General features: G+C 44.6%; 3 long non-coding RNA genes and 1 pseudogene across 5 annotated transcripts in view; 1 reads left to right on the plus strand and 3 right to left on the minus strand.

The window, feature by feature from the left end:
- Positions 1-8,661: 8,661 nt before the first annotated feature.
- On the minus strand, positions 8,662-15,696 carry LOC102725051 (uncharacterized). 2 transcript variants are annotated; one of them, XR_001756160.2, is made up of 4 exons: positions 15,126-15,696; positions 14,265-14,359; positions 12,469-12,641; positions 8,662-12,315 (listed from the first exon to the last, which is right to left on the minus strand). It is a non-coding gene; the product is annotated as an uncharacterized LOC102725051 (long non-coding RNA). The 2 variants fall into 2 exon arrangements; XR_001756158.3 differs by lacking the exon at positions 15,126-15,696 and having other exon boundaries at positions 14,265-14,462.
- Positions 15,697-21,375: 5,679 nt separating this feature from the next.
- LOC107984150 (uncharacterized) lies at positions 21,376-22,650 on the minus strand. The gene is made up of 2 exons (XR_001756161.2): positions 22,149-22,650; positions 21,376-21,573 (listed from the first exon to the last, which is right to left on the minus strand). It is a non-coding gene; the product is annotated as an uncharacterized LOC107984150 (long non-coding RNA).
- A 13,897-nt stretch (positions 22,651-36,547) lies between these two features.
- Positions 36,548-45,292, plus strand: LOC107987396 (uncharacterized; annotated as a pseudogene).
- A 14,902-nt stretch (positions 45,293-60,194) lies between these two features.
- The window catches only part of LOC102723347 (uncharacterized), a 20,855-nt gene continuing 8,960 nt past the window's right edge, over positions 60,195-72,089 (minus strand). Inside the window, exon 3 of one of the 2 annotated variants that reach the window (XR_001756162.3) lies at positions 60,195-61,205. This is a non-coding gene — a long non-coding RNA (uncharacterized LOC102723347). Of the gene's footprint in view, positions 61,206-63,034; positions 63,290-72,089 lie in introns of those variants that run through there. The other variant, XR_001756164.2, reaches the window with a different exon arrangement.

A 72,089-nucleotide genomic window follows, 5' to 3' on the forward strand; every position in this document is an offset into this window, starting at 1 on the left:
CCCTGCAAGTCAAAAACCCAGCAGGCCAGGCATTCCATCATACAGCTCCAAATCATCTTTTTGGAATCTATGTCCACATCCAGAGCACAGGGTATTGTGATGGCTGGGATCCCAAGGCCTTGGGCAGCTCTGCACATGTGGCATTGCAGAATCTTCCCCCTACAGCTGCCCTCATTGGCTAGGCTGGTGTTGAGTGCCTGTAGCTTTTCAACACTAAGGGTGCAAGCAGCTGGTGGGTCTATGATACTGGGGTCTGGAAAATGGTGCCTCCCTGTATGGGGACTCCAACCCTATACTTTCCTTTTGTACTGCCCGAGTAGAGGTTTACCATGAGGCTCTGCCTCTTGGAAAAGCTTCTGGTTAGACACTCAGGATTTCTGATATATCCTCTGGAGTCCAGACCAAGGCTCTGAAGCTTCTAGTCCTGTGCTTTATGCACCTGCTGGCTTAACACTATGTGGAAGCCACCAAGGCTTGGAGCTTGCATCCTCTGAAGCAGTGACGCAAGCTGTACCTGTGCATCTTTCATCCATGGCTGGAGCTGGAAAAGGAGCTGCAGGGATGCAGGCAGCAGTGTCCTGAGGCTGCACACAGCAGTGGAGCCATGGGGCTGGGCCAGGAAACTATTCTTTTCTCCTAAACCCCAGGGCCAGTGACAGCAAGGGCTGCTACAAAGGTCTCTGAAACGCCTTCAAGGCCTTTTTCCCATTGTCTTGAATTATTAGCACGGGGCTCCTTTTTATGCAAATATCCGAAGGCTTCTTGATTTTCCCCCTGAAAATCAGCTTTTCTTTTTGACCATTTGTCCAGATTACAAATTTTCCAAATGTTGAAGCTCTGCTTCTCATTTAAATATAAGTTCCAACTTATGGTAATTTCTTTCATCACACATAGGAGCACAGGCTGTTCGACGTAGGCCGGACAACTCTTCAGCTTTGCTGCTTAGAAGTTCATTCCACCAGATACACCCTAAATCATCACCCTAAAGTTCAGTTTCACAGATCTCCAGGGAATGGTCACTGTGTAGCCAATTACTTTGCTAAGGCAAAAGAAAAAACCCTTGGCTCCTTTTCCCAGTAAGTTTCTCATTTTCATCTGAGACCTTACAAGCCTGGCCTTCAGTGTCCATCCTTCTGTCAGCCTTTTAATCATAACTATTTAACAAGTCTCTGCAATGGTCCAAACTTTCCCTCATCTTGTTATCTTCTTCCAAGCTCTCCAAACTCTCTAACCTCTGGCCATTACCCAATTTGGAACCTGCTTCTACACTGTCATCTATCTTTGTTGCAGCCTGGCGATATGGTAAAAGAAGAAAAGTCTATTATCAGGGGAAACATCAAGATGGCTTCCAATATTTGCATTGAAAAAAGCTCAGCGCTAATAGCCAAGAGAATGGGGGAAACGCCTAGAAGTCATTTCATAACTTCACTTCACAGCATTAATTTTCTGTATCTACATAAGGAAAAGAGGTCTAATTGACTCACAGTTCTTCAGGCTGTAAAGAAAGCATAGTGGTTTCTGCTTGTAGGAGGACTCAGAAAGCCTCCCAATTATACCAGAAGGCCAAGCGGCAATGAAATATTTCATATGGCAGGAGTAGAAGCAAGACAGAGAGAGGAAAGAGGTGAGACATCCTGTTATACAACTATATCTCATGAGAGCTCACTATCAGGAGATCAGCATCAAGAAGATTGTGCTTAACTGTTGGTGAAGGATCCGCCCACCTCCCCATATCCACCACCCACTGATTCCAAGCAGAAGCCTGAGGCAGAGACAGATCCCCTTGAAAAACCTCTACTAGGGCAGTACAGAAGGAAAATATGGGCTTGGAGCCCCCACGCCACCATCCTCCAGACCCAAGAGTCATGGACCCACCAACAGCTCACACCCCCAGTATGGAAAAGCTTCAGGTACTCAACACCAGCCCAGCCCATGAGAGCAGCAGCAGGTGCTAAACCCTGCAAAGCCACAGGTGCAAAACCACAGGTGCACTGCCTTAGTAGAGGTTTTCCATGAGCCTCTGCCTCTGTGGCAGGCTACTCCCTTCCTGCTACACACCACCCTACAGCCAGCCTACTCCTCCCCACCTTACCCACCTGTTTTTACTTCCAACCCCACCCCTCTCCCATCCATGAATAAATCACCTCTCACCAGTCCCCACCTGCAACATTCTGGATTACAATTACATGTGAGTTTAGGTAGGGACACACAGCTAAACCATATTATTTTGACCCTGATCCCCCAAATATCATATCCTTCTCACAGAGTAAAATACAATCATGCCTTTTCAAAAGTTGCCAAAAGTCTTAAGTCATTTCAGCATTAACTCGAATGTAAAAAGTTCCACGTCTCACCTGAGAAAAGGCTACAGTCCCTTTTGCATACAAGTCCCTGAATTTAAAAGGGAGTTCTTTTCTTTCAAGGTACAATGATGGTACAGGCATTGGGTAAGTTTTCTCAATCCAAAGGGTAAAGGTTTGCCAGGAAAATAACACAAATGGGATCACAGGGCCAATGCAAGTCCAAAACCCAGGAGGTCAGTATCCATTCAATCTCACAGCTCCAAAACCATCACGAGAACTCACCATCATGAGGAAAGGATTAAGGAGATGGTGTTTAACTATTTCTGAGAGATCATCCCCCCACCCCCACTTTTCACCCCTCACCCCCAGCATAATCCACCCATCCTCCCCAATCTCCACCTTCCAACACCCAGTGCCCTCCATGATTAAATCACCTTCCACCTGGCCCCAATTTTAACACTTCTCATTACAATTCCACATGAGTTTCCATAGCGACACACAGCCGAATCTTATTATTCTGTCCCTGCCTCCCCAAATCTCATGTCCTTCTCATTTTGCAAAATACAGTGATGCCTTACTTACAATTCCCCAAGCCACTATGCTTTTTTTTTTACAGCCTGCAGAACCATCAGCCGATTAAACCCCTTTTTGTTACGATCATACAGAAAATTAGTACTGTGAAGTGAAGCTATGAAATGCCTTCAATGACTTTTCCCCATCATCTTGGCTAAGACCTCCAAGGTCTTAACTCATTCCAGCATTTACTTCAATGTCTGAAGCCCAAAGTCTCATCTGAGACAAAGATGCAGTCCCTTCTGTTCCTGAGCCTCTGAAATACAAAGCAAGTTAACTATTTCCAAGGTATGATTGTCCAGGCATTGAGTAAGAATTCCCACCCTAAAGGAAGATTTTTGCCAGAGAGAACAACGAAACACAAACGGGACTTACAGGTCCCAGGAAAATCCAAAACCCAGCAGGCCAGTTACTCAAACTTACAGCTCCAAAGTCATCCTTTTTTAATCCTTGTCCCACATCCAGGGCACAAGGGCATGAGGGCTGGACTCCCAAGGCCTGGGGCTGGTCTGCACCTGTGGCTTTGCAGTTTTCAGTCCCCACAGCTGCCCTCATGGGCTGTGCTGGTGTTGAGTGCCTGTAGTTTTTACCCACAGAGTGTACAAAGCTCTTGGTGGGTCTATGAATCTGGGGTCTGCATATGGTGGCCTCCAGTGTGGGGGTTCCAACCCCCTATTTTCCTTCTGCACTGCCCTAGTAGAGGTTTCCCAGGAGGCTCTGCTTTTTTGGCAGCCTTCTGTCTGGACACCCAGGCATTTTCATACATCTTCCAAAATCTATATGAAGGCTCTGAAGCCTCTGGGCTAGTGCTCTATGGACTCGATGGCTTAAGACTATGTGGAAGCCGTGAAGCCTTATAGCTTGTACCCTCTGAAGCAGTGATGCAATCTGTACCTGTGCATCTTTCAGCCAAGGTCGGAGCAGGAGCTGCGGCTGCTGGGATGCAGACAGCAGTGTCCTGAGGCTGCACACAGCAGCAGGGCCATGGGGCTGGCCCCAGAAACCATTCTTCTCTCCTAGGCCCCAGGGTCTGTGACACCAAGGGCTGCTGCAACTATCTCTGAAATGCCTCCAAGGCTTTTTCCCCCCATTGTCTTGGCTATTAGCACTGGCCTCCATTTTATGCAAATTTCTGGAGCCTTCATGAATTTTCCCCCTGAAAATCAGCTTTTCTTTTTGACCACTTGGCCAGGCTGCAAATGGTTCTAAACTTTTGAGCTCTGCTTGTCATTTAAATATAAGTTCCAACTTGAGGTCATTTCCTCAGTCACACATAACCTCGGTCACACAAGAACATGGGCTGTTTGATGCAGACAGGATCCCCCTTGTGCTATGCTGCCTAGAAGTTCATTCCACCAGATATGCACTAAATCATCACCCTCAAGTTCAAAGTTTCACATATCTCGAGGGCAAGGTCGCCCTGCAGCCATGTTCTTTGCTACAGCAAAACAAAAGTAACCTTGGCTCCTGTTCCCAGTAATTTCCTCATTTTCATCTGAGACCTTGTAAGCCTGGCCTTCACTGTCCATCCTTCTGCCAGCCTTTTAATCACAACTATTCAACAAGTGCCTACTATGGTCCAAAATTTCTTTCATCTTCCTGTCTTCTTTCAAGCTCTCCAAACTCTCCAACCTCTGGCTGTTACCCACTTCTGAACCTGCTTTACATTTTCAGCTATCTTTGTTGCAGCCTGACAATGTAGAAGAAAAAGAAGTCCATTTTCAGGGGGAAACTTCAAGAAGGCTTCAGATATTTGCATTAAAAAGAAGTCCAGTGCTAATAGCCAAGACGATGGGGAAATGTCATTGAATATATTTCATAGCTCCACTTCGCAGTACTTTATTTTCTGTATGATCATAATGAAAAGGGGTTTAATTGGCTCATGGTTCTGCAGGCTGTAAAGAAAGCATAGTGGCTTCTGCTTCTGGGAGGACTCAGGAAGACTCCCAATCATACCAACAGGAAAACAGCAATGAAATATTTCATACGGCAGGAGTAGGAGCAAGGCTGAGAGAGGAAAGAGGTGCCACACGGTTATATAACCAGATCTCATGAGAACTCACTATCACTAGGTCAGCATCAAGAAGATGGTGCTTAACCATTGGTGAAGGATCCGCCCCCCAACACAGCTCCACCTCCTAGTGTTCCAGACAGAAGCCTGCTGCAGAGGCAGAGGCTCTTGGGAATCCTGTACTATGGCAGTGCAGAAGGAAAATAAGGGCTTTGACTGACTATGCAGGAGGCCACCATCCTCGAGACCCCAGATTCATAGACCTACCAACAGTTCACACCCTCAGTATGGAAAAGTGATAGGCTCTCAACACCAGCCCAGCCCATGAGAGCAGCCATGGGGGCTAAAGCCTGCAAAGCCACAGGTGCACTGCCCTGGTAGAAGTTTTCCATGAGCCTCGGCCTCGGCAGCAGGCTACTCCCCCTTCCTACTATCCATCACCCTCCCATGGCCCTACAGCCAGCCTATTCTTCCCCACCCTACCCACCCCTTTTTTCTTCCACCCCTACCCCTCCCATCCATGATTAAATAATCTCCCACCAGGCCCCATCTCCAAAATTTGGGATTACAATTCCACATGAGTTTTTCCAGGGGCACACAGCCAAATCATATTATGCTGACCTTGACCCCCCAAATATCATATCCTTTTCACAGAATAAAATACAATCATGCCTTTTCAAAGGTTTCCAAAAGGCTTAACTCCTTCCTGCATTAACTCAAATGTAAAAAGTTTTAAGTCTCATCTGAGACAAGGCTGCAGTCTCTTCTGCCTATGAGTCCCTGAAGTTAAAAGGGTGTTTGTTTCTTTCAAGGTACAATGATGGTACAGGTACTGGGTAAACTTTCTCAATCCAAAGGGAAGAAATTTCCAAGAAAAATAACACAAATGGGACCACAGGCCCAATGGACATCCAAAATCCAGTACGTCAGTGTTCATTCAATCTCACAACTCCAAAATCATGAAGATAACTCACTATCAGAAGGACAGCATTAAGGAGATGGTGTTTAACCATTTGTGAAGGATCCACCCCCACCCCTGCCTTTCACCCCCAACCCCACCACAATCCCCTCCAACCCTCCCCACCCCCGATTCCCTCCAACCCTCTCCACCCCAGAATCCCCCCCACCCTCCCGGTGCCCCCAACCATCCAACCTCCACTCTCCACCATGATTAAATCACCTTCCATCGGCCCCCACCTTTAACATTTTGCATTAACATTCCACATGAGCTTTGGTAGAGACAGAGAGCCAAAACCTATTATTCTGTCTCTGGTCTCCCAAAGTTCATGTCTTTCTCACATTGCAAAATGTAATGATGCCTTCCCTAGAGTCTCTCAAATCTTAACTCATTCCAGCATTTACTCAAATGCACAAAGCCCAGAGTCTTATCTGAGACAAGTCTACAGTCCCTCCTGCCCATGAGCCAGTGAATTGTAAAGCAAGTTTACTACTTCCAAGGTACAATGATTGTACAGGCAGTGGGTGACTCATAGGATACATAAGTGTCCAAAACCCAGCAGGCCAGTTACTTAATGCTACAGCTCCAAAATCACCATTTTTGAATCCTTGTCCCATATCCATGGCACAGGGCTGTGAGGGCTGAGCTCCCAAGGCCTTGGGCAGATCTTCATCTGTGGCTTTGCAGCGTTCAGCCTCCGCAGCTGTCTCTCATGGACAGGGCTGTTGTTGAGTGCCCATAGCTTTTCCACGCTGAGGGTGCAAGCTGTTTATGGGTCTATGAATCTGGGGTTTAGAGAATGATGCTTCCCTGTGTGGGGGCTTCAACCCTATAGGTCCCTTCTTTGCTCCTCTAGTAGAGGTTCCCCATGAAGCTCTGCCTCTTGGAAAAGCTTCTTCCTGAACATCCAGGATTTTCTGTACATCTTGTAGAGTCTAGACGGGAGTTCCCAAGCCTCTAATCTCTTTCTCTGTGCACCTACTGGCTTAACACTATATGGAAACCATCAAGACTTTGAGGCACCTCTGAAGCAATGACCCAAGCTGTACCTGTGCATCTTTCAGCCATGGCTGGTGCTGGAGCTGCACGGATGCCGGCAGCAGTGTCCTGCGGTTGAGCACAGCAGCAGAGCCATGGGACTGGCGTAGGAAACCATTCTTTTCTCCTAGGCCCCAGGGCCTGTGACAGCAAGGGCTGCTGCAGACATCTCTAAAATGCTTTCAAGGCCAGTTTCCCACTGTCTTGGCGTTTTGCACTGGGTTCCTTTTTATACAAATACCCTAAGCCTTCTTGAATTTTCCCCCTCAAAATCAGCTTTTCTTTTTGACCACTTAGCCAGGCTCCACATTTTCCAAACTTTAGATCTCCACTTGAAGTTCCAACTTGAAGTCACTTCTTAGGTCACCCATAAGAACACAAGCTGTTCAATGTAGGCAGGACACCTCTTGTGCTATGCTGCCTAGATGTTCATTTCACCAGATACATCCTAAATCATCACCCCCAAGTTCATAGTTTCACAGATCTCCAGGGCAGGGTCCCCATGCAGCCAGCTTCTTTGCTAAGGCCAATCAAATGTAATCTTGTCTCTTGTTCATAGGAAATTCCTCATTTTCATCTGAGAACTTTTAGGTCTGGACTTCAGTGTTTACACTTTTGTCAGCCTTCCTATCACAAGTATTTAACAATTCTCTATAGTGGTCCAATATTTTCCTCATCTTGCTGTCTTCTAAGCTTTCCCAACTCTTCTGACCTCTGTCTTTTACCCACTTCTGAACCTGGTTCTACATTGTCAGCTATCTTTATCACAGCCTGGTAATGTGGTAAAACAGAAAAGTCCATTTTCAGGGGGAAAGTTCATGAAGGATTCAGATATTTGCATGAAAAGAAACTGAGTGCCGGTTGCCAAGACAAAGGGGAAAGGGCCTTGAAGGCATTTCATGGCTCCACTTCATAGTACTAATTTTCTGCATGATCATAAAGAAAAGAGGTTTAATTGGCTCACGGTCCAGCAGGCTGTAAAGGAAGCACAGTGGCTTCTGCTTCTGGGAGGATCAGATCAGGAAGCCTTCCAATCATACCAGAAGGCCAAGGGGCAATGAGATGTTTCAAATGGCAGGGGTAGAAGAAAGACTGAGAGAGGAAAGAGGTGCCACCCCCTGTTATATAACCAGATCTCATGAGAACACACTATCATGAAGACAGTATCAAGAAGATGTTGCCTAACCATTGGTGAAGGATCTGCCTCCCACCCCCACCTCCCACTGTTTCCAGGCAGAAGCCTGCTGCAGATGAAGCATTCTTGGGAAACCTCTACTAGGGCAGTGCCGAAGGAAAATATGGACTTGGAGCCCCCATGCAGGGGGCCACCACCCTCCAGACCCCAGATACATAGACCCACCAACAGCTTGCACCCTCCGTGTGGAAAAGCTACAGGCACTCAACACTAGTCCAGTCCATGAGAGCAGCCATTGGGGCTCAAACCTGCAAAGCCACAGGTGCGCTTCCCTAGTAGGGATTTTCCATGAGACTCTGCCTCTGCAGCAGGCTACTACCCCTTCCTACTACCCACCACCCTCCCACCACCGTACAGCCAGTCTACTCCCTCCCACCCTACCCACCCCTTTTTCCCTTCCACATCCACCCACACCCATCCATGATTAAATCACTCCCTCCCACTCCCTGTCATAATCTAATCCCCCCAAACCCTTCCAATCTTTGTTTGCTACCCACTACTGAGCCTGCTTCTACTTTTTCAGAAACCTGTATAGCAGGTTGGCTATGTAGCAAGAACAAAAATCCCATTTAAGGGGAAACATTCAAGAAGATTTCAGAAATTTGCATATAAAGAAGCCCTGTGCTAATAGCCCAAACAAAGGGAAAAAGGCCTTGAAGGCATTTCACAGCTCCTCTCTGCAGTTCTACTTTTCTGTATTATTGTAAATAAAAGAGGTGTAATTGACTCATGGTTCTGCAAGCTGTGAAGGAAGTATAGTGTCTTCTGTTTCTGGGAGGAATCAGGAAGCCTCCTCATTATATCAGAAAGCCAAGGGACAATGAGATGTCTCCTAAAGCAGGAGCAGGAGGATGAGATCTGTTAAACAACAAGATCTCATGGGAACTCACTCATTATCAGGAGGATAGCATCAAGGTGATGGTTCTTTATCATTCGTGAAGTGTCTACCTGCACCATTTTATGACTAAATCTTTTTCCACCTAGACCTTGCCTGTAACATTACAAAATGTAATTCCACATGAGTTTTGGTAGGGACATAGACAAAAACCGTATTATTCTGTCCTTGACCCAATGAATCTCATGTCCTTCTCACATTGCAAAATACAAACATGCCTTGCCAGCAGTCTCCCAAAGTCTTAACTCATTTCAGGATTAACTCAAAGTTACAAAGTCCAAAGTCTCATCTGGGTCAAGGCTACAGTCTCTTTTGCCTATGAGTCTCTGAAATAAAAAGCAGGCATTGTGTAAGCTTTCCATTTCCAAAAGGAAGACATTTTCCAGAAAGCTTCTTATTTCTCTCTGAGACCTCCTCAGCCTGGCCTTCACTGTCCATGTTTCTGTCAGGATTTTTGTCACAACCATTGAACCAGACTCTAAGATGGTCCAAAAGTTTTCTCATCTGTCTTCTTTTGAGCCCTCCAAACTCTTCCAACCTCCGTCCATTACCTGGTTCCAAAGCTGCTTCAACATTTCCAGGTATCTTTATAGCAACGCTCCAGTCCTCATTTGCCATTTCCTGTATGATTTATTTTGAAAAAGAGGTTTAATTGGCTCATGGTTCTAAGCACAGTGCTTCTGCTTCTAGGCCTCAGAAATCTTTCAATAATCATGGAAGGCAAAGAAAGAATCAATTGTCTCACATGGCAAGGGGAAAACACGGAGAGTGGGGAGGTGATATAGAGATTTCAGTGACTACATCTCATGAGAAGTCACTCATTATTGTGAGGATGGTACAAGGGGATGGTGCTGAACCATTCATGAGAAATTTGCCTTCATAATTCAATCACCTTATACCAGGATCCACCTTCCACATTAGGAAATATAATTCAACATGAGATTCGGTGGGGACATATATTCAAATTGCATCATCAATCTTTGAATATAAAGACATCCACAGCAGGCTTTATCCAGCCAACTTCTTTGAGACTCTTTATAGAGTTTGAAGTCTAGAGCATATACACTAAAATATTCATACTTCAAAAAGCAATAAAGTGGTATTATCATTTTTCCAAAAGTTACAGCAGTAGTTTAGGCATTCATAGTATGATTTAGTTCATGATTGCTACTGTTTCTATTCTATCACCATATTAACTGTTTCCTATACAATTCTGTATTCAGCTGGATTTCAGTTGAGCACAAAACCATCCTTGTACTAGCTCTTTGCTAGTGTTATTATTCTGCTGTAGAAAGTATCCTTGAACTGGAAACCGTCCACGATCGAGTATCGAGTCATTCAACACTATCAATTCCTGGGTGACTTTTTGAAAAAGTAGTATATCTTGTTGCAAGAAATGCTGCATCTGTGAGTCCATGTCTCTCACTGGAATTGGATGGAAGTGGTGAATTTCAGCCAAAGTGGCCAAAGAAATCCTGTTCCTGTGATTCTGACGTCATCAGCCTCTGCACCTCTGTCTTCCCTTCTGCCACATGTTGCCTGCTCTCCATGACTTTGGTAAGAGCTTCCTTGTGTATGTGGATGATGTCCAGGATGTTGGTGTGGTGTCCCTGAGACAGCACTAACAGGTCCATGGCTGGGTCCAGGTCCTTCCTGGGCTGACTGGCAAAGAGCTCACTGACAGAGTGGAAGGCATCTATACTGAAGTGGATGGCCTGGTCCAGCTCCAAGGCCTGGCTGAGGCTGAAGAAGAACTGTCAGGCTTCTGATGCTCTTTCTCAAAGCCTGCCACCACTCATTGGCTGTGAAGTTGAGCTGAGTGCCCTGTTGTCCATCTTCTTGGTGAAGCACTTGAAGCTGTCAATCTTGCTCTCCCACTCCTAAAAGTTCAGTGTCACACTGGGGGTGGGCTCAGGGCCAGGAAGAATCTGGCACTCACCATCTCATCCTTCTCAGCCTTCCTCTTGCCCTGTCTCCAGGCTATCTCTTCAGTGCTGGTGGGGCACATCAGGAAGTGACAAAAAATGTGGCACTGCACCTGCATCCAGAAGCTGGCTGTGTGGTTCATCTACAAGACTGGGCCCTTTCTGCACTTGAACATAGATCCACTTCACCATAGATGCCTTCCACACTGTCAGTGAGCTCTTTGCCCATCAGCCCAGGCAGGATCTGGACCCAGTCATGGACCTGTTAGTGCTGTCTCAGGGACACCAGACCAACATTCTGGACATCATCCACATACACAAGGAAGCTCTTACCAGAGTCCTCCTCAAGATGGCTTGTGGTCTGCCTCTTGGCACCCGAGAAGCCCACAGTGCTGTAGAAGCCCCGATGCTTGGACTGGAGCCCCAGAGGCAGCACACACCCCAGTTCTGAGCCTGCTGCTCATTTCCTCTATGTGGCTCCATTTGCAGCACATTTGTTGCACTGAGGCCTGTGCATGCCAGGCAAAGCCAAGCTGGCTCAAAGAACAACCACCCACCTCTGCAAGGGTGTGCCAGGAGCCAGTGGACCAGCCACCAGCGTCACTCCCTGCCAGTCAGGGTAAATCAGTTATTCTGCCCTGGAGGTGGAGCCCCAGTGCCATCTGCTTTTCCTCAGGCCTCCACTCCATCAGCTGTCAGGTGGTGGTCACTCAGACTGTGGGAAACTGGCCATCCCTGTTTCCTTGAGTGGGTGAGGTTGGTGACTGCTCCACCTGCTCCTGGCACACCATTGCAGAGGTGGCTGGTTGCTCTTTGAGCCAGCTTGGCCTTGCCTGGCATACACAGGCCCCAGGTACTGAGAAGCTGCTCCGAGTAAGTTTGTCTTGGGCCAAATTCTAAGTCTGGCCAGGGCCACAGAAGGCCGAGTCCCCTGGGTGGTAATCCTGGCTGCTGCAGGGGGGCCCATGGTTCCCCTCCCCTCCCAGGGCTCAGGATGAGGTCCAACTGGGACAGGATGCTTTAGGTATGGGACTTGTGCCCCAGGAGGGGACCTCTGTCACACACGTTGGGTAAGAATATGTATGGCATGCTGCTGGCTGCCAGGGCTGTTGGGATGCACGTTCACCCTTCCCTTCAGGGACCTCAAAGTGACCAGCTTCCCCTTTATGAATGACTTCCCAAGGCCCAGGAGCCATTTGGGGCTGCAGAGCAGCTGGCTGCATGCTGCCCTGGCTTCTTCCATGTTGTGCTGGTCACTACCTACCAAGGGGGGTCAGATGCAGGCACAATGTAGGACGATTGTCTCTGGACCTGTGTCTTGGTTATCATGGAGCTAGACTGGGCCTGGTGACAGGGCCCTGATGGGGTTGTCCTGTGTGGTCACGGAGGTGATCAGAAAAGATGCAGAATGGAATTGCTGCGAGGATGAATGAGATGACTGTCAGCACATAACAGGCAGCTGGTGAGTGTTCAGGGATTACCCTCAGTAGCTGCCCAGAGACCGAAACCATCCACCTGATAGTGACTTTTCCCAAGCCAGGAGGAAGAGAAAAGAGCAGATCCCACTCACCTGAATCTGATCAGTGAGCTGTGTTGAGATGTGCCTCTCATCTAGAAAATGGTCCTTCACGCAGAGCTACTCACAGACACTGCTGTGTGTCTCTAACTGCTCCACAACACAGAGGCGATGGGGACTCAGCAACAGTGACATTGTGGGGTGACACAACCCACCACCATGGGAGTCTGCTTGGGTCAACAGTGCCCAGAGTCAGTGTCCTCTATCCCCTGAACTGACATGTGTGTATGCAGTGTATTTGTGTATGCATGTGTGCCTGTGTGTGTGTGTATGTGTGTGTTTGTCTTGCTTCTCTGGACAGGCCTAGCTTCTCCACTCATGGGTGCATCCAGGTCCTCATCACTGTCACCTTAGAGCATTAGAGCCTCTATAGGTGCTCCCCAATCTCTGCCCTCCCCACCCATGGTGGTCCTGGGGATGCAGACAGAAAAGGGGCACTGCATAATGCTGAGAGGGCTGGCACCCTCTCTAGGTGGAACACAGGTCATTTGTAAAGTTGTAGGTCTGCCAAGCAGTATTGGATTCAACACATCTTCTCACCTTCTCTTTCCAGCCACCCTCCAGGGTGCCCCGACTCACTTTCCCTGCAGATGGAGGCAAGGAGGCTCCACAGACAACCCCCCTGCCTGAGGTCACATAGTGGCCAGCAGGCCAGGTACTGACCAACTGCCCCTGACCAGGTTCCCAGTGATGAGTGATGAGGCCCCTAATGACCACTCCTCCATTGACCAGGTCCCACTGATCAAGTCCCCACTGACCATGTCTTCCTAACCAGGCCCACACTTAATAGGATTCATGGGCCAGACCCCACTGACCAATTTTCCACTGACCTGGTCCCCATTGACAAGACCGGGTTCCCACTGACAAGACCACAATTTACCAGGTTGCTGCTCACCCGACCCCCCACTGAACAATTCTCCATGAACGAGTACCCAGCTGACCGAGCCCCCTCTGACCAGGCCTTCACTGACCAGGCTCCAAGCCACTAAGGCCCCACACTGACCAGGCCGGTGATATATTGTGTATGCCCCACCAACCAGTTTTTCATTGTTTATGTTCCAACTGATCAGGCCCCACTAATAAAGCCACCACTGACTAGGTCCCCCCACTGACCAGGCTTCCAATGACTAGGTCACCAGGTCCCCACTGATGAGGCCTTTACTGAGGAGGCTGCCACTAACCAGGCCCCTGCTGATCAGGTCCCACATGACTAGGTCCTGATGACCAGGTCATCTCTGACCATGGTCCACTGACCAGGCCCCGGAGCAACGGGGTGCAAAGTCTCATTACAATGTCCCCCTCAGCTCATAGACCCTCCCTCCCTGCATGTGTGCCCAGAGGTCAGGCCCTGGGGTTTTTTTTGGGACATGGCCTTTCCTCCAAGACACAGGGAGAGACAGCTGGCCTCAGGCTCCAGGTTCCCAGCTCCACACTCACCCCAAAGGCCCTCTGGGCCCATCTCAAAGGAGAAAGTGAGGTGGCCTGACACTGCCTGGACACACCATCTACCCTATTCCTGAGTGTCAGAGTGTGAGGAAGGGAGGGACATTTGGCAGATAAGGCACGCTGTGCTGTTGGGTCTCTCAGGGCCCTTCCCACAGAGCCCCGATCTAAAGACACAACACAGAGCCTACAGGAAGACTAATCCAGAACCTCTGAGACAGCCAGGGACCACATGAGGACTCTCTCCAGACAGCCAGAAGGCCCTTTGCTAGTTTCTTGGTACCTCAGTGGATGTGGCAGTGGTTCTTCTGTTGGGGACCAGTGAGTACATACTGGGGAGGGCTCACCTGTGCTTCCTCAGTGGCTCCACCTCTGCTTCTAAAAAAAATGACTCATTCCAGAGCTGGCGCAGAGAAAATACAAGCTGAGCTTAGAACATCTTCTGCCAGAAAGTAAAAAAGTGCCGACAGAGTAATGGAGACAAATCAAAGAGACATAAAGTCAGCTTGGAATGTCTACTACTGGCCTAATCTTGGGGAATTGGAGCATCAGAGTCATGAGCTTTCCTTCTCCCCTATTTATTGGTTTTATTTCTCCATGTAGAACAAAGAAGAGAATAAGAAAATAATCATCTGGTAACCATCATAGTAATAATTGTTCAAACACAAGTCATCCATGAAATGCTAAATCTAGTGGGTTCTGAGGAGTAACCAGATATTTACAGAGCCTCAAAGTATCTCCATACAAAATACGGTTGAACTACAAAAAGAAAATTGTAACATTAGCATGGACAAACCTGGCAGGTACTCCTTAACTCTCCTAAGTAATAAAAACTGTAAAATGCAAATAAGCCTTCGATGACCTTTACTAACCTTTACTAAAGTATCAATGATGACTTGGTTGTTTAAACAGCTGACATTTGGGCAATTTGAGTATGTCAAACTCAATAATACTGGTTTTCATTTGCAAGATCCACTTAAAACTTAAGGAGGCCAAAAAACATCATTTAAAATACCCTATAAATTATAATCATACATATGATACAAAAATATCCTACTTCAGTAAATATTGGAATGTTATATATTTTATGAGAAACAATTAAAATGTGTAAATAGCCCAGTAATAAAGTTTTATAATCTTTTAAATCAACATAGAATTTTTCCTTAAGACTTTATGGTTAAATATTCTCTTCATTAGATGTGGCTTACCCGTGGATTCTAGAGAAGAAAGTAGATGGGAGCAAGTGTCCAATACAGCAACAGCTGGAAAGAAAAATAAAGAATTTTGTTCTTTACCTAAAACACTTCAGTTAACTAAGTGTGAGTTTAAAAACTAAAGACTTGAGAACTTTATCAGAGTTAATAAGAATGAGAAATATGTATGTGCATTTACAATACAAAATTACTATTTAATAATTTACACATGGCATTAATTCTAATTGTGTTTAAATATCAGAGCTTTTTCAGTCTTCATTCATGTAATCAACAGCCACATGCTAAGGTACTAGAACCAGCACTGGAATTACAAGATGAAGATGGCATGGTCCACCTCTCAACAGTCATAAACTCTAACCTAAAAAACAGACAGGCAGGCAATGTCCATATAGAGTCATAGATACCATGACAGGTATACAGCAGGGCACTACGGGAACACAGAGAAGGGACATCTACCCACTTTTATGTCAATATCATGGGCTTTCTGGTGGAGGAGATAACATAGGTTGATACCTGAAGGACAAGGAAAAGCTACCCAGATAGAGGAAAGAGGCAAAGGCAAAGAGCCTGAGGTGAAGAAGAGCCCTGCAGAGTTCCACTCCATCCAGTTTGGTGCTAGAGCAAAGGGCAGAGTGCAGTAAGTGGTGAGAAACAAGGCTGAGTAACTTGACAAGAATTACATTGACATGGGTGTTTTTATTTCATGGTGAAAAATTTGGAACTTTTCCTGAGAACAAGTGTAAGCCAATGACACGGTAAATTAGAGGAGATTTAAAATGTCACCTGTCAAGTGACTGCTTATGAAGGGTTATTGCTCAGCTAAGTATTTCTGAATGAGTCTTAGGTCTGTTGGCCTTCAATCTCTACCAAAACCCTGAGAACTTGATGATGCTTTTGTTTTCTGAGAATCGTTTCAGTGTGCTGGCTGACAGTTCCATGAGGATGGCAAAACTTAAGAAAGTGTAGAGCCAGTGAAAAAGAGATGCACAGACTTCTTGGGAACTGTTTAAGCTTTGGAACATGATGAATTTTTGGTGCATAAGTACAGTCTTCTCTGTGAAAGTTTTTGTTTTCACATCTTTCATTAGATGTGTGTAAGAAAAAAAATATTGATGTAGTATCTACTAACCCAAGAATGAAAAGGAATGCCATTTGCTATTTACACTTTATTTCTAAAATAAACCTAAATTTAATTAATAAATTTTGTCAACGTACTTCTCTTTGTTTCTCTAATTATTTATTCTACACAGTCCGGCCCCATCTAAAGTAAGTAAAAATAATAATAATGTCTAAATTAAACAAGAAACATTATCATGAAAATCATGTATCACTTACAAAATGTGGCCTTTAGTATTTTTAGTGACTAGACATAACTTGAAGTTTGCTTAAATAGAAAAATAATCACATAAATAAAATAAAATTTCTACTTATTTTAAGTTTAGATAACAGAGGATGTATATGTGTAATGCTGTTTAGAGTAATCTGACAAAAATGCAGTTAATATTGATCTATTGCATATACATGATTTTAGAAAGGTAGTGTTTTATTAATACAAAGGTTAAACAATGGCCAGGCATGGTGGCTCATACCTGTAATCCCAGCACTTGGGGAGGCCAAAGCAAGCAGATCACAAGGTCAGGAGATCGTGACCATCCTGGCCAACATGGGGAAACCCCATCTCTACTAAAAATACAAAAATTAGCTGGGCGTGGTGATGTGCACCTGTAGTCCCAGCTACTTGGGATACTAAGGCAGGAGAATTGCTTGAAGCCAGGAGGTGGAGGTTGCAGTGAGCCAAGACTGCACCACTGCACTCCAGCCTGGTGACAGAGTGAGACCCTGTCTCACAAAAAAAAAAAAAAAAAAAAAAAAGATTAAGTAATTAAAGCCATCTTTTGCAATGAATGCATTGCTTTGAAATTCTTAGAAAACTCTGCCCTTTATAAAAGTTTAATCCATTTTTTACTTCAATAAATTTTATCTTAAAAAGAAATTTCTGTTCTCTACTTATAGGAAACTTTTCTTTTTTTTTCTAGTTTGTATTCTAAATTAACGTGGTACCTCTGTAAGTTTCTTCCAAAGGCATATTGAGGGATACCCAGGTTTGCAGTACAATTAAACCCATCACACAGGTTGTGAGCATAGGACCCAAGAAGTAGTTTTTCAACCCTGGCCCACTCTGTCCCTCCCCGTTCTTATTTCCCAGTGTCTATTATTCCCACCTTTATGACAACGTGCACCCAATATGTAGCTCCCACATGAGTGAAAACGTGAGATATTTGGTTTCTGTTTCTGCGTTGGTTTGTTTAGGAGAGTGGATTCCAGCTGTATTCATGTTGCTGCAAATGACGTGATTTTGTTCTTTTCATGGCTGCATAGTATTCCATGGTACATATGGAATTTTCCAATCTACCTTGGATTTTCAATCTACCTTGGATGTACCTGGATTGACTCCACGTCTTTGCTATTGTGACTAGTGCTGCAATGAACATACATGTGTATACATCTTTTTGTTACAATGATTTATTGTCCTTTCGGTATACCCCTAGTATAGTAATGGGGTTGCTGCATCCAACAGTCATTCTTAGTTCTTAATTTCCAAACTGCTCTCCATAGTAGCTGAATTAATTTACATTGCCACAAACGGGTTGTGTTCCCTTTTCTCCACAGCCTCCCCAACATCCTTTTTTAAGTTTTTATTTATTATTTGTTTTTAACAAAAGTCATTGTGACTGGTGTGAAATGGTATCTCATTGATGTTTTGTTTGGCATTTTTCTGATGATTAGCAATAGTAAGCATTTGTTAATGTTTGTTGGCCACTTACGTGTGTTATTTTGAGAACTGTCTGTTCATGTCCTTTGCCCATTTTTAATGGTCTTATTTATTTTTTGCTTGTTGATTTATTTAGGTCTCTTATGAATTCTGGATAATAGGGGTTTGCTATATCCATACTTTGTGAATATTTTCTTCCATTCTTTTAGGCTGTCTGTTTAATCCCGTGATAGTTTCTCATGCTGTGCAGAAGCTATTTAGCTAAATTAGATCACACTTGTCAATTTTTGTTATTCTTGCAATTGCTTTTGAGGACTTAGCCATAAATTAATTGACAAATATGATATCCAGAAGAGTATTTCCTAGGTTTTCTTCCAGGATTTTTATAGTCAGAAGATGTACTCTTATGTAAGGAAAGCACAAACCTTTTTTTTTGTTTTGTTTTGAGACAGAGTCTCCATCACCAAGGCTATAGTGCAGTGGTATGATCTTGGCTTACTGCAACCTCTGTCTCCTGGGTTCAAGTGATTCTCCTGCCTCAGCCCCCTGAGTATCTGAGATTACACATGCCTGCCAACACGCCTTGCTAATTTTTGTATTTTTACTAGAGACAGGTTTCATCATGTTGGCCAGGCTGGTCTCAAACTCCTGACGTCAGGTGATTCACCTGCCTCGGCCTCCCCAAATTTTGGGATTACAACTGTGAGCCACCATGCCTGGCCAAGCACAAAACTTTTAACATAAAAAGGGAAATGAACATTTTAGTGTTTTGTTTAATTCATAAAATGCAATTATTTTGGATTCTACTAAATAATAAACATCCATATGTGGCAAAGTGTTTGGATGCCAATCATTCAGTTGTGATTATGGGTGGGAAGAATTGAGATGGTGCAAATAAACTTTTTTTAATTTTTTTTTTATTTTCAAGATGGAGTCTTGCCCTGTCACCCAGGCTGGAGTGCAGTGGTGCAATCTCAGCTCCTGCAACCTCCGTCTCCCAGTTTCAAGCAATTCTCTGCCTCAGCCTTCCTAGTAGCTGGGATTACAGGTGCCCACCACCACACCAGGCTAATTTTTTTTTGTACTTTTAGTAGAGATGGGGTTTCACCATCTTGGCCAGGCTGGTCTTGAACTCCTGACCTCGTGATACACCTGCCTCAGCCTCCCAAAGTGCTGGGATTACAGGCATGGGCCACCACACCTGGCTGGTGCAAAGAAACTTTAAAAGTGGCATGGGCCGGGTGTGGTGGCTCATGCCTGTAATCCCAGCACTTTGAGAGGCTCAGGCAGACAGATCACAAGGTCAGGAGTTCAAGAAGAGCCTGGCCAATATGGTGAAACCCTGTCTCTACTAAAAATGCAAACATTAGCTGTGTGTAATGGTGGGTGCTTGTAGTCTCAGCTACTCGGGAGGCTGAGGCAGGAGAATCACTTGAACCCGGGAGGTGGAGGTTGCAGTGAGTGGAGATGGCACCAAGACACTCCAGCCTGGGTGACAGAGTGAGACACTGCCTCAAAAAAAAAGAAAAAAAAATGTGGTATGAACCACAGCTAAACTACAATCAATTAGAGAGTAAGCCAAAGCATCTCAAAGTATATCATCAGTTATCAGGCAATAACATGCAATTTCTAAAACCTAACTTAAATGCAGCTTTTAAAGACATTTCAAACGTGTCAGTTTAGTCACATTTATTGAATAAAGTTAGCAAATGGATATCTCTTGAAAATGAGAGCTCCAGGGAATTAAAAAATGTAACGTTCCCATTTCCTTTCTGTGTTAACACAGCTAATTATGATCTTTACTTCACATGCAAAAGTCAACAGAACAACTCAGTATTTCACCAAATTATAAACAAGAATTACGCTAGAGAAATGAAACCCTAAAGAGAAATGGTCATATAACTAACATCAGTCAAGTAGTTCTGGCAGTTATTTGAAGTCTGAGGTTTGAAGTAGGAATTCTTACGGGCATTTGGGGAATATATTTTCTGTTGAGTCCTATACTAGTAAGATTTTCAACACAAGGTGACTCTCGACCTCGCCTTGTAGGAAGAGTGCTGAGAAAATATTTCACCTGCTCTTTCTCCATAAAGAGCTGATACTGATCATTGTTATTTTCTTATTCGATCTGTAAAGATAGCAAAGACAAATGCTTAATATTTCCTTTTTCCTTAAATGATTCTTAATGACTTGCAGTTTTTAAAAACTTACCCTGAGAGTAAACCAAATTACCCACTAAATAGTGTTTTCACACAGAAGATGTGTAAGAGCATACCTGTTGTAAGGAATTATAATTTTAAAATCGTTCTAAAGAAGCACCATTGTTTCTAAGGTGATTTCTACTGAACAAGCAGTTCAAACAAAGTAGACAGGGAAGAGAAATGGCTATCAGTGATGTATGGCTCAACACGTAAAACTTCCTGCCTTCTAAAATGGCTCTACTTGTAAGATTCTGAAGATTCCATTAGAAATACTTGTATTTAAAGGGTAATAATGTGGGAAAATGAATCTGTTGATTTGCTTGATTATAAGAACCACTTCACTAGAAATAATTATATCAAAACATCATGTTGTACTCCTTAATGTAGGTTAAGAAAACTAAAATGAACGAAAAAAAATCTAGGAATACTTGTGTTTAGTAAACCAGTTTTAGATTTCACTCTTGTACATTTCACCCATTGTCTAGGACCAATTAAACATTTGGCACTGAGGAATAATTCAGAGCAACAACTCCTAGGGGAGAACTAGAATGTCTGGTTGGTGATCAAAAAGAACTAAAGCATCTCTGAAGGCAATTAACCCCCAACACTGTGACCAAGGCCCTGGATGTGGGGGCATGTTCTTTCTGCCTTCCACACACTCCTTCAGGCTGAACAAGGTGTTATTTTTTAACCGCTTTGTGAATTACACTTCTTTAAATTCCTGTGATAATTATTCCCTATTTCACAAGGGTGCCTTTCTGTAACATCTTGAATATGTTACACAAATAGTCTTCCTTGAGGCACCCACTGGTGATAATACTAAAGATCACAATCAAAAACAATTGTGCCCAGAGTAGCAGTACCACTTTGCATTTAGGTTGTGATCCACTGAAAAGTAAATTAAACACATTAATATTTCTATTTAGGGAAATTCTGACAAGTAATTTTATAACAAGATCACTTCATTAATTATAAAGCTTCAAAAATACTTAGTGAAAAAAACTAACAGATCAGGTTAATTACATGAGACTTTTCAGGAAGCCATACAGAAGCAAAAAAAAAATGAGAGGAGAGAAAAAACTATCTTTGACTAACATTTTAAAGGTAAAATTATTTACTAACATTATTTTTCAAAATTACATTGTCAAATTAGCATTCACTTCCTTCTAATCTCCTGAAGCCATCTCACTAAAAATTATGCTTTTGAAACAAATTAATGAGCTTAATTCATTTTCTATGAGTGTATGTTTTGATTTAGTTAATTTTTTTGACATGGAACTGTTAGCTTTCAATGCTGCTGCAAAGGCTTCCTTATATTCTTCTAACTCAGTTGTAACCTCTTCATAAGCAGTTTTCATTTTGTAGAATTTACATTCCACATCTTTAAGTGTGAGTTCCTTCTTATTTAGTGAAGCTGTATTATATCCTTGTTTAACTGCTCTAATTGTTTTTTATATTGTGCTTGTTCCTAAAACAGAGGAAAAGAATACACTTTTAAAACAATTATAACCTAATTATTATGTTTGTTGCCTTTCATTTTGAGTCAGTGATTCAAAGAGTATTTTTGAATATGTTAAAAAAGAGGATGAAGTTTAAAATATTTCAGCAATATCAAAACTAATAACTGAATTCAGAATTAAGTCTGATTTGTATTAATGTAATCTGGTCATATAAAAAGTAATAGAATCCATTCATAGTTTTAAAAAGTGATCAATGAACACTGTAGCTTAAGACCAATTCATAATTATCACATAATTTCTAAATCACAATTTTTTCCTATGCCAACTGGTCTTAATCATCAAATGACTCCATAATGAGAATCATTACTCTGAAAGATAGATTTTGTTATACTAATAATGGAAATTTAAATATTTAAAAGAAAAAACAGATACCATTTTTTTCTAGAACTCTACAAAGCAGATTGCTACAAGAGAGGCAGAGGAAACACTATATATATATATATATATAATCTCCAAAATATAATTTGCAGTGAAATAAATGAAAGCACATTACAAGTAAACTTACCTGATTTAAACAACTGACCTGTAAATGGATTTCTTCTAATTTTTCTACTGCCTGCATTGCCCTTTCATCTAGCTCTGATTTATATTCTTGTAGTTTACTAAGTTCTACCATACTGTTTTCCATATGTGTCTTAAGATTTAATATTTCTTCTTCCAACATCTTTTTATCCTCCTCAAGTTTTTCACCTTCCTGTTGTACTTTTTTCATAGCTAATAACTCCTGTTGAAAAACTTGATTCTCTTTAGCCAAATTGACACATTTTGAAGATACAGCTTCCTTCTCCGCCATAAGATCATCAAACTGCATGAATAAAATAGTATAGCTTGATAATGAAGTAGGCTGAGAATAATCTAATACAAAACCAATAGCAAATTTTGAAATGCATTTACTTGCAATAAAATGTTATCTGTAATGCAGCAGATTCTTCAAATGTGAACCCTTAAATTACTCAGAATTTTAAGAACAAAGTTAAAGCTACCATGAGTCATAAAATATATTATTTACTATCATCATCTTTGCCACAGAATTTTTGTACTTCATTTTACTTTTATTTTTCTGATAATTCATTTGTGTTCCTCCTTAAATGGCACAAAGTTATCCCCTAGTAAAAAGTGTCTAACCCCCTTCCTTCATTATCATTCCCCACAGAATGTCAAAAAAAGTTTCAGAGATATCATATTGAGTTATTTAGGCCAAAGTCAATAAATGGGTCTAGGAATAAGACTTTGAAAGTGATATTACACTCTATATTAGGCATGGTGGCTCATGCCTGTAATCCTAGCACTTTAAAAAGCTGTGGCAGAAAGATCACTTGAGGCCAGGAATTTGAGATCAGCCAGAGCAACATAGTGAGACCCCCATCTCTACAAAAAAAAAAAATTTTTTAATTACCTGGGCATGGTGGCTCATGCCTGTAGACCCAGCTAGTTGGGATACTGAGGCAAAAGGATGGCTTGTACCCAGAGTTCAGGGCTGCAGTGAATTATTATCACTGCACTTCTGCCTGGATGACAGACAAAGACCCTATCTCAAAAAAAAAAAACACAAAATAATGAAATCTATGATTAAGGATTCTGATGCTATAAGCCTTTCCTTAAACTGCAAATGTTTCATGCTAATTTGAATTGTATTTTAAGAAGTAATGATTCTTGGGGTCCCGCTGCACAGCTGTGGGGTGAGGATAGACTGGGTGGTGATATCGGCCATGACAGGGGCCTCTTCTGCTGGCAAGAGTGTGACAGTAGCAAGTAGATGGACAGGCCTGCGTGTGAGGACGGAATGCAGGAGCGGCTCTTGTGCGGCTGGGTGTGGGGCCCTCACGGGAACCGTGGAGTGATGGCCAGGTAACTGCGTCATGTGGGCTAGTAGACTGGCCAGGGCTTCGAACTGAAGGACAATAACGGGGAGTAGCTGTCAGGCCCTGGGAGTGTCTGAGTGTAAGTGGAGATGGGTTTGGGGTCACTGAGGGATGCGTGGGAGCCATCCCTGTATAGGTACAGGTCATAGGGAGATAGTCTCGTGTGGCCTGTGAGTGTCTAGGGTTGTCCTGGGTGCCTGGGGCTGACTGTGGCAGAAATCTGGGGAAGGCTGGAGAGAAGCTGGGAGACCCAGGAGAGTCCCTGAAGGCAGGGGGTGAAGAGGTGAAAGAAATGGTGGAGGGTTGCAGTAAGGTCCGTGAGTTTGTAGGTGATTCCTGGGTGCGGGAAGCTGACTCCAGGTGAAATCTGGAGATGGGTGGAGAGTAGCTGAGAGAGACAGAAGAGTCCCTGAGGGCTGGGGGTGAGAACATGAGGGAGACTGGGGAGTAAGTCAGTGAAATTCGTGAGTTCGGTGGTGTATCGTGGGTGCCTGGAACTGACTCCAGCTGGAATCTAGAGAAGTTTTGAGAGTAGCTGAAAGAGACACAAGAGTCCCTGTGGGCTGAGGGCAAAGACCTGAGAGAGACCAGGGAGGACCTCAGTGAAGTCTGTGAGTCCGTAGGTGATTCTGGAGTGTGGGAGGCTGACTCCCGCTGAAATCTGGGCGTGGTGGGGGAGTAGCTGGGACAGACAGGAGAGTCCCAGGGTGCTGGGGGTGAAGACATGAGAGAGACTGGGGAGTAACTCAGTGAAACTGCTGAGTTTGTAGGTGATACCTGGGTGCCTGGAACTGACTCCCGCTGAAATCTGGGCATGGTTGGAGAGTAGCTGGGACACACAGGAGAGTCCCTGAGGGCTGGGGGTGAAGACATGAGATAGACCGGGGAGTAACTGAGTGAAACTGGTGAGTTTGGTGGTGATTCCGGGGTGCCTGGAACTCACTCCAGCTGAAATGTGGGCGAGGTTGGAGAGTAGCTGGGACAGACGGGAGAGTCCCTGAGGGATGGTGAAGACATGAGAGAGACTGGGGAGTAACTGAGTGAAACTGGTGAGTTTGGTGGTGATTTCTGGGTGCCTTCAACGGACTCCCGCTGAAGTGTGGGCGTGCTTGGAGAGTAGCTGGGACAGACAGGCCAGTCCCTGAGGGCTGGTGAAGACATGAGAGAGACTGGAGAGTAATTGAGTGAAATTGGTGAGTTTGGTGGTGATTCCTGGGTGCCTGGAACTGACTCCCGCTGAAGTGTGGGCGTGGTTGGAGAGTAGCTGGGACACACAGGAGAGTCCCTGAGGGTTGGAGATAAAGACGTCCTAGAGACTGAGGAGTAACTGAGTGAAATTGGTGAGTGTGGTGGTGATTCCGGGGTACCTGGAACTGACTCCAGCTGCAATGTGGGCGTGGTTGGAGAGTAGCTGGGACAGATGGGAGAGTCCCTGAGGGATGGTGAAGACATGAGAGAGACTGGGGAGTAACGCAGTGAAATTGGTGAGTTTGGTGGTGATTTCTGGGTGCCTGCAACGGACTCCCGCTGAAGTGTGGGCGTGCTTGGAGAGTAGCTGGGACAGACAGGCGAGTCCCTGAGGGTTGGAGATAAAGACGTGCTAGAGACTGGGGAGTAACTCAGTGAAAGTGGTGGGCTTGGCGGTGATCCCTGGGTTCCTGGAACTGTCCCGCACTGAAATGTGGGCGTGGTTGGAGAGTAGCTGGGACAGACTGGAGGGTCCGTAAGGGCTGGGGGTGAAGACGTGAGAGAGACTGTCCAGGATCTCCCTGAGGTCTGTGAGTTTGTAGGTGTTTCTGGGGTGTGGGGTACAGACTCCCGCTGAAATGTGGGCGTGGTTGGAGAGTAGCTAGGACAGACAGGAGAGTCATGGGTGGCTGGGGGTGAGCTGCTGGATGATGGCAGTAAGAACATATGGTATATTATTGATGAATGAGGTGACTGTGAAGAATCTCCAGAGGAGGACACGGGAGAACCCAATGATAAGAGTGACTGTCCTGCTTGGTTAGGAAAGGGAAACGTAAAGCTGTGGAATTCTGTTGATGATGGATGTGGGAGTGGTGAAGCCATGCGGGATGATGTAGAGTACTTCCACATCCCTGGTGAGGAGCTGCCCCTTGGGTCTGAGTTTCTGGGAGGGGAGAGGGAGAAGCTGGGTGAGGCAGGCATGAATCTTGAGGAGTCAGGGCTGGGGGACCGCTCATATTCTCCCGAGACCTGTGAGTCTCTGGGGGACTCCTGGGCGCATGGGGCTGACTCCCGCAGGAACCTGGGGATGGCTGGAGAGTAACTGGGAGCCACAGGAGAGTCCCTGAGGCCTGGGGGTGAAGAGATGAAAGACACAGGGGTGGAGCACCGTGAGGCTCGTGAGTTTGTAGGTGATTCCTGGGTGTGGGGGGCTGACTCCAGCTGAAATCTGGGGTTGTTTGGAGAGTAGCTGGGAGACACAGGAGACCCCCCGAGAGCTGGGGGTGAGCTGCTGGGTGATGGCAGTAAGAACATGTGGTATATTATTGATGAACCTGGGGACTCTGAGGAATCCTCAGAGGAGGACACAGGAGAGCCCGATGGCTTCATTGATTGCCCATCACGGTGAGGACAGGGAAATGGGAGCTTGTGGGATTCTGGTGATGACAGAGGTGAGTGTGGTGAAGCCCTAGGGGATGGTGAATGGTAGCTCCGGATCCCTGGTGAGGAGCTTCCCCTTAAGCCTGAGTTTCTGAGAGGGGAGAGGGAGAAGCTGGGTGAGGCTCGCATGGACCAGAAAGATTATTCTCAACATATGTGTGTCTTCTAATTCAATGGTGACGCTATCTATCGGGACATAGCATTAGATTCCAAAGGGCCGAGTCCCGCCAGAAAGGCCTCCCACACTAATAACAACGGGGAGCCCTACGTTGTTTTACCTGGGCTTCTCAGCAACTGGCTATAAATCAGGTTTCCACCACTCCCAGATTTAGTTGCATTCATTTGCTGGAAGAGCTCACAGCACTCAGGGAAACACTTACATTTGCCGTTGTATTTTAGCGGACATTGCAAAAAGTTCAGAAATGAATGTGGGGCCCGGCATGTGGAGAGGGGCGTACTACCTTCCAGGATGTGTTATCCAGAAGCTCTCTGAACCCAGTCCTTTTGGGTTTTTATGGAGACCTCATTCTATAGGCATGATGGGTTAAACCATAGGCTATTGGTGATCAGCTCCACCTGAGGCTCTCAACCCTCCCTGGTAATTGGGGTTGAGGCTTTGCCATTCTCAGTCTGACTAAAATAATTTACCCAAACGGAATTTTAAAACAGATGAGCACAACTGGAATCTTAATTAGATGATTGGATTATCTGGAGCCACAACTTGATATTCCGAACCCGAGCACCCTCATCCAACGAATGCTCCACCCAACTGGCTGCCAAGTCTCCACGTGTTTCCAGAGGAAAAGAATGCTTATACAACGCATATCTCCACCTTTTCTTCAAAGTCTTTTCGCTTACACGGAAAGACTTCTTAAACTGCCATGCATCAGGGTCAGGGGGAGGTCTTGTTACAACACAGATCTGTGGATCTCCGGGGTTTGATGGTGGCAAGGATGCTGCTGGTGTCAAAACCACAACGTGGGAACCACAGAACCACTAGTTGGTTCTCAGTGTTTCAGTGCATACAATTCCTAATATATCTGGCCAAGAAAACTTGGAAGTTCTTAGATTGTCCCAAAGTTGGCGCATGAAATCAAAGTAGGAGAACAGTTTCCTACGAGGTGTAGCCTGGGAAAGTTGGGGGTGACTGACGGAAAGGAGGAGTGAAGCTCCGCACTTTCCGTTGCTAGGCTGCGCCCGAGGCTATTTAAACCCACCCTGGCTGGCCTGTACTCAGATCTTCGCGGAGCGGATCAGCGGCCGGAGCCTTTGGCGGACTCTGCGTGGACTTGGAGCTCACGGCGTCTTGCGACTTGGAAGCGGATTCAGAGGACAGGACAGAACACTTGGGCAAGTGAATCTCTGTCTGTCTCTCTGTCTGTCTGTCTGTCTGTGTGTCTGTCTCATTGGTTGGTTGATTTCCATTTTCTTAAGGGGCACATACCTCACACCGCACACACACAGACACACACACACGCACACACACGCACACACTCACACACACGCACACACACTCCTTCCTTCTGCGAGTTAGAGAATTAGTAGGGGCCCCTGGGAGCTGCAGGTTTCCTAATCATGTCTGCACCTAAGAACAGTAGGGTGTTGTCTGGCTCTTCTTATGAACGGTCCCCCAGCCTGGACTCCCCAAGTTCCATGCGAGCCTCACCCAGCTTCTCCCTCTCCCCTCTCAGAAACTCAGGCTTAAGGGGAAGCTCCTCACCAGGGATCCGGAGCTACCATTCACCATCCCCTAGGGCTTCACCACACTCACCTCTGTCATCACCAGAATCCCACAAGCTCCCATTTCCCTGTCCTCACCGTGATGGGCAATCAATGAAGCCATCGGGCTCTCCTGTGTCCTCCTCTGAGGATTCCTCAGAGTCCCCAGGTTCATCAATAATATACCACATGTTCTTACTGCCATCACCCAGCAGCTCACCCCCAGCTCTCGGGGGGTCTCCTGTGTCTCCCAGCTACTCTCCAAACAACCCCAGATTTCAGCTGGAGTCAGCCCCCCACACCCAGGAATCACCTACAAACTCACGAGCCTCACGGTGCTCCACCCCTGTGTCTTTCATCTCTTCACCCCCAGGCCTCAGGGACTCTCCTGTGGCTCCCAGTTACTCTCCAGCCATCCCCAGGTTCCTGCGGGAGTCAGCCCCATGCACCCAGGAGTCCCCCAGAGACTCACAGGTCTCGGGAGAATATGAGCGGTCCCCCAGCCCTGACTCCTCAAGATTCATGCCTGCCTCACCCAGCTTCTCCCTCTCCCCTCCCAGAAACTCAGACCCAAGGGGCAGCTCCTCACCAGGGATGTGGAAGTACTCTACATCATCCCGCATGGCTTCACCACTCTCACATCCATCATCAACAGAATTCCACAGCTTTACGTTTCCCTTTCCTAACCAAGCAGGACAGTCACTCATGTCATTGTGTTCTCCCGTGTCCTCCTTTGGAGATTCTTCACAGTCACCTCATTCATCAATAATATACCATATGTTCTTACTGCCATCATCCAGCAGCTCACCCCCAGCCACCCATGACTCTCCTGTCTGTCCCAGCTACTCTCCAACCACGCCCACATTTCAGCGGGAGTCTGTACCCCACACCCCAGAAACACCTACAAACTCACAGACCTCAGGGAGATCCTGGCCAGTCTCTCTCACGTCTTCACCCCCAGCCCTTACGGACCCTCCAGTCTGTCCCAGCTACTCTCCAACCACGCCCACATTTCAGCGCGGGACAGTTCCAGGAACCCAGGCATCACCGCCAAGCCCACCACTTTCACTGAGTTACTCCCCAGTCTCTAGCACGTCTTTATCTCCAACTCTCAGGGACTCGCCTGTCTGTCCCAGCTACTCTCCAAACACGCCCACACTTCAGCGGGAGTCCGTTGCAGGCACCCAGAAATCACCACCAAACTCACCAATTTCACTGCGTTACTCCCCAGTCTCTCTCATGTCTTCACCATCCCTCAGGGACTCTCCCGTCTGTCCCAGCTACTCTCCAACCATGCCGACATTGCAGCTGGAGTCAGTTCCAGGCACCCAGGAATCACCACCAAACTCACCAATTTCACTCAGTTACTCCTCAGTCTCTAGCACGTCTTTATCTCCAACCCTCAGGGACTCTCCTGTGTGTCCCAGCTACTCTCCAACCACGCCCACACTTCAGCGGGAGTCAGTTCCAGGCACCCAGGAATCACCACCAAACTCACCAATTTCACTCAATTACTCTCCAGTCTCTCTCATGTCTTCACCAGCCCTCAGGGACTCTCCTGTCTGTCCCAGCTACTCTCCAACCATGCCCACATTTCAGCTGGAGTCAGTTCCAGGCACCCCGGAGTCACCACCAAACTCACCAGTTTCACTCAGTTACTCCCCAGTCTCTCTCATGTCTTCACCCCCAGCCCTCAGGGACTCTCCTGTGTGTCCCAGCTACTCTCCAACCATGCCCAGATTTCAGCGGGAGTCAGTTCCAGGCACCCAGGTATCACCTACAAACTCAGCAGTTTCACTGAGTTACTTCCCAGTCTCTCTCATGTCTTCACCCCCAGCCCCCTGGGACTCTCCTGTCTGTCCCAGCTACTCCCCCACCACGCCCAGATTTCAGCGGGAGTCAGCCTCCCACACTCCAGAATCACCTACGGACTCACAGACTTCACTGAGGTCCTCCCTGGTCTCTCTCAGGTCTTTGCCCTCAGCCCACAGGGACTCTTGTGTCTCTTTCAGCTACTCTCAAAACTTCTCTAGATTCCAGCTGGAGTCAGTTCCAGGCACCCACGATACACCACCGAACTCACGAATTTCACTGACTGACTCCCCAGTCTCCCTCATGTTCTCACCCCCAGCCCTCAGGGACTCTTCTGTCTCTCTCAGCTACTCTCCAACCATCTCCAGATTTCACGTGGAGTCAGCTTCCCGCACCCAGGAATCACCTACAAACTCACGGACCTTACTGCCACCCTCCACCATTTCCTTCACCTCTTCACCCCCTGCCTTCAGGGACTCTCCTGGGTCTCCCAGCTTCTCTCCAGCCTTCCCCAGATTTCTGCCACAGTCAGCCCCAGGCACCCAGGACAACCCTAGACACTCACAGGCCACACGAGACTATCTCCCTATGACCTGTACCTATACAGGGATGGCTCCCACGCATCCCTCAGTGACCCCAAACCCATCTCCACTTACACTCAGACACTCCCAGGGCCTGACAGCTACTCCCCGTTATTGTCCTTCAGTTCGAAGCCCTGGCCAGTCTACTAGCCCACATGACGCAGTTACCTGGCCATCACTCCACGGTTCCCGTGAGGGCCCCACACCCAGCCGCACAAGAGCCCCTCCTGCATTCCGTCCTCACACGCAGGCCTGTCCATCTACTTGCTACTGTCACACTCTTGCCAGCAGAAAAGGCCCCTATCATGGCCGATATCACCACCCAGTCTATCCTCACCCCGCAGCTGTGCAGCGGGACCCTCCTGCTGGCCCACGTGGCTGTCAGAGCCCATGCTGGCACGACGCTCCAGCAGGTCGGCGTCCCTGCGGGACACACTACCGGTGACATGGCTAGCATCACCCTCCTTCCTGGCAGTGACACTGTTGATGTGAACCCCAGTTTCACATCTGTCATTTGTAAATAGGACCATTTTCCCTTTTCGCTCTCCCTTCCATTCACAGGGCTTTTCATTCTCTCTGTGTCTGCCTCCGTTTCAGATATTTACTCACCTTTTTCTCTCTCACTATGTCTGCCGTGGTCTCCATGAGAGTGCGCCACATAAGATTCCCCCATTAAAAGTCATGAATTGAGTGGCTTTTAGTATACCTGTGGTTGTGCACATTCAATTTTAATTCACAATCCATTGTAGAACGTCTTATCACCCCCGACCAGAGAAAAACCCTGTAGACATTAGTCACTCCTCATTCTGTCTCAAACCCTCTCCCTGACCCTCAGCCCTAGGTAGCAACTACCTAGTGCGATCAACCCCATATGCATAGATTTCCATATTGTGGACATTTCCTATAAACGGAATTGCACAATAGGTGAGCTGTTATGACTGACATAACACGTAGCACAATATTTTCAAGATTGATCCACATTGTAGGCTTACCCACAGGGGGAAACCATATTTTTGGGGGGTTTTAGTAACACCGGGTGTTTTCTCCTTCCGTTCGTCCTTCTTTCCTTCCTTCCTTCCTTCCTTCTTTCCTTCCTTCCTTCCTTCCTACCTTCCTTCTTTCCTTCCTTCCTTCCTTCCTCCTATTTCTCTCTTACTCCTTCTGCCCTCTCTCTTTCATATGCCTTAGGTGCATCCCACATTCTGCGTTTTTTGGGGGAAATCCTCGACAGGTGCAGGAAAATTGTGTTATTGTAACTATTTACCGCTATCTCTCTTTCACGGCTCTCCATCAGTTGTGAACATCTATTGGTTTATCGCAAGTCACTAAGCATATTTTTATTAGGTACACCTGTTTTTCCTTATACAGCTGTTTCTGGGGTATAGGGTCGCATACTCATAAACCGGTGTAACTCAGAAACGCATCTAATATTCCAATAAACCCATCATAACGTTGAAAAATCATGAATCAAACCATCATAAGTCACGGTTTGTCCGTGGATATGGGTGTCATCAATTCCATTGTATACAGTAATGCTGTACACCATTAACAATGGCAGACTGATTGGGAGCGGACATTGATAGCATTATAAAAGTCAATTATTAGAGGGATACTTCTTTAACCTGACTGAAGCACTGATCTAATGGCTTTAGTACACTGCATGATTATGTGAGATGTTTTGAGAAAAATTAGTACATTTGTGAATGAAATTTTATGGCTTTTTTTCACTTAGTAGGAACCATTGTGTGTGGAAAAGTGAGAAAATTGCTTTCTGCTGTAGAGTCTGGCATTCATTGTAGATTTAAGTTTATTTTTCTGTGAGCAAATCTTATTCAATAAAATGCTACTCTTTATACTACAAAACAAAAACAGTGGTGATGTGTGGTCATTATCCTCAGCAAACTAATCCAGGGAAAGAAACCCAAACGCCACATTCTCACTTATAATGGGAGCTGAAGAATGAGATCACATGGACACAGGAAGGGGAACAACACACACTGGGGCCTTTCGGGAGGTGGAGCGTTAAGGAAAACAGCTACTGCATGCTGGGCATAATACCTAGGTGATGGGTTGACAGGTGCAGCAAACCACCATGGCAAACGTTTACCTTAGTAACAAATCTGCCCATCCTGCACATATACCCCAGAACTTAGAAACGAAACGAAACAAAAGAAAACGAAAAAGCAATAGCAAAACGCTAAAGGGAAAATAAAGTTTCAAACTCAGAAAGTGACAGACCAATGTTTGGTTCAAATCATGGTTCTCAACCCAGGTGCCATAAGGTCAGGATAAAGAATTTGATTACATATTGTAAATAAGACATGCAGCAAATGACCAGAAAGATTATTCTCAACATATGTGTGTCTTCTAATTCAATGGCGACGCTATCTACCGGGACATAGCATTAGATTCCAAAGGGCCGAGTCCCGCCAGGCAGGCCTCCCACACTAATAACAACGGGAAGGCCTACGTTGTTTTACCTGTGCTTCTCAGCAACTGGCTATAAATCAGGTTGCCACCACTCCCAGATTTAGTTGCATTCATTTGCTGGAAGAGCTCACAGCACTCAGGGAAACACTTACATTTGCCGTTGTATTTTAGCGGACATTGCAAAAAGTTCAGAAATAAATGTGGGGCCCGGCATGTGGGGAGGGGCGCAGTACCTTCCAGGAAGTGTTATCCAGAAGCTCTCTGAACCCATTCCTTTTGGGTTTTTATGGAGACCTCATTCTATAGGCATGATGGGTTAAACCATAGGCTATTGGTGATCAACTCCACCTGAGGCTCTCAACCCTCCCTGGAAATTGGGGTTGAGGTTTTGCCATTCTCAGTCTGACTAAAAGAATTTACCCAAACGGAATTTTAAAACAGATGAGCACAACTGGAATCTTAATTAGATGATTGGATTATCTGGAGCCACACCTTGATATTCCGAACCCGAGCACCCTCATCCAACGAATGCTCCACCCAACTGGCTGCCAAGTCTCCACGTGGTTCCAGAGCAAAAGAATGTTTATACAACGCATATCTCCACCTTTTCTTCAAAGTCTTTTTGCTTACACGGAAAGACTTCTTAAACTGCCATGCATCAGGGTCAGGGGGAGGTCTTGTTACAACACAGATCTGTGGATCTCCGGGGTTTGATTGTGGCAAGGATGCTGCTGGCGTCAAAACCACAACGTGGGAACCACAGAACCACTAGTTGGTTTTCAGTGTTTCAGTGCATACAATTCCTAATATATCTGGCCAAGAAAACTTGGAAGTTCTTAGATTGTCCCAAAGTTGGCGCATGAAATCAAAGTAGGAGAACAGTTTCCTACGAGGTGTAGCCTGGGAAAGTTGGGGGTGACTGACGGAAAGGAGGAGTGAAGCTCCGCCCTTTCCGCTGCTAGGTTGCGCCCGAGGCTATTTAAACCCACCCTGGCTGGCCTGCACTCAGATCTTGGCGGAGCGGGTCAGCGGCCGGAGCCTTTGGCGGACTCTGCGTGGACTTGGAGCTCACGGCGTCTTGCGACTTGGAGGCGGATTCAGAGGACAGGACAGAACACTTGGGCAAGTGAATCTCTGTCTGTCTGTCTGTCTGTCTGTCTGTCTGTGTGTCTGTCTCATTGGTTGGTTGATTTCCATTTTCTTAAGGGGCACATACCTCACACCGCACACACACAGACACACACACACACACACACGCACACACTCACACACACGCACACACACTCCTTCCTTCTGCGAGTTGGAAAATTAGTAGGGGCCCCTGGGAGCTGCAGGTTTCCTAATCATGTCTGAACCTAAGAACAGTAGGGTCTTGTCTGGCTCTTCTTATGAACGGTCCCCCAGCCCGGACTCCCCAAGGTCCATGCGAGCCTCACCCAGCTTCTCCCTCTCCCCTCTCAGAAACTCAGTCTTAAGGGGAAGCTCCTCACCAGAGATCCGGAGCTACCATTCACCATCCCCTAGGGCTTCACCACACTCACCTCTGTCATCACCAGAATCCCACAAGCTCCCATTTCCCTGTCCTCACCGTGATGGGCAATCAATGAAGCCATCGGGCTCTCCTGTGTCCTCCTCTGAGGTTTCCTCAGAGTCCCCACGTTCATCAATAGTATACCACATGTTCTTACTGCCATCACCCAGCAGCTCACCCCCAGCTCTCGGGGGGTCTCCTGTGTCTCCCAGCTACTCTCCAAACAACCCCAGATTTCAGCTGGAGTCAGCCCCCCACACCCAGGAATCACCTACAAACTCACGAGCCTCACGGTGCTCCACCCCTGTGTCTTTCATCTCTTCACCCCCAGGCCTCAGGGACTCTCCTGTGGCTCCCAGTTACTCTCCAGCCATCCCCAGGTTCCTGCGGGAGTCAGCCCCATGCACCCAGGAGTCCCCCAGAGACTCACAGGTCTCGGGAGAATATGAGCGGTCCCCCAGCCCTGACTCCTCAAGATTCATGCCTGCCTCACCCAGCTTCTCCCTCTCCCCTCCCAGAAACTCAGACCCAAGGGGCAGCTCCTCACCAGGGATGTGGAAGTACTCTACATCATCCCGCATGGCTTCACCACTCTCACATCCATCATCAACAGAATTCCACAGCTTTATGTCTCCCTTTCCTAACCAAGCAGGACAGTCACTCATGTCATTGTCTTCTCCCTTGCCCTCCTCTGGAGATTCATCACAGTCACGTCATTCATCAATAATATACCATATGTTCTTACTGCCATCATCCAGCAGCTCACCCCCAGCCACCCATGACTCTCCTGTCTGTCCCAGCTCCTCTCCAACCACGCCCAGGTTTCAGCGGGAGTCTGTACCCCACCTCCCAGAAACACCTACAAACTCACAGACCTCAGGGAGATCCTGGCCAGTCTCTCTCACGTCTTCACCCCCAGCCCTTACGGACCCTCCAGTCTGTCCCAGCTACTCTCCAAACACGCCCACACTTCAGCTGGAGTCCGTTGCAGGCACCCAGAAATCACCACCAAACTCACCAATTTCACTGCGTTACTCCCCAGTCTCCCTCATGTCTTCACCATCCCTCAGGGACTCTCCCGTCTGTCCCAGCTACTCTCCAACCACGCCCACATTACAGCTGGGGTTGGTTCCAGGCACCCCGGAATCACCACCAAACTCACCAATTTCACTCAGTTACTCCTCAGTCTCTAGCAGGTCTTTATCTCCAACCCTCAGGGACTCTCCTGTGTGTCCCAGCTACTCTCCAACCACGCCCACACTTCAGCGGGAGTCAGTTCCAGGCACCCAGGAATCACCACCAAACTCACCAATTTCACTCAATTACTCTCCAGTCTCTGTCATGTCTTCACCAGCCCTCGGGGACTCTCCTGTCTGTCCCAGCTACTCTCCAGCCATGCCCACATTTCAGCTGGAGTCAGTTCCAGGCACCCCGGAGTCACCACCAAACTCATCAGTTTCACGCAGTTACTCCCCGGTCTCTCTCATGTCTTCACCCCCAGCCCTCAGGGACTCTCCTGTGGGTCCCAGCTATTCTCCAACCATGCCCAGATTTCAGCGGGAGTCAGTTCCAGGCACCCAGGTATCACCTACAAACTCAGCAGTTTCACTGAGTTACTTCCCAGTCTCTCTCATGTCTTCACCCCCAGCCCCCTGGGACTCTCCTGTCTGTCCCAGCTACTCTCCCACCACGCCCAGATTTCAGCGGGAGTCAGCCTCCCACACTCCAGAATCACCTACGGACTCACAGACTTCACTGAGGTCCTCCCTGGTCTCTCTCAGGTCTTTGCCCTCAGCCCACAGGGACTCTCGTGTCTCTTTCAGCTACTCTCAAAACTTCTCTAGATTCCAGCTGGAGTCAGTTCCAGGCACCCACGATACACCACCGAACTCACGAATTTCACTGACTTACTCCCCAGTCTCCCTCATGTTCTCATCCCCAGCCCTCAGGGACTCTTCTGTCTCTCTCAGCTACTCTCCAACCATCTCCAGATTTCACGTGGAGTCAGCTTCCCGCACCCAGGAATCACATACAAACTCACGGACCTTACTGCAACCCTCCACCATTTCTTTCACCTCTTCACCCCCTGCCTTCAGGGACTCTCCTGGGTCTCCCAACTTCTCTCCAGCCTTCCCCAGATTTCTGCCACAGTCAGCCCCAGGCACCCAGGACAACCCTAGACACTCACAGGCCCCACGAGACTATCTCCCTATGACCTGTACCTATACAGGGATGGCTCCCACGCATCCCTCAGTGACCCCAAACCCATCTCCACTTACACTCAGACACTCCCAGGGCCTGACAGCTACTCCCCGTTATTGTCCTTCAGTTCGAATCCCTGGCCAATCTACTAGCCCACATGACGCAGTTACCTGGCCATTACTCCATGGTTCCCGTGAGGGCCCCACACGCAGCCGCACAAGAGCCCCTCCTGCATTCCGTCCTCACACGCAGGCCTGTCCATCTACTTGCTACTGTCACACTCTTGCCAGCAAAAGAGGCCCCTGTCATGGCCGATATCACCACCCAGTCTATCCTCACCCCGCAGCTGTGCAGCGGGACTCTCCTGCTGGCCCACGTGGCTGCCAGAGCCCATGCTGGCACGACGCTCGAGCAGGTCGGCATCCCTGCGGGACACACTACCGGTGACATGGCTAGCATCACCCTCCTTCCTGGCAGTGACACTGTTGATGTGAACCCCAGTTTCACATCTGTCATTTGTAAATAGGACCATTTTCCCTTTTCGCTCTCCCTTCCATTCACAGGGCTTTTCATTCTCTCTGTTTCTGCCTCCGTTTCAGATATTTACTCACCTTTTTCTCTCTCACTATGTCTGCCGTGGTCTCCATGAGAGTGCGCCACATAAGATTCCCCCATTAAAAGTCATGAATTGAGTGGCTTTTAGTATACCTGTGGTTGTGCACATTCAATTTTAATTCGCAATCCACTGTAGAACGTCTTATCACCCCCGACCAGAGAAAAACCCTGTAGACATTAGTCACTCTTCATTCTTTTTCAAACCCTCAGGGCCTGATGGGAAGGCACTTTCGTTTGTGGGGGACCCATGCCCTGCTTCTCCTTTGCGCGTTTTTTTTTTTTTTTGCTACGATAGATGCCTTTCCTCTCCTTCCTCAAATCTTACCTTCCTCTCATGTGGCTTCTGTCTGCCTTGGGGTACACCTAGCGGCCCGAGGTGCACTGTGGGATCGAACCAGGGACTCCAGGGTCCCTGAGGCCCAGCACAAGTCCTGATGGGAAGACACTTTCGTCCGTTTGGAGGACCCAGTCCCCGCTTCTCCGCGGCTGTGTTTTTTTTTTCTCTGCCCCAGGTGCCTCACCTTCCCCTCTTGTGCCTTCTGCAAGCTTTGGGTTACTCCTAGCGGCCCAAGGCACACCCTGGGCTCGAACCATGGAAGCCAGGTTCCACAGGGTCAAGCGCAGTGGCTGATGATAAGACACGTTCTTCCTCAGGGACCCAGGCTCTGCTTCTCTGTGGCGTTTTTTTTTCTTTTCTTTTCCACATGTGCCTCACTTTCCCGTCATGGGCTTTCTGCCCGCCTTGAGGTACCCCTAGCCGGCCCGAGGCGCACCCTTGTTTTGAGCCAGGGATGCTAGGGTCTCCGGGGCCCAGTGTAGGGCTTATGGGTAGGGACGTTCGTCCATGGGGAACCCAGGCCCCACTTCTGGTGGGCGCAGTTTTTTATTTTGTTCTCTGCCCCAGGTGTCTCACCTTTCCCTCATGGGCCTTCTGTCTGTCTTGGGGTACCCCTAGCGGCCTGAATCGCACCCTGGTCTCGTACCAGGAATGCCAGGGTCCCCTGTGCCCAGCGCAAGGGCTGATGGGAAGACACTTTCGTCCGTTGGGGATCCAGGCTCCGCTTCTCCGTGGTGCAGTTTTTTTTTTTCTGCCACAGGTGCCTCACCTCTCCTTCCTCAAACCTCAACTGCCCCTCATGGGATTTCTGCCCCCCTTGTGGTACCCCTAGCAGGCCCGGGGCGCACCCGGGGCTCGAACTGGGGTCTCCAGCGTCCACAGGGCCCAGCGCAGGGACTGATGGGAAGGCATTTTCATCCTTGGGGTACCCAGGCCCAGTTTCTCCTAGGCGCGGCTTGTTTTCTTTTTTTTTTTTCTGCCACAGGTTCCTCACCTCTCCTCCCTCAAACGTCAACTTCCCATCATGGGCTTTCTGCTCTACTTGGGGTACCCCTTCCGGCCCAAGGCTCTCCCTGGACTCGAACCATGGATGCCAGGGTCGCCGGGGCCTAGCGCAGGGGCTGATGGGAATGTACCTTCATCCGTGGGTACCCAGGCCCCGCTTCTCAAAGCTGCGGTTTTTTTTCTCCGCCCCTGGTGCCTCACCTTCCCCTCACTGGCCTTCTGCCTGCTTTGGGGTACCACGAGCAGGCCCGAGGCGCTCCCGGGTCTCCAATCAGGGTCGCCAGGTTCTCGGGGCTAGCGCAGGGGCTGATGGGAAGGCACTTTCATCAGTGGGGACCCAGTCCCGGCTTCTCCGAGGTGCTGATATATATATATATATATTTTTTTTTTTTTTTTTTCTGCCACAGGTGACTCACCTCTCCTCCCTTAAATCTCGCCTTCCCCTCATGGGCTTTCTGGCTTCCTTAGGGTACCCTAGCATGCCAGAGTCTCTTCTGGTCCTTGAACTAGGGTCGCCAGAGTCCAGGGGGCCCAGCGCAGGGGCTGATGAGAAGGCACTTTCGTCCGTGGGAGACCCAGGCCCCGCTTCTCTTCCGCACGGTTTTTTTTTTTCTGCCGCAGGTGCCTCACCTCTCTTCCGTCAAACGTCACCTTCCCCTCATGGGCCTTCAGCCCGTTTTGGGGTACACCTAGCGGGCCCGAGGTGCACCCAGGCCTAGAACCAGGGTCGCCTGGTCCACGTGGCCCAGCTCAGGGACTGATGGGAAGGCACATTTTTTCCATGGGAGACCCAGGCCCCACTTTTCCGTGGCGCGGTTTCTTTTTCTTTTCTGCCACAAGTGCCTCACCTCTCCTCCCTCACAGCTCACCTTCCTCTCATGGGCTTTCCACCGTGTTGGGGTATCCCTAGTGGCCCGAGACTCTCCCTGAGCTCCAACCAGGGACTCTAGGTTCCCCGTGGCCCAGCGCAGGGGCTGATGGGAAGGCACTTTCATCCGTGGGGTACCCAGGCCCCACCTCTCCGCGGTGCGGGTTTCTTTTTTTTCTTTTTCTGTGACAGGTGCCTCACCTGTCCTCCCTCAAAACTCACCTTCCCCTCACGGGTTTTGTGTCCCCAAAGCCCCCTTGGTGTGCACTTAGCGGCCGAGGCACACCCTGAGCTCGAACGAGGGACAACAGGGTCCCTGGGTCCCAGTGCAGGGACTGATGGGAAGACACTTTCGTCTGTGGGGCACCCAGGCCGTGTTTCTCCGTGGTGAAGTTTTTTTTTTCTCTGCCCTAGGTGCCTCACCTTCCCCTTAGGGGCTTTCTGCCCACCTTGGGGTACCCTTACTGTCCCGAGGCGTACCCCAGGGTCACACCAGGGATGCCAGGGTCCCCAGGGCCCAGCGAAGGGGCTGATGGGATGGCACTTTCATCCGTGGGGGACCCAGGCACTGCTTCTCGGCTGAGCATTTTTTTTTTCTCTGCCTCAGGTGCCTCACCTTCCCCTCATGGACCTTTTCTTTGCTTTGTGGTACCCCAAGCTGTCCCGAGGCGCACCCTGGGCTCGAACCAGGGTCGCCAGGGTCCACCAGGCCCAGCATAGGGCCTGATGGGAAGGCACTTTCATCCGTGGGGGACCCAGGCCCCGCTTCTCTGAGACGCGGTCCTCTTTTTTTATTTTTTCTGCCCCTGCTGCCTCACCTCTCCTCCCACAAACTTCAACTTCCACTCATGGGCCTTCTGTCCAAGTTGTGGTACCCCTAGTCGCCTGAGGCACACCCCGGGCGTGAACCAGGGATCCCAGGGTCCCTGGGGCCCAGCGCAAGGTCTGATGGGAAAAAACTTTCGTCCCTGGATGACCCAGACACTGCTTCGCGGCGCATTTTTTTTTTCTTCTTTGCCCCAGGTGTCTCACCTTCCCCTCATGGGCCTTCTGCCTCTCTGCGCCTGCGCCGGCGCTGTGGGCCTCTCTGCGCCTGCCCCGGCGCTGTGGGCCTCTCTGCGCCTTTTGCCGGCGCTGAGCGCCTTTGCGAGGGCGGAGCTGCGTTCTTCCCAGCACAGCCAAGGAGAGCATCGCCAGGGCAGAGCTGAGTTCTCCTCTGCACAGACTTCAGAGATACAGCGAAGGCGGAGCAGTGTTCTCCTCAGCACAGACCCAGGCGGGCCGGGGGCACCGCGAGGGCGGAGCTGCGTTCTGCTCAGCACAGACCCGGGGGACACCGCTAAGGCAGAGCAGCGTTCTCCTCAGCACAGACCTTTGGGGCACTGCCTCGCTTTGGGACAACTTGGGACCGCATAGACGGTGAATAAAATCCTTCCCTTTTGCAGCCCTGAATAATCAGGGCCAGAGACCAGTTAGAAGGGCTCAGTGTGGAAAAGGGAAACCAAAAGCCCCTCTGAATCCTGCCAACCGAGGTTCTCCCCAGCCAAGCCGAGGCGGCCACAGTGCGAGATCCACACCGCAGCCTCGGAAGACAAATGCAGCATTCCTAATGCAGACATGACACCCAAATTATGACACTCCCATTGCTCATGTAACAAGCACCTGTAATGCTAATGCACTGCCTCAATACAAAAATATTGATATAAGATCCGCAATCCCCTTGCTGCCATGCAGTCCTAAGACAGAGATCATAATAATCAACATTGACATAGTACAAACGTAGTAACGAACCTAGGGTTAAGGTTGGTGTTAGGGTTAGGGGTTAAGTTTAGGGTTAGGGGTTGGAGATAGGGGTTGGGGTCAGAGTTAAGAGTTAAGAGTCAATGTTTAGAGTTAGAGGTTAAGAGAGGTTAGGGGTTAGGGATAAGGGGTTAGGGTTGGATTAGTGTGAGGGTGAGGGTTGTGGTTAGGGGTTAGGCTTAGGGGTTACGGTTAAGGGTTAGGGTTAGGGTCAGGGGTTAGGGGTCAGGGTCAGGGGTTAGAGATCAGGGTCAGGGGTCAGGGTCAGGTTCAGGGGTCCCACTCTTTGAGTTGTCCATTTACTCTGCTGACTGTTCCTTTTGCCATGCAAAAGCTGTTTAGTTTAATTAAGTCCCAGCTATTTATCTTTGTTTTTATTTCATTTGAATTTGGGTTCTTGGTCATGAAATCCTTGCGTACGTCAATGTCTAGAAGGGTTTATCCAGTGTTATCTTCTAGAATTTTTATAGTTCAGGAATTAGATTTAAGTTCTTAATCCATCTTGAGTAGATTTTTGTATAAGATGAGAGATGAGAATCCAGTTTTATTCCCCTACATGTGGCTCGCCAATTATCCCAACATCATGTGTTGAAAAGGGGGTCCTTTCCCCACTTTATGTTTTTGTTTACTTTGTCGAAGATCAGTTGGCTGTAAGTATTTGGGTTAATTTCTGGGTTCTCTCTTCTGTTCCATTGGTCTATGTTCCTATTTTTAAACCAGTACGTTGGTGTTTTGGTAACTATGGCCTTATTGTACAGTTTGAAATCAAGTAGTGTGATACCTCCAGGTTCTTTTTGCTTAGGCTTAGTTTGGTTACATGGCTCTCTTTTGGTTCCATATTAATTTTAGAATTGTTTTTGTAATTCTGTGAAGAATGATGGTGGCATTCAGATGGGGATTGCATTGAATTTGTAGATTGCCTTTAACAGAATGGTAATTTTCACAATATTGGTTCTACCCATCCATGAGCATGGGGATGCATTTCCATTTGTTTGTGTCATCTATGACTTCTTTTCTTTCTTGTTTTTTTTTTTTTTTTTTTTTTTTTTTTTTTTTTCAGAGGGAGTTTCGCTCTTGTCGCTGAGGTGGGAGTGCAATGGTGTGATCTCGGCTCACTACAACTTCTGCCTCCCGGGTTCAAGCGATTCTCCTGCCTCAGCTTCCCGAGTAGCTCAGATTATAGGCATGTGCCACCGTGCTTGGCTCCATCTATGATTTCTTTCAGTAGCGTTTTGTAATTTTCATTGTAGCGGTCCTTTGATTCGTTTGCTAGGTATATTCCTAAGTTTTGTTTTTTTGTTGTTGTTGTTTGTCGCAGCTATTGTAAAAGGGGTTGAGTTCTTGATGTGATTCTCTGCTTGGTAGCTGTTGATGTATGGAAGAGCTACTGATTTGTGTCCATTAATCTTGTATCTGGAAACTTTGCTGAATTCTTTTATCAGTTCTAGGAGGTTTCTAGAGGAGTCCGTAGGGTTTTCTAGGCAAAAGATTATATCATCAGCAACAAGTGACAGTTTGACTTCCTCTTTACCGATTTGGATTTCCTCTATTTCCTTCTTTTGTCTGATTGCTCTGGCTAGGATTTCCAGTACTATGTTGAAGAGGAGTGGTGAGAGTAGGCTCCTCGTCTTGTTCCAGTTCTCAAAGGGAATGCTTTCACCGTTTCCCCATTCAGTAGTATGTTGGCTGTGGGTTTGTCATAGATGGCTTTTATTACATTAAGGTATGTCCCTTGTATGCCTATTTTGCTGAGAGCTTTAATCATAAAGCAATGCTAGATTTTGTCAAATGTTTGTTCTGCACCTGTTGATATAATCATATTAGATTTTTTTTAATTCTGTTTATTTGGTGTATCACACTTATTGACTTGCATATGTGAAACCACTCCTATATCATTGGTATAAAACCCACTTGATCATGGTGGATTATTTTTTGATATGTTGTCGGATTCAGTTAGATAGTATTTTGTTAAGGATTTTGGCATCTGCGTTCATCAAGGATATTGGTCTGTAGTTTTCTTTTTTGGTTATGTCCTTCCATGGTTTTGGTATTAGGGTGATGCTGGCTTCATAGAATGAATAAGGGAGGGTTTCTTCTTTCTCTGTCTTGTGGAATAGTATGAAAAGATTGGTATCATTTCTTCCTTGAATGAAAGAAGACATTCTTTGAATGTCTGGTAGAACTCTGCTGTGAATCTGTCTGGCCCTCAGATTTTTTTGCTGGTAATTTTAAAATTACCATTTCAATCTTGCTGCTTGCTTTATTGGTCTGCTTGGGGTATCTAATTCTTCCTGATTTAAGCTAGGAGAGTTGTATTTTTCCAGGAATTTATCCAACTCTTCTAGGTTTTGTAGTTTATGTGCCAAAAGGTGTTCATAGTACCCTTGAATAATCTTTAATATTTCAGTGGTGTCAGTTGTAATATCCCCTGTTTCATTTCTTAGTGAGGTTATTTGGATTTTCTCTCTTCTTTTCTTGGTTAATCTTGCTAATGGTCTATCAATTTTATTTATCTTTTCAAATAACCAACTTTTTCTTTTATTTATGTTTTGTATTTGTTGTTGTTGTTGTTGTTGTTGTGTCAATTTCATTTAGTTCTGCTCTGATCTTTGTTATTTCCTGTGTTTGCTGGGATTGGGTTTGGCTTGTTCCTGCTTCTCTAGTTCCCTGAGATGTGAACTTAGATTGTCTGTTTGTGCTCTTTCAGACTTTTTGATGTAGGTTTTTAGGACTACAAACTTTGCTCTTAGCAGTGCCTTTGCTGTATCCCAGAGGTCTTGATAGGTTGTGTCATCCAGTTCGAATAAATTTTTTACATTTCCATCTTGATTTCATTTTTCACCCAATGCTCATTCTGTGAGGAACAACCAAATTGTTTTCCGTAGCAAGGGCATCATTTTCTATTCCTAGCAGCCAAATCATGAGGGCTCCAACTTCTCCACCTCCTTAGCAACATTTATTTTCTGTGTCATTGTTATGAAAGCCTTACTTGTGGGTGTAGAGTGGCATGAATGTAGTCAATTAACACGTTTATTACCTCACAGAATCGTCACCTTTTTGTGTGCATGGGTGGGATAAGAAAACTTAACTCTATCCCCTGTGACGGAATAGTGGCCATTCCAGCTGCTCCAGGCTCCAGCAGAGGAAGACTGGGGTATGTGGCCCCACCAGGGTGACCCTCAGGCCTGGCGCGCATGCATTCCAGAGGCCATCCAAACCATGCTCCGCCATCTGGGCGCCCAAGCTGCCGTCGCCCTCTGTGTGCAGGCAGCAGCTGCCTGGCAACCCCCGAGCCCGCTCGTGCTCCTAGCATCACAGAAGCAGGGCCACGTGTCCCAGTGGCTGCAGCCAAGCCAGGCATTCTGCTCTGCGGCAGCAGCTGCACAGGAGCGAGAACTGAGAACCCACTGCTCAACCCCACACGAGGTGACTGCCGAGTGCCCATACAAACGGCTCCGATCTCCCTCAGGTGGAGGAGTGGTTGGGAGGCACGGCCTGGGGGCCCTCAGGCTGGGCGCGCTGGCGATCCCAAGGCCGACCAGGCCATGCACTTCCAGCCCGCCTGGGCACCCGAGCTGCAGCCGCCTTCTGCGTGCAGGCAGCAGCCTCCAGGCAACTCCCGAGCTCGCCCACACTCCCCACATCTCGGAAGCAGGGCCAAATGTCCCTGTGGCTGTAGCCAAGCCAGGCGGTCTGTCCTGCAGCAGCTGCACAGGGGCGGGAACCAGCCCTCAGCCCCATCCCCGGTGGCTGCAGAGGGCCCCTGGATAGAGATCTGGAGCTCTGACAGAGGAGGAGCCGGGCCGGGGCAGGGTCTGGCAGGCTCTCAGGCCAGGGGCACCCGCGATCCAGAGGCGGCCCAGGGCATGCTCCACCACCTGGGCACCCAGCTACAGGCGCCGGGCGACTCCCAAGCTGGCTGGCGCGCCCAGCCTCGCAGAACTGGGGCTAGATGTCGCCGTGGCTGCGACCAAGCCAGGCGGTCTGCCCAGGGGCGGCTGCACCGGGGCAGGAACCGACCCTCAGCCCCATCCCCGGTGGCTGCAGACGGCCCCTGGGGCGGCCCAGATCTCTCTTCGGAGGAGGAGAGGGGCAGGAGTCACGGCCAGGCGGGCCCTCAGGCGGGAAGGAATGCGCGCCTGCGATTCCGGGACCTCCCGCGCCAGCCCAGGAGAACCCGCAAGCCAGCGGCGCCTGTTTCTCTGTGTGATTCTTTGAGGAACCACCAAACTGTTTTCCACAGCAAGTGCATCATTTTCTATTCCTAGCAGCCAGTTCATGAGGGCTCCAGTTTCTCCACCTCCTTCGCAACATTGATTTTCTGTGTCGTTGTTATGAAAGCCTTACTAGTGGATGCAAAGTGGCTTCTCATTTGGGTTTTGCCTTGCATTTTATTAATGAATAATGGTGTTTAGCATCTTTTCTTTTCCTTCTTAGACATTTGTGTATCTTCTTTGGAGAAATGTCTGTTCAAGTCCTTTGCCTATTTTTTTAATTGGGATCTTAGAAATTCTGTTGTTGAGTTGTGGGATATTAAGCTTTTATCAGATACACATTTTGATTTTATCAGATACATATTTTCTCACATATTATGGGTTGTCTTTTCACTCCCTTGATAGTATCCTTTGATGCATAAAGGGTTTTTTTATTTTGATTAAATCTAATTTTCGTGTATTTTCTTTTGTTATCTGTGCTTTTCTGTCATATTTCAGAATACACTTAAAACTCAAAGGTCATAAAGGTTTACCGTGTGTTTTCTTCTAAGAGTTACATATTTTTAGTCCTTACATTTAAGTCTTTTATTAATTTAGAATTAATTTTTGTATATACTGCAAGGTAGGGGTCTAACTTCTCTCTTGTGCACTGACATCCAGCTGTTGAAGAGACTGTTCTTTCCTCCCTTGACTAGACTTGGCCACCTTGTTGAACAGTCATTGACCATATATGTGAGGACTAACTTGTAGGATCTCAAATCTGTTCTATTGTATTTGTCTGAAAGTCTATTGGTCTTATTCCAGTACCACACTCTCTTGATTACTGTAGATTTGTAGTAGGCTGTGAAACTGAAAAATGTGAGTTTTCCAATGTTCTTTTTCAAGACTGTTTTGTCTGTCAGATCCTTTGAATTTTTGTATGATTTTAGAATGAGTTTCTTTGTTTCTGCAAAAATGCCTTTGGGATTTTGATGGTATTGCATTGAATCTGTAGATTACTTTAGATGGTATTGTCATCTTAACAATATTGTCTTACAACCCGTGAACACAGAATGTCTTTCCGCTTATTTCCACTCTCTTTAGTTTTTTGCAGCAATGTTTTGTGTATACCACCATGGTTAGATTTATGCCTGAATAATGTATTCTTTGATGTCATTATAAATGGAATTTTTAAAATGTTTTCATAGTTCTTTACAACTATATAGAAATATAGCTCATTTGCCTATGTTTGTTTGCATCCTGCCTCTTTTATTAGTTATAATCGGTTTTGTGTTTTGTTTGGAGCTTTATACCTATAAGATCATGTGTAGATATAATTTCACACCTATTTTTTATTTCTAATTTAGATGCCTTTTATTTCTTTGTCTTGCCTAATTGCTCTGGCTAGAACTGCCAGTGCTACGTTGAATACAAGTGGCAAGTGCACCATCCTTTTCTTCTAGATGTTAGGAAAACAGCTTTCAGCGTTTCATCATTGATCATGATATTAACTGTTGGGTTTTTGTACATCCCATTGTCATGTTGCAGAAGATCCCTTCTATGCCTAGTTTATTGAGTATTTTTATTATAAAAGGGTGTTGTATTTCATCAATGTTTTATCTGCATCAATTGAAATAATCACGTGCTTATTCATTTTACTGTTACAGAATATTACACTGATTGATTTTTTATATGTTGAACCACCTTTGCATTTTGGGGATAAATCTCAAAGGGTGATAGTTTACAATCCTTTGATTATACAGTATTGCTGCTAGTATTTTGCTAGTATTGCTAGTATTTTGCTGAGATTTTTGCTTATATATTCATAAGGGATATAGTGCTGTATTTCTCTCTTTTGTGCTCTCTTTGTCTTTGGTATAAGGATAATGCTGTTATCAAAAAATGAATTAGCAAGTATTCTTTCTTCATGTATTTTGTCAGAAGAGTGAGAAGAAATGGTATTAATTCTTCTTTAAATGTTAGGTTGACTCACCAGTTAATGCAGCTATTTGGTCATAAATGTTTCTTTGTTAATCGCTTTCGATTACTAATTCAATCTCCTAGGTTATAGGTCTATTCAGATTTTCTCTTTCTTCTTGAGCCACTTTGGTAGTTTGTGTCTTTCTAGCGATTCATCCATTTCATCCAGGGCACCTAATTTGTTGCTAGACAGTTGTTCACAGTATACTCCTATAATCCTTTTGTATTTCTGTAAAGTTGGTAGTAATGGCTCTGCTTTCATTTATTATTTTAATAATTAGTCTTCCATCTTTTGCTCAGTCAATATAGTGAAAGGCTTGATCTTTCAAAGAATCTACATTTTTTCATTCTACTGCTCTCCAACCTTCTATTTGATTGATTTATGCTCTAATTATGCTCTTTATTATTTCTTTCCTTCTGCTAGCTTTGGATTTAGTCTTCCACCTGGATTTATTTTGGGAGTGATATTGATGTAACTTCATGGAAATAATACTAGATAGAAAGTTAGCGGATAGATTCTCTATCTGATGAGAGTTTGGGGCAAGCCGAGTACCAGGTTACCAAGTTTTATTTTTTTCTCTGACCCAAAAAACAATTTGGCAGCCGGGGAGAAACTCTCACAGCTCTGGATGTGAGTTTAGGACACTGAATTTCTACCATTCAATTTCTTACTACTTTTTTGCACAGGGATCATGGCACAAGTTGCAGTTTCCACCCTGCCCATGGAAGATGAGGAGTCCATGGAAGATGAGGAGTCTGTTGAAGATGATTCCGTGGAGAGCAGGATGGTGGTGACATTTCTCATATCAGCTCTCGAGTCCACGGTGAGACCTTCTGTTCTAATATGATATAATTGGGTAGAACTGGGTGGTAGATAAGGTTGATTTGTTTTTGTAGAACTTATAATTTTATGATTTGTAGTTCTAATGAGTAGATCTTTTTCTGGAATAGTAGTTATGGTCAAACACTTCTAACCAAAAGTGCCATGTTGTCCAGTCTGGTCTCAAAATATGGGGCTCAAGAGACCTGCCCACCTTGGCCTCCCAAAATACTGGGATTACAGGTGTAAGCCCCTGAATCTGGCCAGATATTTTTCTTTTTATGGCTGAATAATACTCTGTGTATGTATATATTACATTTTCTTTATCTATTCACCTACTGATGGGCATTAGGTTTGGGCTACCTTTTGGCCACTGTGAATAATGCTGCTGTTAATCGGGTGTACAAATACCTGTTTGAGTCCCTGCTCTCAGTTCTTTTGGGTATATACGCTTAAAGGGTGTTGATGGATCATATAATTCTATGCTTCATATTTTTAAGGAGCTGCTAAACCATTTTCCACAGTGGGCTGTACCATTTTACATTCCAAAAAGCAATGCATACAGCTTCCAATTTCTCTATAGCCTTGCTGACAGTTAATATTTTCTGTTTATGTATTGTATTTTTATAGTGTTTGAAATTAATCTGAGGCTTTTTGCTGATACCAAAATATTAGGAAAGGTTTTCCAAAAATAATACTGCTTATTATAAAGGATTTTACGTGTTACTTGATGCCCTGTGATCTGTTTTCTAAGTAAGAAGAGGAACTTCTTGGCTGGGCACAGCGGCTCATGCCTGTAATCCTAGCACTTTTGGAGGCCGAGGTGGGTAGATCACCTAAAGTCAGGAGTTCAAGACCAGCCTGGCCAACAAAGCAAAACCCAGTCTCCACTAAAAAAAAAAAAAAAAAAAAAAATTAGCTGGGTGTGGTGGGGGGGGTGCCTCTAATCCCAGGTATTCAGAAGGCTGAGGCAGAGAATTGATTAAACCCATAAGGCAGAGGTTACAGGGACCGAGATTGCACCACTGCACCCCAGGCTGTGTGACAGAGCGAGAGTCCATCTCAAAAAAAAAAAAGGAAAGAAAGAAGAGGAACTTCTCTCCATCCAGCCTCATTCCACTGCACCAACTCTTCTGTGTCGGGTTGTGCACGGGAGAAAGGGAGCTTGGCAACTCTTTGCTGTGTTGAGTTGTGGTAGCCCATCACTGGGTTGTAAAGTGCCTTGCCTCCTTTCCTCCCCTCCTTTTTTTTTGAGACAGAGTCTCACTCTGTCATCCAGGCTGAGGTGCAGTGGTGTGATCTCTGCTCACTGCAACCTCAGCCTCCTGGGTTCAAGTGATTCTCCTGCCTCAGCCTCCCAAGAACCTGGGACTACAGGCACATGCCACCACACCTGGCTAAATTTTTTTTTTTTAGTAGAGACAGGGTATCACCATGTTGGCCAGGCTGGTCTTGAACTCCTGACTTCAGGTGATCCACCCACCTTGGCCTCCCAAAGTGCTGGGGTTAAAGGCATGAGACACTGCGCCCGTCCACCTCCTCTTTTACTTGGGAGAAATGCACAGATTCTGGGTGCCATGTGCATTTGTTTTGGGAGTGATAATTGATCTAACTTATGGAAATAATACTAGATAGTTAGCGGATGGATTCTGTATCTGATGAGAGTTTTGGGCAAAACTCCTAGTTTCTGAGTCTTATTTTTCCCCTGATTCAAGAAAACTGTGAATTATCCAGCCAGTAAAAAACTCTCACAGCTCCGGATGTGAGTTTAGGACACTGGATTTCTACCACTCATTTTCTTACTACTTTTCTTGTGCAAGGATCATGACACAAGTTGCAGTTTCCACCCTGCCCATTGAAGATGAGGAGTCTGTTGAAGATGAGGAGTCCTTGGAGAGCAGGATGGTGGTGACATTCCTGTCAGCTCTCGACTCCATGGTCAGACCTTCTGTTCTCACATTCTGTAGTTCAGTAGGACTGGGCGGTAGATAAGCTTGATTTGTTTTTGTAGAACTTACAATTTTGTGTTTTTTAGTTCTAATGAGTAGACCTTTTTCGTGAATAGTAGTTACGGTCAAACACCTCTGACCAAATGTGCATGTGGAGTTTCTACACTGATTTTCAGACAATCTGGATCCCAACTGGGTATCCCACAATTCCGTCCTGACACTCCCTGGAGTTAGTGCAGACCCCGCAGGATGGGAGCTCAGTCCCAGGAGTCTACCCTCACTCCACATGCCAATTGCAAGTCTTGGGTTGTTACATGTAGTTTTGACCAACCAGTTAGAAAACAGAGTTTCATGACCCCCATTGGTGGGTGGAATCATTTGCTCGGACAGCTTGCAGAACTGAGAAAAACAGATTGTTTTCTTTTTTTTCTGAGATACAGGGTCTCAGTCTGTTGCCAGGCTGGAATGCAGTGGTGTGATCAAAGCTCACTGTAGCATGGGACTCCTAGGCTCAAGTGATCCTCCCACCTCAGCCTCCCAAATAGCTGAGATTATAGGCCTGTACCAGCATATCTGGCTATGTTCTCTTACTTTTTGTAGAGATGGGGTCTTGTTATGTTGCCCAGGCTGGTCTCAAATTTCTGGGCTCACATGATCCTCCCACCTCAACTTCACAAAATGCTGGGATTATGGGCATGAACCACTGCATCTCACCAATTTATTTTCTTTTACTGGTTCATTTTAAAGGCTAAATCTCAGAAACAGCCAGTGAAAGAGATGTACATGCTGGGCACAGTGGCTCATGCCTGTAATTTCAGCACTTTGGGAGACTGAGGCGGGAGCATCGCTTAAGTGCTCAGGAGATTAAGACCAGCCTGGGTAACAAGGTGAAAATGCATCTCTACAAAAAGATTTTTCTAAAAATTAGCCAGGCACAGTTATCTATAGTTCTAGCTACTCAGTGCCTATAATTCTAGCTACTCAGGAGGCTGAGGTGAGAGGATGAGAGGATGGGGCTTGAGATAGGGAGGCATAGTTCGCAGTGAGCCACGATTGTGCCATGGCACTCTAGGCTGGGAGACAGAGCCAGACTCTGTCTCAGAAAAAAAAAAAACACACAGGGCAAGGTATGTCGAGAGGGGTACAGAACTTCCATGTCCTCTATTGTGCATGTTACCTTCCTGGTATCTCCCTTGTGTTCAGCAACCCAGACATTCTCCAACTCCAGTTGTTAAGGGCGCTTATGAACGCTTCATTATGCAGGCATGATTGATGAAGTCATTGACCATTGGTAATTAAGTCAGTCTTCGGCCACTATTTCTTCCTGGAGCCCAGGGGGTGAGGCTGACAGTTCCAAGCCTCTAATCACATGGTTTGTTCTTCTGACAACAACCACCCCTTTTTCTAAAGCTGTCTAGGACCTTTCAGTCACCCAGTCATCTCAGTAACATCACCAAATGCATTCTTACTATGGTGATCCCAAAGGTCTTAGAGGCTCTTGTGTTAGAAACCTGGGACTAAGACCAAATATTGAAACAGAAGATGCCCCATCACTTTCATCACCAAGGCCTTTATAAGAGCTTGAGAAGCTCTGTGCCAGGATGAGGGGCAGAAACCAAATGTGTATTTCTTTTCTTTTTCTTTTGAACACAGAGTCTCTGTTTCACCCAATCTGGAGTGCAGTGATGGTGTTGTAGCTAACTGCAGCCTCAACCACCTGTGCTCAAGCAATTCTCCCACCTCAGCCTTCCAAGCATCTGGGACTACAGGTGCACACCATCCATGCCCAGCTAATTTTTGTATTTTTTTTTTGTAGAGATGGGATCTTGTTATATTGCCGAGGCTGGTCTTGAACTCTGGGGCTAAATCGATCCTTTCTCCACAACCTCTCAAGTAGCTGAAACTACAGATGCATACTACCATGCCCAGCTAATTTTTTCTTATTTCTTTTTGTTGTTTAATTGAGGGGGTCTCGCCGTGTTTCCCAGGCTGGTCCTGAAGTTTTGGCCTCAAGCGTTTCTCCTGCTTTGACCTCCTAAACTGTTGGGATTATGGTTGTGAGCCACGGCCTCTGTGTCCAGCAATCACAAGAGGTCTTTATAAGTGAAAGAGGGAGGTAAGAGAGTCCGAATTGAAGGAGATTTGATGATGGAAGCACAGGTCACAGAGGGAGATTCGAATATGCTTTGCTTCTGGCTTTGAAGATGCAGTTAGGAGCCATGAGCCAAAGAATAGCAGTGGCTTTAGCAACTGGGAAAGGCAAGGGAACATATTCTCTCCAGAACCTCCAGAAGGGATGCAGTCCTGCTGGCACCTTGACTTTAGCCTTAATAGACCTATTTTGGACTTCTGGCCCCCAGACCTCTTAGTTAGTAGATTTGTGGTGTATTAAGCCACTCAATGTAGGGTAGTTTGTAACAGCGGCAAGAAGAAATGAACATGAAGCCAGAATTGGTGGCCCACACCTATAATTCCAGCTATTTAGGAGGTTGAGGCAGGATGGTTGCTTTGGCCCAGTAGTTCACGATAAGTCTGGCCCTGAGGCAGGACAATTTCTTGACCTAAGAGCTCCAGGTCTCAGTGCGTTGTGATCGTGCCATGGCACCCCAGTCTGAGTGACACAGCGAGATTATATCTTAGAAAAAAAAAGAAAAAAGAAATGAGTGAGCATGGCAGGAATAGGGACAGATAGCAATATTAAATAGAGTGGTCAGGGTTGGCCTCCTAAGTGAAAATTGAGCAAAGACTTGAAGGAGGGGAAGGATCTGGCCAAGGTACTGAGGGAAGAGCATTGTAGGCAGAAACAACAGAATAAAGATGCTAAGAGGGAACTCCGTGGTGTGTCTGAAGCTCAGGAAAGAGGTCTGTGGAGTATAGAGAGGGAGAGAAGTAGGGAAGGAGGCCAGGGAGTTGTTGGACTCAGATCAGTACAGATTGTGTAAGCCCTGGGAGGCTATTGCTGGGGCTTTGGTTTTTATTCTGTCTGAGATGGGAGATGAGGAAGGGTTCTGAGCAGAGAGGTGACACGAACTGTCTACTGATTTAAAAGCATCCCATGGCAGCTGAGTTGAGAAAGATTGTGGGAAGATTTGGGTAGAAGCAGGGAGGCCATGCTGTGGCAACCTCCAGGTGGGAGATGATAGTGGTTCTGACCAGGGCCCTGGCAATGGTGAGAGATGGTTGATTCTTGTTGAAATACTAAGTAATTAAAAAAAAACCACTACTGCTTTTCCCAATTATATGAAGTATGGGATGCTAGATTACAGAAATCTTAAGTCGGGCCAGGTGCAGTGGCTTATGCCCGTAGCTTCAGCACTTTGGGAGGCAGAGATGGGAGAATGGTTTGAGTCCAGGAGTTTGAGACCACCCTGGGCAACACAGCAAGACCTCCTGTCTATGCAAATAAAAATTAATAAAATATAATTATCCCGGCATAGTGGTATTTTCCTGTAGAACCTGTTACTTAGGTTGTTGAGGTGGGCAGATCTCTTGAGGGTGGGAGTTTGAGGCCAGCTTGGGCAACATAGCAAGGCTCCTCTTTCTACAAAAAAAAAAAAAAAAATTAGCTGGGTGTTTTGGTGCTCATCTGTAGCCATAGCTATGGTGAGGGTGAGGCAAGAGGATCCCCGGAGCCCAGGAGGTCACGGCTGCAGTTAGCTATGAGTGCACCCCTGCATTGCAGCCAGAGTGACAGAGTGAGACCTGGTCTCAGAATACAGATACAAGTAAAGAAATCTCAGCTCAGAGCAGTCTGTTTGTCACTATGCAGCCTTTGCAACCCCATAGCTGCGCGATTGGGTTTGTGTTGCTGGAGGTGAGGAGACCCGTGCCCAGGTGTTGTTGCCTGTCTAATCAGTTTATTTTAAAATATATTAATGAAATTTATTTCATCATACTTTATGGCCTCATACCTGAATGTTTTTTTGAATTCTCCTTTGAATAGCTTGTAACTATTCAAACCTCTTATTGGTTCTATAATTAATTCTTTTTCTAATTAGCTTTTTAAAAATCAGAATTGATATTAGACCAATCAGTTATTAATGAGGAGATGAAATTGAGTTGTTTGTACACTTTATCTAAGATAGTGTTATATTGGCTAACTCAAATCAGTAGTTCAGCAAATGCAGAATCAGAGCTTCTTCAGCCTGGAACTCTCTTGTGGTTCTTGTGGTTCTTGAAGATGCCATTTCTTTTTTTTTTTTTTTTTTTTTTTGAGACAGCATCTTCCTCTGTCACCAGGCTCGAGTGCAGTGGCACAATCTCAATTCACAGCAACTTCTGCCTCCCGGTTTCAAGCATTTCTTTTGCCTCAGCCTCTGAAGTAGCTGGGACTACAGGCACATGTCACCATGCCCGGCTAAGCTTTGTATTTTCTGTAGATACGGGGTTTCAGCATGTTGGACAGGCTGGTCTTGAACTCCTGACCTTGTGATCCACTGGCCTTGGACTCCTAAAGTGCTGGGATTACAGGTGTGAGCCACCGTGCCTGGCCTCTTTTTTCAGTCTTTAATAAACTGCTGCCATCATTTCAGACCGCTTGCTATTTTAGGCACTTAGAAATTTTTCACTGGAATTCATGTAAAGAAAGACCATGGGTGTTTGTACTGGATTTAGTATTCATCCTTCGACTGCATGACTCACCCCTAGTGCCATAATTTTACTAATGAATTTTTCAGATACTACTCAGCTGGCCACTGAACCTAACCAGCAACCCACCCTCAACCATTCAGTGGTCTTTTGTTCTTCTCTGTTCCTCCTGAATGTTGATTACTCTCAGAAGGTGATAAAAACTTGGATTTCTTTTTTTTTTCTTTCTAGAGACAGGGTTTTGTTCTGTCACCCAGGCTGCAGTGCGGTGGCATGATCATGGTTCACTGCAGCTTGAAACCCCGGACTCAAACAGTCCTCCCACCTCAGCCTCCCAACTAGCTGGGACTACATACATTTGCCCCTATGCCCAGCTAACTTCTTTATTTTTTATTGTACAGATGGGATCTTGCTGTGTTGCTCAGGATGTTGTCAGACTCCTGGCCTCAAGTGATCCTTCTGCCTCAGCTTCCCAAAGTGCTTGGATTATATGTAGGTGGGAGCCACCTGTGTTCAATGCCCATTTTCTTTTTCTTTCTTTCTTTTGGAGACGGACTCTCACTCTGTCATGCAGGCTGGAATGCAGTGGTGTGATCTCAGCTGACTGCAACCTCCACCTCCCTGGTTCAAGCAACTCCCCTGCCTCAGCCTCCCGACTAGCTGGAATTACAGGCCCATGTCACCACTCTCAGCTAATATTTTTGTATTTTTAGTAGAGACAGAGTTTCAGTATGTTGGCCAGACTGGTCTCGAACTCCTGAAATCAGGCAATCCACCCACCTTGGCCTCCCAGTGTGCTGAGATCAGAGGCGTGAGTCACCACGCCATGCCCAGCCATTTTTAAAATAATAACGTTATTGAAATATGATTAACGTATCATGCAATTCATTTATCAAAGTACGCAATTCAGGCCAGGTGCAGTGGCTAATTCCTATAACGCTAAGACTTTGGGCAGCTGAGGCAGGTGGATCGCTTGTGTTCAGGAGTTTGCGACTAGCCTGGGCAACATGGCAAAACAGCATCTCTAGCAAAAATACAAAAATTAGCTGGGTGTAGTGGCTCATGCCTGTAGTCCCAACTACTTGGGGACATGAGACTGGAAGATCACTTGAGCCCAGAAGCCATAGGTTGCAGTGAGACCAGATGGCACCACTGCACTACAGCATGGGTGACAAAAGGAGACCCTGTCTTTAAATAACTAAAGAAAAAAGAAAGTATACAATTGAGTGGTTTTTAGAATATTCAAGGAGCTGTGCATCCATCACCACAGTCTTTCTTAGAAGTGATTACCCACTTGTGAGTTACCCACTTATGAGTGAGAAACCCTCACCTCTTAGCCACTACCTCCTACGTACCCCATGTTCATAGGGTACGTATGTTTATCCATTCATTAGTTGATGGACATTTGTGTTGTTTTTGCGTATTCACCATCATGAGTCAGGCTGCTATGAACACTCGTACGTAAGTTTTAGTGTGAACATATATTTTTATTTCTCTTGGATTTACACTCAGGAGTGAAATTGTTGCATTATGTGATTACTATACATTTAGTCTTTGAGAAACTGCCACGTTGTTTTTCAAAGTGGTTACACTGGTCAGGCACAGTGGCTCACACCTTTAATCTCAGGTATTTGAGACGCTGAGTTTGGAGGATTTTCTTAGCTCGGGAGTTCAGGACAACCCTGGGCAACATAGGGAAACAATGTCTTGATTTTTTAAAAAAATCAAATGCCAAGAAAACACCCAAATTGATTACACCATTTTATGTTCCCACCAGTAATGTATGTGAGTTCCAATTATTCCAATTGTCACCAACTTTTTTTTTTTTGAGACAAAATCTTGCTCTGTTGCCCAGGCTGGAGTGCAGTGAAATGAACATGGCCAGTGCAGCTGTGACCTTCCAGGCACAAGTGATCCTCTCACCTCAGCCTCCTAAGTAGCTGGGACTTACAGGTGCATGCTATCATGTGCAGCTGATTTTTACAGTTTTTGGTAGAAATGGGGTGTTGTCATGTAGCCCAGGTTTGTGTCAAACTCCTGAGCTCAAGTGATCTGCCTGCTTCAGCTTCCGGAAGTGCTGAGATTACAGGTGTGTGCCACCATGCCCGACTGGTGTAACCACTTTGGAAAGCAGCCACTGAGCCCGGCCTTCACCAGTATACCAATATTTGTTAATATCGTTTTATTTTTTACAATTTTTCCATTTTTAAAAACTTATTCTTTTACCTGTATTGTTGATTATAATAAACAACGAATAATTTTGCAGTAGAGTTGAGTCCCCCCAAAAAGTATTTATTGTTTAACTGAAGTAGTTTTTTTTTTAACCTGGATATATATTTTTTCATTTTCACTTTATTTTTAGTGTTTATTTTTAAAAATTATTTATATGTATTTTTATTTCAATAGGTGTTTGAGAAACAGGTGGTGTTTGGTTCCATGAATAAGTTCTTCAGTGTTGATTTCTGAAATGTAGTACCCCTCATTACTTATTAAATTATATATTAAGTCATTATAAAATAATTAATAAACCAAGGACTTTAGTAAAATGGGAATTTTATTTTAACTTGCAACCTGGGACGTAACTGTCAAAAAAATTAGAGAAATTACCACATTAAGGTTTTAAAATCTTGAACTGAAAAATGAAAACCTTGGTGCACCTAAGAAACACCAGCCCACTGGTCAAAGTGAACAAAACTAAATGAAAAAATAAAACCAAGAAAACCAAACTCAGGATTATTAGGTATTTTGTAATGCTATTTTATCTTTGGACTCACAGAAAATAGTTATTATTATTATTACTCTTATTATTATTATTATTTTGATATGGAGCCTCACTCTGTCACCCAGGCTGGAGTGCAGTGGCGCAATCTTGGCTCACTGCATCCTCTGCCTCCTGGGTTCAAGTGATTCTTCTGCCTCAGCCTTCAGAGTAGTTGGGATTAGAGGCAGGTTCCACCATGCCTGGCTAACTTGTATTTTTGGTAGAGACAGGGTTTCACCATGTTGGCCAGGCTGGTCTGAAACTCCTGATCTCAAGCAATCTGCCTACCTCAGCCTCCCAAAGTGCTGGAATTACAGGCTTGAGCCACTCTGCTCAGCTGAAAATAGTTAATTTTATGTATATTCCAAGTCAGAATACATCCTATTTTTGAATATTTGATGACTTTAGGATACTATATTAACTCTTAATTGAATTAATACAAGTTTAGGTGTAAAGATGATGTTTATGTTGACAAAAATTATTAATGTTTTACATATATGAAAGTAACAATATCATATATTTTTCATACTTGTACAATACTTTGAAATCTATTATTAGCTAATATTTTATATTCATTTTGCGTTTTCACATTATTGTTAGATCCAGAGAAAAGTAATATTGTGTGAATACTCAAATCATAAATATTTTGCTGGATGCATTCATAGATACTTTATTTAAAAAGTACACTAATTGAAGTTTTACACCATTTTATGATTCATCAAACACAGCAACTGAATACTGGCGTATAGCAACATTACAGATGATGTTAGTCTAAGATAAAACTCATAACACATTTTAAAAAGGGTAAAAGGAAGGAAAGGAAAAAGGATACAAGGCTGTAGAAAGATTTTAAAAACAAACGTTGTATGTCTGAACCTTTTCCTGGAGTTTCATATTTTGTGAAAAGCAGTTTGTAAGTAGAGGACTCGTAAGTGCACCTAGTACACTGCAATGGCACAGACACGGCAGATAGTCAATAAAATGATCTTTAACTTCTGATCTAGGTTATTTTTGTTGTTGTTCATGTATTAACCTAGTGAAACTCAGCCAATAGATGGAGTGGCATTGACCTGTACAACTTCCAAAATCCCATCCAACCTTAGTGTCCTCTGAAGTTCTCCATAACTTATTGTCTGTTCCAACCAACATTTAGCATAAGCTACAGCTTATATTGTTAATAATTCTTCTATGTTTATGTGCTGATTTGCAAATAAATGGGCCTATATAGTCTTTATCTAGTGTTGGATTGGGATCAAAAGTTTCATGAAATCATTGTTTTTAGTATACGTACAGATGGATAATTGTATAAATAAGTACAGATGTGTATAAATGTGTGAGTATACATACATATATTTTCTAGCTCCTCTAACAAAAGGGCCTAGAAACAACATCATCCCAGTAACAATGAGAACACCATTCTCCAATTAAAGGAACCAAGGCTCCTTGGGGACATATTTGATAGCAGGATTGGGCAGGGAAAATACAAGATTAGTTTGAAATATTTTGTCATGTTAGGAAGTAAGGAAATGCTCACAAAATGGGGAAAATGTGAAAGGGAAACAGATCCACTTTGAATAAACTTCCATAGCCAAATTTGAGAAAATTGGGGCAATAAAATAGATAACAATAATAATATATTACTATCTACAGGAGAAAATTTTCAATTAATCCAGGCCAGGTGCAGTTGCTCATGCCTGTATTCCCAGCCCTTTGGGAGGCAGAGGCGGGCAGATCACTTGAGGTCAGGAGTTCAAGACCAGCCTGACCAATGTGGTGAATCCCTGCCTCTACTAAAAATACAAAAATTAGCCGGGCATGGTGGCACATGCCTGTAGTCCCAGCTACTCCGGAGGCTGAGGCAGGAGAATGGCTTGAATCCCGGAAGGTGGAAGTGCAGTGAGCGGAAATCGCACCATTGCACACCAGCCTGGATGACAAAACAAGACTCCAACTCAAAACAAAAATCCATATTGACATAAATAATAAACCAAAGATTGAGAGTGGGTAGTATTTTATTACAGTAAGATTTCATTAAATGTAGGAGACATAAAATATAAGAATCATCACTTTGCAAATATCATAGTAATAATTGTTGCAAGAAAGAACCTTGGAGGAATGCTAAGATTAGTGGTGAATATATGTTGGGAAAGAACATATTTGCATAATATGAAAGTATCTTCCCACAAGATAATTATAGAATAGTAACTTCAAAGTGGAGATGTCAACTTAGCCAAGTGATCAAAGTTAACATTACTAATAATAAGATAAATGAACTTCATGTAATTTCTTATATGATGCACTGAGTAGGACAAAACATCAATTCTATGGTATTCTTAGACAAAATGTATAACTTTAGTCCTAACCATGAGAAAACATCAGACTAACTGAAATTGAGGCGGGACATTCTACAAAATAACGGCCAGTATTCATCAAAAGCATTTTAGAAAGACTGAGGAATTCTCCAGAGACATGGAGGCATGTTATCTAAGTGCAATGGAGAACATGCATTGTATCATGAACCAGAGATGGACAACAGTAGGATATGTACAATAACACCCCAACATTTGAACATTAAACAAAATACTTCAGAAAAACCCATTGGCCAAGAAAAGTTTCACACACAAAAAAAAATAGTTTAAACTGAAAGAAAATTTTTTAAAAACTTAATAAAATGTGGGATGCAGATAAACCGTTTCTTAAAGGTACATTTATAGATGTAATATATTGAAAATAAAAGGCTTCAATGACCTTTAGTTTCTTTTTTAAGAGGCTAAAAAATAAGCAAAGTATATCCAAATTAAGAAGAAGGAAGATGATAAAGATAAAAATGTAAACCAACAACATAGCAAATAACAAAAGGTAGAGCTAATTAATATACCCACAAATTGGTTCTTTGAAAAAAAATTTTTTAATAAACAATGGCTAGCAAGATTTATCTCGAAAAAAATTAGAGAAGCTACATAATGTAGATAATGGGAATTAAATAGAGGATGTAACTACAGAAACTACAGACATCAATATAATTATGAAAACTTTAGACCAATACATTTGACAATTAAAATAACATGGGAAATTATTTGTAAATCTAATTCTTAAAACTAATGCAAAATGAAATAGAAAAAGTAATAGCTTCTCTATGTATTGAAGAATTTTTTTAATTTAAAAAGATTTCTATAATTACAGGCTACATGCTTTCTCAGGTGAATTCTATCAAACATTTAAGAAAGTACAGAGAGTCCTCAACTTACAGTGGTTTGACTTGTGCTCTTCTTACTTGATAATGGTGCTTTCATCTGTGTACGTTAACGATGAGCATCAATATGACCAGTTTTTCACTATCAGTATAGTTTTCAATAAATTTCATGAGAAACTCAATATTTTAAAATGGGCCTTGTGGTAGATGATTTTGCCCAATCGTAGGATAATGTAAGTGTTCTGAGCAAGTTTAAGGTAGGCGAGGCTAAGTCATGATATTCAGTAGGTTAAATATATTAAATGCGTTTTAGACTTACAATATTTTCAATTTAGGATGAGTTCATTAAGACATAAAACAATTGTAAGTTGAGGGGTATCTATAACATCAATCTTGAACGGACTCTTTTTAAGAAATAGAATTTAAGGGCCGGACACAGTGGCTCACACCTGTAATCCCAGCACTTTGAGAGGCCAAGACGGGCAGATCACCTGGGGTCAGGAGTTTGAGACCAACCTGACCAGCATGGAGAAACCCCCATCTCTACTAAAAGTACATAATTAGCAGGGCATGGTGGCACTTACCTGTAATCCCAGCTCCTTGGGAGACAGAGGCAGGAGAATAGCTTGAATCTGGGAGGCAGAGATTGTGGAGAGCCGAAATTGTGCCATTGCACTCCAGCCTGGGCAACAAGAGTGAATCTCCGTCTCAAAAAAAAAAAAAAAAAAAAAAGAAAATTTAAAGGGACATTTCCTATCTTATTTTATGAACCCAGTATTGCCGATTCCAAATCGAGACAAAGGCATTATACAACTTTGATGTTTATCCCTCATAAACATAGACTCAAAAGTCCTTAAAACATAATAACCAATTGAATGTAGCAGTACATAGAATGGATAATAAACTGTGAACAAATTAAATTTCTAGCAAGATTGCAAAGTTAATTTATTATTTGAAAGATCAGTTTAATCAATTTTATTCACCTGGATGGTTACATCTGGCAAAACTCAGCAAACTGTGCACTTTAAAATAGTATTTATTTTATGTAAATTATCTTTCAATACAATTGATTTTTTAAATTGTTATTGTTTAATTATAAACGGTATCCTTTCAGGATACTTGGAAGATCCATAGCAGTGTTTTTATTTTCACAGAACAAGCATAAATTATTTATGAAATAATAACTCAGATACAGAGATTACTTCCTATTGGCCTTACATATGAATATAAATAAATACATATTATGAACATGAGCATACTTATTTTATAATTATGTAAATGTGTGTGTAATGTTATATATAAGTTCAATAAAGTCATGCTTATACATGGTTTCAATTCATGCTTCTAAAAACCACTCAATGTAGTCATTATCGTATGTTAATAAATAATCTCTGAAAATGTGCTTCTAGTAGTTGCACAATATCCCATCATAAAGATTGTCATGCTGTTTTTAAGTCATACTTTTGGGTATATAAGTTATATCTGATATTTTTCTGCTACATATATACTATTATAAATCTATTAGTAGCTGATTTTTTTGTCAACACATATGATTGTTTCCTCACAATAGTACAAGAGTTGGTTGTAACTTTATTTCCTTCCAACATTTATTTTAGGTTCAGCGGGTACATGTGCAGGTTTATTATATGGGTAAAATGTGTGTCAATGGGATTTGGTGTACAGATTACGTAGTCATCCAGGTAGTGAACGTAGTATCTAATAGGGAGTTTTTTGATCCTCACTCTCCCCCCACCATCCAGCCACAGTAGACCTTGTGTCTATTGTTCCCTTCTCTGTGTCCATGTGGACTCAATGTTTAGCCCCCACTTATAAGTGAGAACATGCAGTGTTTGTTTGGTTTTCTGTTCCTGCATTAATTCACTTAGAATAATGGTATCCAGCTCCATTCATGTTGCTGCAAAAGACATTATTTCATCCTATTTTATAGGTGTGTAGTATTCCATGGTGTATGTACGCTGCATTTTTTTAATCCAGTCTTCTGTTAACAGGCATCTAAGTTGATTCCGTGTCTTTGCTATTGTGAATAGTGTTATAATGAAAATATGCGTGCATATGTCTATGACAGAATGATTTATATTCCTTTGGGTATATACCCAATAATGGGATTGCTGGGTTGAATGGTAGTTCTGTTTTAAGTTATTTCAGAAATCTCCAAACTGCTTTCCACAATGGCTGAACAAATTTACATTCCTGATGAAACTGGAGACTTCCCTGACTCCCCTTGGCAGGATGTGCAACAGAGGTGTGGCTTGTCTGGCCACCGTGTGTGCTGTCAAACCCCTTACTGGGCAGGGAAGCATGCAGACAGGCAGGTGCAATAGGCAGGGCAAGTGGCCATGGTACTGTCTAGGGGTGGGTTCCTGCGACTCCTACAGCCCAAGTGGGCATGTGTTACAGTGCACTCTTTTAGCTTTGTCATCCACAGACGGCTTAAGTGTTAACCTGTTCAGTGCCCTCTTGGTACCCAGTTCCTTGTCCAGCATCCAGAAAGAATTAAGTTGCACACAGACTTGAGGATGGTGAATGTGGGGGTTTTATTGAGTGGTGGAGGTGGCACTCAATGGGATGGATGGGAAGCTGGAAAGGGGATGGAATGGGAAGATGATCTTCCCCAGGAGCTTTGCCATCCAGAGGCTGATCTCTCCAACCACTGCCAGCCAAACTCCTCTTGGCATTCAGATGCTCCTTCTCTTCTTTCTGCCACATCATTTTGCAATTCTGCTCTTCTGTTCATCTCCTCATCTGCTTGTCTGCTTCTGGAGCCTGGGGTCTGGGGCATATATGGGTACAGGACAAGGGGTGCATGGTGAGCTGAAAGACAACTTTTGGGTGCAAAAGCAGGAATGCCTGTTCCCATTTACGGCCATGGGTTTCCAGGCTTGTGGGCAGGGCTTTGCCAGGGAACCACTCTCTTCTACCCAGTATTTCCCTGTCTCCTTTCTATATCACCACCAGCAGTGTATAAGCATTCCCTTTTTTCCACAAACTCGGCACCGTCTGTTATGTTTTGATTTTTTAATTATAGCCATTCTGACCGGTGTGATATGGTATCTCATGGTTCTGATTTTCTGATGATTAGTGATGTTGAGTATTTTTTCATATGGTTGTTTGCCATACATACGTTGTCTTTTGAAAAAAGAATCTACAGACGGCTTAAGTGTTAACCCGTTCAGTGCCCTCTTGGTACCCAAGTCCTTGTCCAGCATCCAGAAAGAAGTTGCACATGGACTTGAGGATGGTGAATGTGGGGGCTCATGTTCTTTGCCTATTTGTAGTGGGTTTGCTTTTTGCTTATTGATTCTTTATACATACTAAGTATTAGACCTTTTTCAGATATGTAATTTGAAAATATTTTCTTCTGTTCTGTAGGGTGTTCTCTGTTGATAGTTTCTTTTGCTGTGCTGAAGCTCTTTAGTTTCATTAGGTCCCACTCGTCAATTCTTCTTGTTGCAATTGCTTTTGGAATCTTCATCATGAAATATTTGCCTGCGCCTATGTCCAGAATGATATTTCCTAAGTTTTCTTCTAGGGTTTATATAGTTTTGGGTCTTACATAAGTCCTTCATCCATCTTGAGTTGATTTTTGTATATGGTGAAAGGAAGGGAGTGTACATGCCCCTGTGATATTGTTCCTAATATCCAGGTTGGGAGAGGATATTATACTCAATAGTGCAGGAAGTGTCGACCACCCTGAATGTTGCTTTTAATATCCGGGGAGAGAGGGTGATATTACTCCCAATATCATCCTCTCCCCCGACACCCTGCATAGTACAAGCAATATCAAAGGGGGTCTGTGCAACACGTGCAATATTGGGAGTAATATCCTCCCCCAACATGGATATTAGAAACAGTATCACAAGGGGTTGTACACCACCTGTGATATTGGGGAGTACTATCATTTTCTTTCCCCATGGATATGTACAACAATATCACAAAGGTGGTGTACAACCCCTGCTATATTGGGAGTAATACTGTACTTTCCCCACCTAGATATTAGGAACAATATCACGGGGGGTTATACACCACTGCAACATTGGGAGTAATATCATCCTTTCCCTCCCTGGATATTAGGAACAATAACTCATGGGTGTCTACACCATGTTCCATATTGGGATTAATATTTTCTCCCTTGCTGGACATAAGGAACAATATAACGGGGGGTATACACTCCTTATGATATTGCCAGTAATATTATAGACTCCCCCCAGGGATATTAGAAAGAGTATCAGAGAGGGGTGTACATCCCCTGCGATATTGGGAATAATATTCCTTCTTTCCCTGGATATTAGGAATAATATCACAAAGGGGTTGTATACACCCCGTGACATTTTAATTAATATCATCTTCCCCACTGAATATTAGGAACAAATTCCCAGGGGGTTGTACACCACCTGCAATATGGACAGCTATATCATTGTCTCTCCCCCGAATATAAGGAACAATATCACAAGGGGGTTGTACAACCCCTGTGATATTGGGAGTAACTTTATACCCTTTCCACATGGATATTAGGAACAATATCACAGGGTGGTTGTACACCCACTGCGATATTGGGAGTAATATCATCCTCTATCCCCTGGGTATTATGAACAATATCATGGGGAGGGAGTGTATGCCCTCTGTGATATTGGGAGTAATATCATCCTGTCCCCTCTGGATATTAGGAATGATATCACAGCGGGGCTGTACCTTTTCTGCATTATTGGGAGTGGTATCACCCTCTCCCCCTATGGATATTAGGAACAATATCACAAAGGGGGTGTACACATCCTGCGATATTGAGAGTAATATTGTCCACTCTTCCCTGAGATATTAGGAACAATATCACAGGCGGAGTGTACACCCCCTGCTATTTTACCTGTAATATTATTCTCTCCCAACCTGGATATTAGGAATAATATAACAGGAGGGGTGTACACCACCTGTGATATTGGGAGTAATATCATTCTCTCCCCCCATGGATATTGAGAACAATATCACAGGGGCGGTTTACACCTCCTGCGACATTTAGAGTAATATCATCCTTTTCCCCCATGGATATTAGGAACGATATCGCACGGGAAGTGTACACCCCCGCCATATTGGGAGTAATATTTTCTCCCTTGCTGGACATTAGGAACAATATCACGGGAATGCACACACCCTGCGATATTGCCAGTAATATCGTAGTCTCCTCCCAGGATATTAGGAACAATATCACAAGGGGGGTGTACATGCCCTGTGATATTGGAAGTAATATCATCTACTCCCCCCACGGATATTAGTAACAATATCAGAAGGAGTGTACACCCCTTGCGATATTTATAGTACTATCATCCTATACCCCCTGGATATTAGGAACAATACCACGGGGGGTGTATACCCACTGTGATATTGGGAGTAATTTCATCCTCTACCCCTTGGATGTTAGGAGCAGTATCACAAGGGGGGTGTGCAGCCTCTGTGATATTAAAAATAATACCGTTCTCTCCTTCTCTGGATACTAGGAATAATATCACAGTGCTGGTGTGCACCCTTTACACTATTTGGAGCAATATCACCCTCTCCCCAACTTGATATTAGAGACAATATCATGGGGGGTGGCGTGTAACACCCTGCACTGTTGGGAGTACTATCATCTAGTCTTCCCCTGGATATAAGAAACAGTATCACAGAAGGGGTCTACACCTCCTGAGATTTTGGGAGTAATATCATCCTCTCCAAATCTGGATATTAAGAACAGTATAATGGGGTGTGGGGAGTAATATGGTGGGAGTAATACAATCCTCCTCCCCACTTGCTATTAGGAACAATATCGCAAAACGTGTGTACACCCACTGTGACATTTGGAGTAATATCAACATTTCCCCACCTGGTATCACGGGGAGAGTGTACACTCCTTATGATATTGGAAGTATCATTGTCTCTCACTCTCGATATTAGGAAAAATAGCACAGGGTGTGTATACACTTCCTGTGATTTTGGGAAGAACATCATACCCTTCTGTCTTTGATATTAGGAACAATATCACAGAGGGGGTGTACAACTTCTGTGATATTATAATATTCTTTCTTCCCATGGATATTAGGAATGACATCCCGGGGGGCTTGTTGTACACCCCCTGTGATACGGACAGTAATATCATTGTCCTTCCCCCTACATATTAGAAACAATATCACAAGGGTGGTATACACCCCCTGGATATTAGAAACTATCACAGGGGGGCTGTACAACCTCTTTGATACTGTGAGTAATACCATTGTCTCCCCTCCTGGGTATTAATAACAATATCATAGGGTGGGTGTACACTCCCTGCAATATTGGGAATAATATCATCCTCTCTTCCCAGGGATATTAGGAACGTTATCACAGGTGGGGTTTACACCCCCTGCAATTTTGTCAGTAATATTACTTCTGGATGTTATTGAATATATCACAGTGGGGGTGTACACCCCCTGTGATATGGGGAGTAATAGCATCCTCTTTCCCACTGGATACTACAAACAATATCGCAGATTGTGTATAACCTCCTGTGATATTGTTCACAGGAGGACAAAACTTCCAGAGGAACGATCAGACAGCAGCATTCGCGGATCACGAAAATCCACGGTTTTGCAGACAACACTGCTGATAGCCAGGCAAACAGGGTCTGGAATGGGTCTCTAGCAAACTCCAACAGACCTGAAGCTGAGGGTCATGTCTGTTAGAAGGAAAACTAACAAACAGAAAGGACATCCACACCAAAAACCCATCTGTACATCACCATCATCAAAGACCAAAAGTAGATAAAACCACAAAGATGGGGAAAAAACAGAGCAGAAAAACTGGAAACTCTAAAAAGCAGAGCACCTCTCCTCTGCCAAAGGAACGCTGTTCCTCACCAGCAATGGAACAAAGCTGGACAGAGAATGACTTTGACGAGTTGAGAGAAGAGGGCTTCGGACGATCAAACTACTCCGAGCTACAGGAGGAAATTCAAACCAAAGGCAAAGAAGTTGAAAACTTTGAAAAAACTTTAGACGAATGTATAACTAGAATAACCAATATAGAGAAGTGCTTAAAGGAGCTAATGGAGCTGAAAGCCAAGGCTCGAGAACTATGTGAAGAATGCAGAAGCCTCAGGAGATGATGAGATCAACTGGAAGAAAGTGTATCAGTGATGAAAGATGAAATGAATGAAATGAAACAAGAAGGGAAGTTTAGAAAAAAAAGAATAAGAAGAAATGAACAAAGCCTCCAAGAAATATGGGACTATGTGAAAAGACCAAATCTGCATCTGATTGGTGTACCTGAAAGTGACGGGGAGAATGGAACCGAGTTGGAAAACACTCTGCAGGATATTATCCTGGAGAACTTCCCCAATCCAGCAAAGCCAGCCAACATTCAGATTCAGGAAATACAGAGAACACCACAAAGATACTCCTCGAGAACAGCAACTCCAAGACACATAATTGTGAGATTCACCAAAGTTGAAATGAAGGAAAAAATATTAAGGGCAACCAGAGAGAAAGGTCAGGTTACCCATAAAGGGAAGCCCATCAGAATAACTGCTGATCTCTTGGCAGAAACTCTGCAAGCAAGAAGAGAGTGGGGGCCAATATTCAACATACTTACAGAAAAGAATTTTCAACCCAGAATTTCATATCCAGCCAAACTAAGCTTCATAAGTGAAGGAGAAATAAAATACTTTACAGACAAGCAAATGCTGAGCGATTTTTTCACCACCAGGCCTGTCCTAAAAGAGTTCCTGAAGGAAGCACTAAACATGGAAAGGCACAATCGGTACCAGCCACTGCAAAAACATGCCAAATTGTAAAGAACATCAAGACTAGGAAGAAACTGCGTCAATTAACGAGCAAAATAACCAGCTAACATTATAATGACAGGATCAAATTCACACATAACAATATTAACTTTAAATGTAAATGGACTAAATGCTCCAATTAAAAGACACAGACTGGCTAATTGGATAAAGAGTCAAGACCCATCAGTGTGCTGTATTCAGGAAACCCATCTCACGTGCAGAGACACATATAGGCTCAAAATAAAAGGATGGAGGAAGATCTACCAAGCAAATGGAAAACAAAAAAAGGCAGGGGTTGCAATCCTAGACTCTGATGGAACAGACTGTAAACCAACAAAGATCAAAAGAGACAAAGAAGACCATTACATAATAGTAAAGGGATCAATTCAACAAGAAGAGCTAACTATCCTAAATATATATGCACCCAATACAGGGGCACCCAGATTCATAAAGCAAGTCCTGAGTGACCTACAAAGAGACTTAGACTCCCACACAATAATAATGGGAGACTTTAACACCCCACTGTCAACATTAGACAGATCAATAAGACAGAAAGTTCACAAGGATACCAAGGAATTGAACTCAGCCCTGCACCAAGTGGACCTAACAGACATCTACAGAACTCTCCACCCCAAATCAACAGAATATACATTTTTTTCAGCACCACACCACACCTATTCCAAAATTGACCACATACTTGGAAGTAAAGCCCTCTTCAGCAAATGTAAAAGAACAGAAATTAAACTGTCTCTCAGACCACAGTGCAAACAAACTAGAACTCGGCATTAAGAAACTCACTCAAAACTGCTCAACTACATGGAAACTGAACAACCTGCTCCTGAATGACTACTGGGTACATAATAAAATGAAGGCAGAAATAAAGATGTTCTTTGAAACCAACGAGAACAAAGACACAACATACCGGAATCTCTGGGACACATTCAAAGCAGTGTGTACAGGGAAATTTATAGCACTAAATGCCCAAAGGGAAAGCAGGAAAGATCCAAAATTGACACCCTAATATCACAATTAAAAGAACTAGAAAAGCAAGAGCAAACACATTCAAAAGCTAGCAGAAGGCAAGAAATAACTAAAATCAGAGCAGAACTGAAGGAAATAGCAACAAAAAAACGCTTCAAAAAATTAATGAATGCAGGAGCTGGTTTTATGAAAGGATCAACAAAATTGATACACTGCTAGCAGGACTAATAAAGAAAAAAAGAGAGAAGAATCAAATAGACACAATAAAAATAATAAAGGGGATATCACCACTGATCCCTCAGAAATACAAACTACCATCAGAGAATACTACAAACACCTCTACACAAATAAACTAGAAAATCTAGAAGAAATGGATAAATTCCTCCACACATACACTCTCCCAAGACTAAACCAGGAAGAAGTTGAATCTCTGAATAGACCAATAACAGGATCTGAAATTGTGGCAATAATCAATAGCTTACCAACCAAAAAGAGTCCAGGACAAGATGGATTCACAGCCAAATTCTACCAGAGGTACAAGGAGGAACTGTTACCATTCCTTCTGAAACTATTCCAATCAATAAAAAAAGAAGGAGTCCTCCCTAACTCAATTTATGAGGCCAGCATCATCCTGATACCAAAGCCGGGAAGAGACACAACCAAAAAATAGAATTTTAGACCAATATCCTTGACGAACATTGATGCAAAAATCCTCAATAAAATACTGGCAAACCGAATCCAGCAGCACATCAAAAAGCTTATCCACCATGATCAAGTGGGTTTCATCCCTGGGATGCAAGGCTGGTTCAATATACGCAAATCAATAAATGTAATCCAGCATATAAACAGAACCAAAGACAAAAACCACATGATTATCTCAATAGATGCAGAAAAGGCCTTTGACAAAATTCAACAATGCTTCATGCTAAAAACTCTCAATAAATTAGGTATTGATGGGACTTATCTCAAAATAATAAGAGCTATCTATGACAAACCCACAGTCAATATCATACTGAATGGGCAAAAACTTGAAGCATTCCCTTTGAAAACGGGCACAAGACAGGGATGTCCTCTCTCATCACTCCTATTCAATATAGTGTTGGGAGTTCTGGCCAGGGCAATCAGGCAGGAGAAGGAAATAAAGGGTATTCAATTAGGAAAAGAAGAAGTCAAATTGTCCCTCTTTGCAGATGACATGATTGTATATCTAGAAAACCCCATTGTCTCAGCCCAAAATCTCCTTAAGCTGATAAGTAACCTCAGCAAAGTCTCAGGATACAAAATCAATGTACAAAAATCACAAGCATTCTTATACACCAATAACAGACAAACAGAGAGCCAAATCATGAGTGAACTCCCGTATGCAATTGCTTCAAAGAGAATAAAATACTTAGGAATCCAATTTACAAGGGACATGAAGGACCTCTTCAAGGAGAACTACAAACCACTGCTCAATGAAATAAAAGAGGATACAAACAAATGGAAGAACATTCCATACTCATGGATAGGAAGAATCAATATCATGAAAATGGCCATACTGCCCAAGGTAATGTATAGATTCAATGCCATCCCCATCAAGCTACCAATGACTTTCTTCACAGAATTGGAAAAAACTACTTTAAAGTTCATATGGAACCAAAAAAGAGCCTGCATCACCAAGTCAATCCTAAGCCAAAAGAACAAAGCTGGAGACATCACCCTACCTGACTTCAAACTATACTACAAGGCTACAGTAACCAAAACAGCATGGTACGGGTACCAAAACAGAGATATAGACCAATGGAACAGAACAGAGCCATCAGAAATAATGCCGCATATCTACAACTATCTGATCTTTGACAAACCTGACAAAAACAAGGAGTGGATCCCCTATTTAATAAATGGTGCTGGGAAAACTGGCTAGCCATATGTAGAAAGCTGAAACTGGATCCCTTCCTTACACCTTATACAAAAATTAATTCAAGATGGATTAAAGACTTAAATGTTAGACCTGAAACCATAAAAACCCTAGAAGTAAAACTAGGCATTACCATTCAGGACATAGGCATGGGCAAGGACTTCATGTCTAAAACACCAGAAGCAATGGCAACAAAAGCCAAAATTGACAAATGGGATCTAATTAAACTAAAGAACTTCTGCACAGCAAAAGAAACTGCCATCAGAGTGAACAGGCAACCTACAAAATGGGAGAAAATTTTTGCAACCTACTCATCTGACAAAGGGCTAATATCCAGAATCTACAACGAACTTAAACAAATTTACAAGAAAAGAAATACAACCCCATCAAAAAGTGGGTGAAGGATATGAACAGACACTTCTCAAAAGAAGACTTTATGCAGCCAAAAGACACATGAAAAAATGCTCATCATCACTGGCCATCAGAGAAATGCAAATCAAAACCACAATGAGATACCATCTCACAACAGTTAGAATCACAATCATTAAAAAGTCAGGAAACAACAGGTGCTGGAGAGGATGTGGAGAAATAGAAACACTTTTAAACTGTTGGTGGGACTGTAAACTAGTTCAACGATTGTGGAAGTCAGTGTGGCGATTCCTCAAGTATCTGGAACTAGAAATACCATTTGATCCAGCCATCCCATTAGTGGGTATATAACCAAAGGACTATAAATCATGCTGCTATAAACACACATGCACACGTATGTTTATTGCAGCACTATTCACAATAGCAAAGACTTGGAACCAACCCAAATGTCCAACAACGATAGACTGGATTGAGAAATTGTGGCACATATACACCATGGAATACTATGCAGCCATAAAAAATGATGAGTTCATGTCCTTT

The sequence above is a fragment of the Homo sapiens genome, unplaced genomic scaffold (assembly GCF_000001405.40).
Source record: "Homo sapiens unplaced genomic scaffold, GRCh38.p14 Primary Assembly HSCHRUN_RANDOM_CTG20".
Classification (NCBI taxonomy): Eukaryota; Metazoa; Chordata; class Mammalia; order Primates; family Hominidae; genus Homo; species Homo sapiens.